Consider the following 72,089-nt stretch of genomic DNA (forward strand, 5'->3'; position numbering starts at 1 on the left):
AAAATGAAATTCATAGTATACGTGTGTGTGTTTGTGTCTGTGTCTGTATGTATATACCTATATATATATACACATATATATAATATGCATATATATTTACTTAACTTTAAAAAGTGATATAATGGCCTAACTGCAATGTGAAGGAGAAAGAAAGGGGCATTAAACTGTAATGATATGTATTCAGTAGCTGACAACACTGGCAGACCTAAAGAGGGAGATGCTTGTCCCTATACTTCTTAGCACCAGGAATACAGCAGCTGCAAATGCAGGCTCTTAGAGCTATGCCAGCGGCTCAAACATGACTGGCGGTGCGGTTGTTACTGACCTGATTATCTAAAAATAGGAACAAATCTCAGTAAAGTTTTTCATGAAAATTTAATCCTCCCTTGATTAACGAAGCAGTTGGCTTCCTGGGAAAATGCAATGTATTTTGAAACTACGCTCCAAATACTTTGTGTTTAGGTATAAACAGGAGTTGTGTTCCTGGTCCAGGTTTAAATGTAACCTACAGTTGGCCCAGGTTTTAAGTAAAAACCTACATGTTTTTTTGCCTACATAACAGAAGGCAAAAGGTCTGTTAGGATGTTGGAAAGTCGTGCAGAGTGTGGGACAGTTCTTTGTAGTGTGCACCTGCCCTGTGTATTGTAGGGTGTCTACTGTCCCTGGCCCCTGCCCAGTAAATGCCAGTTGCACCCCGACTCCAATTGCTGTGATGATCAAACCCCCTCCCCCACCAGCTAAAATTTCCAAAGTGGCCCACAGAGGCTGGTTTTACCCTCCTTAAGAAGCACCAAGTGTTTCTGAAGAAGGATGCTTCTTCATACTTCTTCAGAACCCCTAACACCACCCAACGCTGACTTGATCAAAAGTAGCTTTCTTTTAAAAATCTGTTGAGCTGATTTTTTAAAGTTGATTCTGTTAAGCTGATTTGTTCTTATTAGCACATGTTGGATGGTTGCTCCTATGGCCTGACTCTCCAGGATTCTATCTCTGATGTTGGCACTAGGACCTGTGACTTAGAGCAGCACAGTGGCGCCCAAAGAGCTGGATATGCAGGTATCCTCCAGGCCAGCACCTTCAAATGCCATGGATGTTTTCTGAGCATCCCTAACTTTTGCTCATTGGGTTGTTAGAGCTCATCACACAACTTCTTTCCCATGATGATCTCTGGGGTTTCCACCCCATCTAAGCCTTCTCATTAGTCCCAGTTTCAGATGGCCAGACTTTGTTTCAGGAGATGATGGTCTTTGGGCTGGGCTGGCTCAGCTGAGACTAGCTGTCCGTGGGGAACAGGAGCACATTGCAGGCAGCTCATGTTCTTAGCTGCTTCTGGAAAGGATGGTGCTCCCAGATCCTTGTGGCCCTCTGTGCCCTCTTTCTCCCCCAGCCCATCATTCACCATACCTGGCCGAGCTCAAGCTTCACACTGAAGGGATTTCCTTTATACCTTGTTTTCCACGGCTACACTTGAAAGCAAGATTCAGGAGGATTTCCCTCTACCAGGTACTGCTATGCTTCAGCAGCTCATTTCCTGTTGGCATTGTTTTGAGAAACGGGATGCTCTTGGGAATAAATATTCCCTGACCCCCATTTGCTAGTTTGGGGATTCTCTAAAATGTTGACTGAAAACCCGATTCTTGGAAAATCTGTGTTCTGCTCTCCAGCTTCACAAATCATGCTGTATTGTGGCCTTTACATCAGCATCCTAACCTTACAGTTCCTGTCTCTCAGCAACAGGCTCTTGCTCTATCCTAGGCGTCAGCTAGGTGGTGACTTTCTTGACCTCTGCTTCTGAAGGTTAGACTTGTTCTAGTACGAGTTCTACCCTCCACCGAAGTATAACTGAAGTATAGTTGATGTACAATATTATATGTTATGGGTATACAATACAGTGATTCACAAATTTTAAAAGTTTTGCTCCATTTAGAGTTATTATAAGATATTGACTATATTCTCTGTGTTGTACAATAGATCCTTGTAACTTTATACATGATAGTTTGTACCTCTTAATCCCCTACCCTTCCCCTTTCCCCCTGGTAACCACTAATTTGTTTTCTATATCTGTGTCTGTTTCTTTTTTGGTTATATTCACTAGTCTGTTGTATTTTTTAGATGCCACATATAAGTGATATCATACAGTATTTGTCTTTCTCTGTCTGATTTATTTCACCAAGCATAATACCCTCCAAGTTTGTCCATCCGCATTGTTGCAAATGACAAAATTTTATTTTTTTATGGCTGAGTAGTATTCCATTGTGTGTGTGTGTGTGTATCACATCTTCTTTATCCATTCATCTGTTGATGGACTCTTAGGTTGCTTCCATATCTTGGCAATTGTAAATAATGCTACTATGGACATTGGGGTGCATGTATCTTTTCATGTATTAGTTTTATTTTTGTCATTCTAGTGTGTGTAGTGATATCCACTTTGTTTTAATCTGCATTTCCCTAATGAACTATTCTGATGAACAGCTTTTCCTGTATTTATTTGCCACTCATATCTTTCCTTTGGTTAAACGTCTGTTTATATCCTTTTTTCTAGAAATTGGGTCGTTTGTTTTCTTACTATTGATTTGTGAGAGTTTTAAAATATATATATTCTTTATACAAGTCCTTCATCAGATAAGTGATTTACAAATATTTTTCTTAATAGTATCATTTTTTAAAATTAAAAATTTTTCTATTGGGGTATAGTTGTTTTACAATATTGTGTTAGTTTCTACTGTACAATAAAGTGGAGTTACCTGTGCTATACAGCAGGTTCTTATTAGTTATCTGTTTTATACATATTAGTGTGTATGTGTCAATCCCAATCTCCCAATACATCCCACCCCCACCCCCACCCCCCCGCTTTCCCCCTTTGGTGTCCATACGTTTGTTCTCTACATCTGTGTCTCTACTTCTGCCTTGCAAACCGGTTCATCTGTACCATTTTTCTAGATACCACATATCTGCATTAATATATGATATTTGTTTTTCTCTTTCTGACTTACTTCACTCTGTATGACAGTCTCTGGGTCCATCCACGTCTCTATAAATGATCCAATTTCGTTCCTTTTTATGGCGGAGTAATATTCCATTGTATACATGTACCACATCTTCTTCATCCATTTCTCTGTTGATAGACATTTAGGTTGTTTCCATTGTAAATACTGCTGCAATGAACCTTGGGGTGCATGTGTCTTTTTGAATTATGGTTTTCTCTGGGTATATGCCCAGTAGTGGGATTGCTGGGTCATCTGGTAATTCTATTTTTAGTTTTTTAAGGAACCTCCATGCCATTCTCCATAGTGGCTGTATCAGTTTACATTTCCACCAATAGTGCAAGAGGGTTCCCTTTTCTCCACACCCTCTCCAGCATTTATTGTTTGTGGATTTTCTGATGATGCCCATTCTAACTAGTGTGAGGTGATACCTCATTGTAGTTTTGATTTGCATTTCTCTAATAATTAGTGATGTTGAGCAGTTTTTCATGTGCCTCTTGGCCATCTGTATGTCTTCTTTGGAGAAATGTCTATTTAGGTTTTTTACTCATTTTTTGATTGGGTTATTTGTTTTTTTAATATTGAGCTGCATGAGCTGTTTACATATTTTGGAGATTAATCCTTTGTCCATTGATTCGTTTGCAAATATTTTCTCCCATTCTGAGGGTTGTCTTTTTGTCTTGTTTATAGTTTCCTTTGCTGTGCAAAAGCTTTTAAGCTTCCTTAGGTCCCATTTGTTTATTTTTGTTTTCATTTCCATTACTCTAGAAGGTGGGTCAAAAAAGATCTTGCTGTGATTTATGTCAAAGAGTGTTTTTCCTATGTTTTCCTCTAAGAGTTTTATAGTGTCCAGTCTTACATTTAGGTCTTGAATCCATTTTGAGTTTATTTTTGTGTATGGTGTAAGAGAGTGTTCTAATTTCATTCTTTTACATGTAGCTGTCCAGTTTTCCCAGCACCACTTATTGAAGAGACTGTCTTTTCTCCATTGTATATCCTTGCCTCCTTTGTCATAGATGAGTCAACCATAGGTGTGTGGGTTTATTTCTGGGCTTTCTATCCAGTTCCATTGATCTATAGTTCTGTTTTTGTGCCAGTACCAAATTGTCTTGATTACTGTAGCTGTGTAGTATAGTCTGAAGTCAGGGAGTCTGATTCCTCCAGCTCTGTTCTTTTTTCTCAAGATTGCTTTGGCTCTTCAGGTTCTTTTGTGTCTCCATACAAATTTTAAGATTTTTTATTCTAGTTCTGTAAAAAAAAATGCCACTGGTAATTTGGTAGGGATTGCATTGAATCTGTAGATTGCTTTGGGTCTTAATAGTATCTTTAAAAGAACAATCACTTTAAATTTTTATAAAGTCCAGTTTATCAATTTTTAAATTTATTTCACTAATTTTGTTTTCAGGGGGCATTTTTATGTAGTAGGAAGTAGGCAGTTTTTGAAGAATTTTGAGCAGGGGAGCAATAACTTGAAAGAGACATGAAAACAGAAATTGGTCTGATTGTAGACAATGATATAAATTGAAGTAGAAATAAATCTACAGTAAGGAAGATCAACTATTATATTAAATTAGGTATAAAATAAATAACAATTTAGGTAAGTGTGGGGAACAACAGGAATTATAGTTTATTAAAATTTTGCCTCTCTCTGCTTAACTAGAATGTACTAATGATTACATAGGGTTACTTACAGCAAGGGTTGGATTACTGCAGAGGAAAATCAGGAGTCCTCAGACGGGCAACATGAGAAGGCCCAACTTCCTTCATACCATCTGACCTATTCCTCAAATGTCTTCTTTTTGGCATCATGATTTCTTGTTCAGTCAGGAAATACAAATTTTCTAAGATGCAATTTAGCCATAATGCTTATAAGAGTTAACTATTACTATATCACAAATCACCCCAAAGGAGTTTTAAAACAATCACCATTTATTTAGCCCATGATTCTGAAGACTGGTGATTTGGACTGGGATCAGCTGGGTGGTTTTCTGTTTTTTACTGGGCCCTCCCAGGTATCTGTGAATGGCTTTGCTCATCTTGGCTGGGCCCTCCCATGTGTCACCATGTCTTGCTGGGATGGTTGTCTCTACTCTGTGTGTTCTTGCAAGCTCCACCAGGCTGCCTGGAGTTGTTTGCTTGGCAGCTGGTAGGGTTCCAAGAGATTGAGCTGAAGCACACAGAGCCTTGTGAGGCCCAGACTCAGAATTGGCAAGTGTCTTCCACGATGTTTTGGGGGGGATAAAACAAATCAAAGCCAGCCCAGACTCAAGGAATAAATATAGGGAGGGGAATAATTGTGACAATTTTTGCAAACAATCTATTTCAGTGTCTATCTGATGACCTAATATAAGGTCATTTTTGTGACATTCCTTGGGATGAAAAGCATCTTAGAGATCCTTTTTCTGGGAGTTGATGGTGAAAGGATTATTTCTAAGATAAACTTTTATTATGCTCATTATTGCAGAACCTGGGGCCCTTAAAAATGAACCAGAGGGCTTCCCTGGTGGCGCAGTGGTTGAGAGTCCACCTGCTGATGCAGGGGACACGGGTTCGTGCCCTGGTCCGGGAAGATCCCACATGCCGCGGAGCAGCTAGGCCTGTGAGCCATGGCCGCTGAGCCTGCGCGTCCGGAGCCTGTGCTCCGCAACGGGAGAGGCCACAACAGTGAGAGGCCTGCGTACCGCAAAAAAAAAAAAAAAAAAAAAAAAAAAGAACCAGAGTTACGATCTAAAGTGGAAATCCCAACTCTTGTTATTTGCCTGCCACAGGGATAAGAAACAGCCACATTATTAAGTGCTGTACTTTGCTACAAATATTAACTGACAACAATTGACCCTCTCTGGGATTTTCCATTTAGTTATTTGCTGGAAGCTGTTCCCGTAATTTTCAACAATACTGTTATCTATGAGATTATCTTTCTTTTAGCTGTGCTGGGTTTTCAGTTGCATTAATACAGCTTAATATCTCTTCCTGTTGCTTCTCTAATTAAAAGCTTGTTGGATATCCAAACAAGAAATACCATATCCAAGCACTAGTAATAAAGACTGCTAATAATCAGGAAGAAAACATCAGAAAGGGACAACATCAACCAGACATGAGAAATCTTCTGATCAGGCAAAGAAAAGGGACCAGGGGTCCGGGGCGGATTATAAGGCAATGATGTGGCTCTGACAAGCCAGCCTCCCAGGAGTTGATGGAAGACTGCAGATGGAAGACCGCCAATGGGCAGCCTGAATGTAGTTCAGGAACCCTGTTCCAAGCTGGGTGTATGAATCCTGGGTCCCAGAAGAACATCTCATGTCTGCCTTTCCAATCACTACCGCTTTCCTCTCCTGATTCCCTAACTCCCCCATTCCTCCCCTCTGGCTGCCTTTGACGGTCCTCAAAGCAGGTATCAGTTCCACTTCCACTACAGTAGTTATAAGAATCAGCCACTAGATAGCACCAGCTGTTCAGACTAAAGTGCTTTATTGAGCCAGCTCTGTAGGTCCTTCCTCCCAGAGCGAAGACAGGGTCTGAAGATAGCTTCCCCTCTCTGCCACTGTCATTCTCATTCTCCCACTTTTCTCTCCATCTTCTCACCCCATCCCAACCCCATTTAAAAATTAGGTCTTTTTCCAGAAGCAGTTTTTGTGTGATTTTGAAGGCAGAGGAGACAAGTTTGTGTGTGTGTGTGTGTGTGTGTGTGTGTGTGATGGCATGGGGTGGTAGGGAGGGAGAGGGAATTTGTGAGTTCTACACACTTTTGGATGGCCCCTCTAAGGGCACAGATTTAACTCTGGGCAAGAAAGAAGGTACTGCAACTGCTCACTACTCTCATACTTGAGCCCTCACCTCTCTTGAGCATCCCCACCGAGCTTTTCCACAGGCACCTCTATTGTTTCAAAAACCAAACTCATTATTTCCTTCTTTTTATCCTCTCCCACCCAATCCTCTCTTTCTAATTCCCTCCTGATATATTACGCTCTCATAACCCTATCATTTCAGGAACTTCAGAGCCATCCTGTTCCCTTACAGAGCTCTCACCCTCCTGTGCAACCTGCTACCAGTCAGTGATGCTTCACTTCACGTCTACTTCCTCGGTCCTCCCATTCCTCTGCATTTGCATTGAGTGATGCTCCTGTTTGTCTGATCACCTATGTGTTTGAATATAGCAGTGGTGTTGACACTGGGGATTCCACGGTGACATCTAACCTGAAATCTTGAAGATGAGTTGAAGTTACCCAGGCAAGTGGGGGTAAAAGCATTCACAATAGAACAGTGGTTCCCAGCTGGAAGCTAGGGGTGATTTTGCCCCATAGGAAACTTTTGGTAATGTCTGTAGACATTTTTGGTTTTTACATCCTGGAAGGAGGAGGAAGTGGTACTGGCATCTAGTGGGTAGAGGCTAGGGGTGCTGCTAAACATCCTACAATGAAGAGGAAAGTCCCCATAACAAAGAATCATCCACCGGACCGCCCCCCCACAAAATGTCAATAGTGCTGAGGTTGAGAAACCCTGTGACAGAGGAAGCAGCAGAGGGGTGAGAGAACATGGCTTTTCTGAGGCACTTGAAGGGTTTTATTATGGTAAGAAGGAGTGGTGGGGAGATGTAGCCAGAGACCCGAGTTTGCAAAGTTGCACTCAGGAGTTTAGACTCTCCCCAAGGCCAATGGAGAGTTCTTGAAGCCATTGGTGCCACTGCAGACTTTATTCTCAGGGTCACTGAAAGCTGCTGATGGGAGCTTTGGAGGCTTGGAAATATTTAGTGAATGAATAGGCACAATTTCAGTCACTGGTTTGAACCAGGCCTTCTTGTCCAGGTCTCATGTAGAAAAAAAATTGGTATGCTATGATCCTTCCGAAATAAACTAGAAGTAATCATATTCATTCATTTCGTTAAATAAACAGATAGGGCTTCCCTGGTGGCGCAGTGGTTGAGAGTCTGCCTGCCGATGCAGGGGACATGGGTTCGTGCCCCCCTCCGGGAAGATCCCACATGCCGCAGAGCGGCTGGGCCCGTGAGCCATGGCCGCTGAGCCTGCGCTCCGCAACGGGAGAGGCCACAACAGTGAGAGGCCCGCGTACCACAAAAAAAACCAAACAAACCCCCCCCCCCAAAACAGATAAACTAAACTTACATACCAAAGGACTGTTCTAAGCTTTTCATAAAGATTTTTACCTTTCATCTACCCAACAACCCCTATGTAATAAGAATCTTTGTTTTTTTCAGACGAGGACACAGAAATTGAAAGAGTCATCCCCCAAATATCAGACAGCAGGGACATAGTAAGGTATGTATATGTTAAATTTTAGGAGATACTGACAAATACTTTTCCAAAGTGGCTGGCTGTACAACAAAACAGTCCCACCAGCAGTATATGGAATTTAAAATTGCTCACCAGCACTTAGTATGTCGATCTTTTAAATTTTAGTTATTCTCATGCGTAGGTAACAGTATATTTCATTATAGTTTTAATATTCATTCCTCTGTTAAATAATGACATTAAGCATATTTTTATGTGTTTAGTTGTACAATTGGATATTATATTTTTTCAAGTGCCTGCTCAAATCTCCTGTCTATTTTTCTACTGAGTTGACAGTCTTTCTGTTTTTATTTGGAGGTGTTTTCAAAATATTTTCTGGATACAAATCTCTTGAGAGTTACATGTAGTTGATCATATCTTCTCCCACTATATGACTTCCAATTTTACTCTCTTAATGTAATCTTTTTTTGTGTGTGTGGTACGCGGGCCTCTCACTGTTGCGGCCTCTCCCGTTGCGGAGCACAGGCTCTGGACGTGCAGGCTCAGCGGCCATGGCTCACGGGCCCAGCCACTCCGCAGCACGTGGGATCCTCCCGGACCGGGGCACGAACCCGCGTCCCCTGCATCGGCAGGCGGATTCTCAACCACTGCGCCACCAGGGAAGCCCCCCTTAATATGATCTTTTGATGAATAAACCTTAATGTCAATGTAGGCCAACTTACCAATCTTCTCTGTGTACATTCTCTTATTTACTCTTGGGGTTCTATTTAAGAAATCTTAGTCTATCTCATTTTCATGAATGTGTTCCCTATGTCCTATGTTATCTTTTTTATGTTCCTTTAAAAATCATTTACATTTAAGTTTCTGATTCATCTCAAGTTTATGCTTGTGTATAATGTGAAGTCAAAGCCAATGTTCACTGCACTGTTTTTCCATATGGCTATTCAGTTGACCCAGCACCATTTACTGACAAGGCCAGACTTCCTTTCCCCAATGTTCCACAGTGTCAGTGTATTAGTTTCCCGTGGCTACTATAATACATTTCCACAAACTTGGTGACTTAAGACAACGAGAGAAATTTATTCTCTCACAGTTCTGGAAGCCAGAAATACAAAATCAGTATCACTGGGCTGAAATCAAGGTGTTGGCAGGGCTGTACTCCCTCCAGAAGCTCTAAGAGAGAATCTATTCTTTGCCTCTTCCAGCTCTGGTGGCTGCCAGCATTCCTGTTTATAGCCACATCACTCCAATCTCTGCCTCCATCTTGAAATCACCTTTTCTTGGGTGTGTGTAATCTCCCTTTGCCTCTTTCTTATAAGGACACTCGTGATGGCATTTAGGGCCTGCCAGGATAATCCAGGATAGGCATCTCAGTGTTTTTAATCACCTCTGCAAGAAGCTTTATCATATAAGTTAACATTCACAGGTTCTAAGGATTATGACTTGGTATCTTTCTGGAGCCATTTTAATCAGCCTACGACAATCACCAGCTATCATAAATCAGATGTTCATGTATGTGTCTGTCTGGGCTTTCAATTTCATTCCATTGATCTATTTGTCTCTCTGTGTGCCATTATTTCATTGTTGTGATCTTAATTATATATCTTGATATCTAGTAGTGTAAGTCTTCCAATAATGTTCTCCCTGCCCCACCAACCCCAGGATTGTCTTGGCTTATTTTCCTCTTTTACATTTCTTTATAAATTCTAGAATCAGTTTTGTCAGTTTCCTTAAAAACATAGGCTAGGATTTTGACTGAAATTCCTTTGCATCTGTAGGTCCATTTGGGAGTAACTGACACCTTCAACAGTATTAAGTCTTCCAAAGCATAAACATGGTAATATTAAGCCATTTCTTTAAAAAATATTTTTCAGTAAAATGTTATAGTTTTCTGTGAAGAGATGACATCTTACATTTATTTCTGGTGTTTAACTTTTTGATACTTTTGAAAATGGCATAATATTTTAAAAATTTATTTTATAATTTTTGTTACCTAAAGAAATACAGTTAATTTTTATATAAACAAACTTGTTACCTTACTTATCAAGCATTATAAATTATCTGTAAATTTTAAATATTCTACATGCAATCATGTCATCTGCAAATGCTGACTTATTAAAATGAAACATAAATTAGTATTTTAACCACTCTCTGTTAATACAAAGACCCTAGAATTGTTATCATGTATTTTAGTTTTACATACCTATTAATCCCTTTAAACAACTATTATTTTTATACAATCAATATTTATTTTTAGATTCACCCTCATATTGAACTTTCTTTTGCTCTTTATTCTTTTCTGCATTTCCATGATTAGGATCATTTCCCTTATGCCTTTGATATTTCATTTATTGTAGATCTGCTGTTAACAAATTCTCCCAGTTTTTCATTTTCTGAAATGTCTTTTTAAATTTTTTGATGGATATTTTTTTCTGGGAAAGAATTCAAGTTTAGCAGTTGTTTTCTTTAAGTACTTAGAAGATGCTATTCCATTGTCTTCTAGATTCCATTATTTTCATTGAGAAGTAAGCTGTAATTCTTATTTTGATTCTTTCAAGGAAATGCCTCCTTTTCCCTCTAGTTACTTTCAATACGTGTGTGTGTGTGTGTGTGTGTGTGTGTATTAGCAGTTTTACTGTGATAAATGTAGGTGTGTTTTTTCTTTAGATTTTCCTATTTGGGGTTCATAGTGTTTCTCAAACTTGGGGCTTGATGTCTTTCATCAGCTTTAGAGAATTTCTCTCTAGTATCACTTCAAATATTGCTTCAGTCCCACTGATTCTCTATATTCTCTCTATATATACATATTAGACATTTTTGTTGTGTCTTTTATGTCTCTTACTCTATCCTCCTCCTTTTTTGTCCTTTACTTTTGATATTTTCTTCTGATCTATTCCCAGCTAACTAATTTTCTCTCTCTCTCAGTAGATTGATAGATATACAGATCTCTCTCTATGTTGATACGTATATACATTATATATGTGTATATAATATATATATATATATATGTTACTGTTAACACATCTTTTGAGTTTTTAATTTTGGTTTTGAAATTAAGATTCTATTTTTTTCTATTGTACTGTTTACAGTTCTCTAATCAAACCTACCAACTTGTTGCCTAATTTCTTGAACAGCAGCAATCACTTATTTTAAAGACAGTGTCTTATAAAACCAATATTGAATCATCAATATTGAATAAATATTGTGGCTCTGTGTCTGCTATCTGGTTTTTTCCTCATGATTTAAACCATTTGGTTTTATTTCCTGATGTAGCAACAAATTTTGACTAAATCCCTACATTGAATATAAAAACGTTTTAGAGATTCTCTGGATGGTGTTATCTATGCCTAGAGAGGGTTTATTTTGCCCCTGATAGGCAGTTAGGGTAGGATACAATAATTTTAACACAATCAGATAATGAGTTAATTTGAAGCTGGGCTTCAGTCTTTGTTAGGGATGGTGTATTTCTGGTTCATCTCTATTCCTACAATATAGTTTCTTTAGGGCTCTCAACCAAAATCCTAGGTTGTTTACTAGGGCCCCCCCTCCACTTATTTTCCCCAAGTCTTATAAAAGTGTAGGAGGTCCTTGCTCAGCCTCTCTGTTTGTTAGCCACCACTTGTGAATCATCAAATTCCTTGATCAGAAAAGCAGTATGAAATTAATGCCAAGCTCACCTCATTGTAAACTCATTCTCTCTAGGACTTGTTTCCTCAAGTTCTCACTGTTTTGTAGCTCTCCAATAACTTCCAAATACATATTTTAAAAACATATTTCCAAGTATTTCTAGTTGATTTTAGTGGGAAAGTTGACTTGAAACCAGCTACTCTGTAATTATTAGAAGCATAAATCTCTGATTACTAATATTTGAGGTATATATAATTTTCCTGGATGAGTTTTTACAGGAGATTTCTGTGGAAGAATAGTAAGCGCTCTGTATCAAGGTGAATTTTTTCTTATGATCCAGGATTTGATGTATAAATTCATTTCACTTTTATCTTTTTCCCTGTGAACTGGATAGATATCTGTAGGATTTTTCTCTTTACCCACTGCTACAAAGAAAATGTGTGTGGTCTCTGTGTTTATATTTCCTGTTCTTTTTAGTTTACAAAGACTTCTGGGGAGATGAAGGGAAAAATTCTAACTTTATAATGCTATCTTCAAATCAGAAGTCCGGGGGCTTCCCTTGTGGCACAGTGGTTGAGAATCTGCCTGCCAATGCAGGGGACACGGGTTCGAGCCCTGGTCTGGGAAGATCCCACATGCCGCGGAGCAACTAAGCCTGTGTGCCACAAATACTGGGCCTGCGCATCTGGAGCCTGTGCTCCGCAACAAGAGAGGCCGCAATAGTGAGAGGCCCGCACACCGCAATGAAGAGTGGTCCCCACTCGCCGCAACTAGAGAAAGCCCTCGCACAGAAACGAAGACCCAACACAGCCAAAAAAAAAAAAAAAAAAATCAGAAGTCTGATCTCATTTTAATTTTAAATGAACCCCTCTCGCTTTTGTCTGGAACATTATTTCAAATAGCAAAAGATTGGAATAAACCTAAGTGTACATGAATACAGAATGGTTAAATAAATTATGATAAATTCATATAATAAAACATCATAACCATTAAAAATAATGAGGTAACTTTCTATGTAATGACATGTAACTATTCCAAGAGGTATTGCGTGAGAATATCAAAGTGTGGAAGAATGTGTATGATATTACTGCTATAATTTGTGTGAAAAAAAAGTATACTTTTTTTTTGATAAATGCATAAACAGTCTGGAATATATATAAAACCTAGTAAGAGTTACTACTTTCTCCAAAAGTTACTGCTGGGGAATGGAACAAGGTCACTGAGGGACAGGTCCAAGGTGGACATTAAGTTTTAATGCATATCCTTCTCTTTGTTTTGGATGTTATACTGTGGGCATGTGTTACCTATTCAAAAATGTAAGTGAAATATTTTTTACAATACAACATGCATTTTCATATTCTCTAGTGAAATAATTTTCATTTGTGGGCATTACTGAACTGCCTATTTCCTTTCATTATTTGCCTATTATCATACATATTTTACATAATTATAATAGAGAATTTGTTATTTTATTAAGATAACTTTTTCATATTTTTATAGTCTTCAAAATTATTTTAAACTTTTACATAATATTTTGTTTAGCTCATGTACCATAATTTACTTATCCTTTCTCCAATGTTGGTCATTTACATGTTTCCTTATGTGTAACATAGTGATGAGTGTCTTTGTGAATGTATATTCATTTAGTCTCTATGATTAGCTCTAATACTTTATGGTTATTTGGTAAGGCTGAATGAAAATAAAATAAGCACTACATTGAGTAGAAAAAAGGTCAGAAATGATTATAGATGATCCTCCAGATACCCAGGATAAGCACAGTGATTCTCATTCATTTTAACCCTTGTCTATAAGGGTAAAACAAACAGAGTTGTTGCTCTTTAAATATACATACAGTGAAAATTGAACTCATAGGAAATAATGCACTTAAAGAATCATTAATTATTACCTAATTACTTGCACCACTGTGGCATGGACAGAAAAGTGCTTTGCGATGATGAAGTTGTCAATTACAGTTGATAATTAAGGGGCCAGGTGCATGTTTAACTTAACAAGATAAATATCTGCCCAGATGTTGTTTGTCTGCTGCTTCATTACCAGGTAGGTTAGAAGACTTTCATAAACTAGAGAGACTATTAAATTCATAACCTTGCTGCATCAAGAAATTTTTAACGAATCTGTTACTATAGCCAATATTCATTTAAATAGGCTATTCATCAGATTTCCTAGAGAGCTGAAGAAGTAAGTATGTGCATATAATACCATATTTGCAGATTCTCAGTGAAACGGCTATTTGAATATAAAATAAGGCTAAAATATGACAGTCTTGGAAACTAGAGAAGATGCCTCCCCATGCCAGAAACATGAAGGAATTTTATGCAAGATTTTATATGGCAGATTGAAAGAAGACTACAAAGAATCAGTCCATGTTAGACCATTCCAAGAAACCAAAGATCCTTGGAGGTAAGAGATGAAGGTTCTGGCAGAGTTACAGTATGATATCCTAAATTGGAGGGGAGAGGCTGGGAAGAAACGACTGTCTGCAGAAAACATGGAAGTTAGGTCATGTCACTCCTTGTGTTAGTTTGCTTGGGCTATCATAACAAAATACCACAGACTGGGTGGTCCAAACAACAGAAATTTATTTTCTCAGAGTCCTGGAGGCTGAAAGTCCAAGATTAAGGTACTAGGAGGGCTAATTTCCCTTGAGAACTCTCATTGGCTTGCAGATAGCTGCCTCTGCCTGTGTGCTCACCTGGCCTTTTCTCTGTATATGTGCATCTTAGGTGTCTCTTCCTCATCTTATAAGGACACTAGTCATATTGGTCTAGGACCCCACCCTTATGATCTCATTTAATATTAGTTACCTCTTTAAAGGACCCTATCTCCAAATACAGTCACATTTAGTGCTTCAACATATGAATTTGGGGGAAATATAATTCAGTCTATAACACTCCTCTCTTTAAAATTCTCCAAAGACCTTAAAATGGCCTGAAAGGGCCAGTGTAATCTGGTTCAACGCTGCCTCTCCAACATTTTCTCGTAACACTCTTCACCTTTGTGTATTGCACTCCAGCCACGTTGATCTTCTTACTGTATCTCTGAGACCAAGCATACTCCCATGTCAGGGCCTTTGCAATGGCTATTTTCTGTCCCTGGGATGCTTTGCCTTAGAGAGCCTCACTGCTGCAAGGTCCCTGTTTAAAGAGCTCCTTGCCAGAGAAGTCTTTTCTGACCACCATATAGAAAATAGAACTCACTGTCACTTTCTTTTCCTTCTTACACAGCTTTATTATCTTTTTTTCATAACACTTAAGACTTGTGATATATATTTGTTTGCTTATTACCAATGTGTTCCTAGTAGATTTAGGCAGTGACTTATATGAGCTAAGGGGCTTCTTCTGTTTCTGTTACTGTTACAGCAGCTAGAAATAGAAGACAGGACTTATAAAAGAAAGACAATTCAATTGACAGGAGATGTTAGTGGCAATAATAGAAGATAGAGGATAATGGAATAATGTTTTCAATTGGTTGATTTAAAATAATTATCAACTGAGAAAATTATCCTGCAAGGTGTTTTCAGGTAAATGAAAACAAAAGTAATTTACCTTTAAGAGACATTCATTAAAGGAACATTGGTTCATGTAGGAGGAAAATGATCCTAAAATGTCTTTGATCTAAGATGCAAGAAGGAAAGGGAAGAAATACATACATATTTAAGTTTATAAACCTAAGCAAATATTATTTATCAATAAATAAATATTAATGTCCAACTTACGGAATTTAGGAAAACAGAATCAAAATGTAAATAGGAGTGTAAAATTCCAAACCAGTAGAGGAGCAAAAATGGAAGAAGAAAAGAATGAATACAAGTTTATTAAATATAAAAAGGGGAAAAAAAGAGAAGAAAAAGCAACATAGAAAAAGTGAGACAAAGATGAATCAGTTATTAAGGTTGTAGACACCAATCAGAATATATCAAGAATCACATTAAAAGTAAACTAAATCCATCAGTTACAAGATTAAGTCTGTAAGTTTAGATTAAAAGAAAAAAATACACCTATTTATGCTATTTATAGGAAAAAAGAAGAATCTGGAAAGATTGGAAGTGAAAGGATAGAAAAATATATACCCAGCAACACTAACCAAAACAAACTAGAGTAGCATCATTAAATTTAGTCAAAATAGAATTTTAAGTCAAATAGAATAATTTAGGACAAGGAGGGTCACTACATAATATAAAAATTTTAATTCACCAGGAAGACATAACCATTATAAATTTCTAGGCATCTAAGAAAATAATCTAGAGAAATATAAATATATAAGTAATACATACATCAGATTGATAAAAATTATAAAGAGAAATTGACAAAGTTACCATCACGATGGGAGATTTCAACACAGCCCTTCCAATTATAGAAAGGCAGATAAATATTAGTAAAGCCAGTGAAAATTTAAATATATAATCTAATAAGTTTGAGCTAACGGAGCTTGCAAAAAATTCTGCACCTGTCAAATAGAGTATGTGTTTGTCTTAAACACAGTGAAACATGTATAAGAATTTACAGCAATTTCAACAGGATGATTTTGTTTTCTGACTTCAGGTACATTAGAAAACTTAACAGAAATTTCAAAAATGCTTAGAACTAAATGAACATGAAAATACTATACATTAAAACTTGTATAATCCATTAAACTTTTTAGGATGTGGCACAATGGTGAAGGGAAATTTATAATCCTCAATGCTTAAATATTTGTGTACAGAATAACTTAGTAATATATCAATTAAATAAAATGTTAAGAATACAAGGACAAGTTGACAGACACACAATTGTATTTGGACACTTTAATAAGCAGTCCTTAGCCTCTGATAGATCCACAAACCAGAATAAGATTATAGGATATCTGATCATTCAAAATTAATGTGATTGATAGTAAATACATAAAAATCTGCATACACAATAAAAAATTCACTTTTTCTAAAATTTTATTTAGTGTATAATTTATAGGGTCTCAAAAATTTCCTCACTACGTTAATTTTTTTTAGATGCATAAACAAAAAAACACAAATATCAGTGAATTAAGTGTTCTATTAGTGTTAGAAAAACACCTATAAAAAATCTCAGCTATGTTAGTTAGGATTCTTTGGTTGCAAAAGACAGAAACCCAATACCAATTCACTAAAGCCTAGAAGAGGGATTTATGGACACTTACCCAGACTGTGGAAAGGTGAGGTGGGCCTGGCATTAAAGATAAGTGGGTTCAGACCATAAGCTGTCAGACTTTCCCTCATTATTTTTAATTTCCACTCCTCTCATAGCTTCTGCACAGAGGGTTTCTCCCAGAGTGGGGGACGTGGCTTGGACCATCTCAGTGGCTGTAGCAGAGAAAGCCACTATGTGCTTACTACTCTGTGGCCTCTTCCTTGCACAGAGGACTATGACATTTCCCAGCCTCCTATGCAGTTAGTTTGGGGCCAAGTTGTCAGTGAGCTCTACGTGGAAGAGACACAAACCACATCTAGTTGGAGGTACTAAAGGTTCTCTCTGTTCTCTCCTCCCCTGCACAGTGACCCTAGAAGTGCTATGTTGAGAAGCAAAGATACAGGGGTCTTTGAGTTACAAGTTGTGAGCGGTTGCTCTTGAGTGCTTATGGATGTGCTGAAGACTTCATGTGAGTGAGAAATTTTGAGCTTTGCTACCCTAGCATAACCTCACCTCATCTAAATGAGTCAGATACTGTAGTGACTAGGATACATTCCCCAAGAGCTAGAGCAAAATCCTGAAGGATTCTGATGAATTCAAATTCGCTTACCTGGACTAATCAATGTGGACAGGAGGATAAGGTAATAGGATGGACTGAATTATGTACACACTCCTCTGACCAGGATTGGGTCTGTTACCAGAAGGGTCTGGAGTTGCACAGATATGGCCACTATTGGGAGTCATGAAGATGTCCCAATTTGTGGCTATTTGATTAAGGCAAACAAGATGATAATAAACATGAAAATAAAAATTAACATTTTATTGAAAATAAGTAAAGCCAATAAATAATCCTAACAATTCATTCAAAGAGAAAGTAAAATAATTAAGTCTTCGGCTAATTTTGTCAAGAAAAAAGAAAACACAGACACAGAATCAGAAATTAGAAAAAGTTTATTGGCCACCAAATTCAAGGGGAGCTGATTTTTTTTTTTTTTTTTTTTTTTTGCGGTACGCGGGCCTCTCACTGTTGTGGCCTCTCCCGTTGCGGAGCACAGGCTCCGCACGCGCAGGCTCAGTGGCCATGGCTCACGGACCCAGCCACTCCGCGGCATGTGGGATCTTCCTGGACTTGAGCACGAACCTGTGTCCCCTGCATCGGCAGGCAGACTCTCAACCACTGCACCACCAGGGAAGCCCATCATTTGGTTCTGTTAAAATAAAATAAAATTCATTTGAAAGGGACAATGTATACAGTGTTCCACTGCTGAATTCAAGTCATCTGAATTCAAGTCATCCTATGAACTGTTTATACAAATATTTAATAAGAATAATAATATTAAGAGTTTAGGATTTTTATGTTCTCTGAAGAAGCCAAATGCTCTTCTTTTTTATATATGAATGTGGATTTGTCTTCCGTCATACTCTGTTTTTACCGTGTCATGTGGGCACTCTTCTCTCTTGCCTGATTTAAAGCCCTCTTTATTCAGAATTTTCTTGCCAGCAATGTCTTCCCGGTTCCCACTGGATGCACTCATGCCGGTAGTCATCATGTTGGCGTTGTAAGAGGCACCTTAAAATCCAGTCCAGCTGGTTACTTACCTCAGCCTCCTTTCTCTTCCAGAATCAAAACTTTCTAGGGGGGCTTCCCAGATGGCGCAGTGGTTAAGAATCCGCCTGCCAATGCAGGGGACATGGGGTTGAACCCTGGTCCAGGAAGATCCCACATGCTGTGGAGCAACAAAGCCGGTGCGCCACAACTACTGAGCCTGCGCTCTAGAGCCCGCGAGCCACAACAACTGAGCCCACGAGCCACAACTACTGAGCCTGCGTGCCTAGACCCCGTGCTCCACAACAAAAGAAGCCACCGCAATGAGAAGCCTGCACTGCAACGAAGAGTAGCCCCCGCTCATCGCAACTAGAGAAAGCCCGTGTGCAGCAACGAAGACCCAATACAGCCAAAAATAAATAAAAGTTAAAAAAAAAAAACTTTCTAGGGAAGAGGAGATGAAAACACCACCTGAATTTCCTTCTGTTTTCTACTCAGATTCCCTGGTGTTGTACTCCACATTTCTCCCAGCTCTGTGATTATTCTCTGTGAAATTGTGTAAGTGGGAAGAGTCGTGGGTTTGAGGTACTTTGGTAGATTTTCCTCACAAGTGTTTACGCACACGCACACTGTAGGACAGCCGTTTTCTCTTCTTCAGGGTCTTCACACGGGCCCCTTCTTTTTTTTCTTCTTTATTTTTTGGCTGCACCACATGGCATGTGGGATCTTAGTTCCCTGACAAGGGATGGAACCAGCACCCCCTACACTGGAAGCGCGGAGTCTTTTTTTTTTTTTTTAATTGGAGTATAATTGCTTTACAATGTTGTGTTAGTTTCTGCTGTACAATGAAGTGAATCAGCTATACATATACATATATCCCCTCCCTCTTGGACCTCCCTCCCATCCCCCGGCTTCCTGCCCATCTAGATCATTACAGAGCACCGAGCTGAGCTCCCTGTGCTGCACTGCTGATTTCCACTAGCTATCTCTTTTTACATATGGTAGTGTATTTATGTCAAACCTAATCGCCCAATTCATCCCACTCTCCCCTTTCCCCACTGTGTCCACATGTCCATTCTCTACATCTGCATGAAGGGTGGAGTCTTAACCACTGGACTGCCAGGGAAGTCCCACAAGCCCCTTCTTGTCCCTCCCTTAGACCTTCACCTGCTCCACAGAGGGTCACATGCGCCACACCCCATGCTCTTGTCTGACTCAGCTACAATCATACCGAAGCAGCCTGACTTCAAATATCCCACTGGTTTGTAGTTTGACCTTGAAGAAGTTGGTAGACCGTCTTTGACCACGTGGGAAATGGAACTTACTTCAGAAAGAGAATAGTGAACTAAGAGTTGTGGAATCACAACTCTTAAAAAAAATAAGCAGCCGCTAAAATAGTTAATTATGCTAGTGTTTCTCCACCCATTTTGTTGATGAAAGAGCTTCTAAAACATTACCTGTCAATCTGATCCTTCAGATAAAAGACTCTCCCTTTGAAAACAGTCATCATATGAAAATCTGAGGGCCAGTATCCATATTTATTAGGGGATGCCCACCCCTCCTGTCCTGTTGTATCATGGGTTTATAGCACACCAGTTATCCTGAGCTCCCTAAGATCTTTCAAGAATTGTGTTAAAATTAAACCTGTCAGTTGTTCCTTGGGAGAATCACAAAGTTTCAGACATTTGTGTAGCTGACTTGCCTGCAGAAGTATGGAAGCAGTGTTTTGTTCTTTTTAAATCTCAAGTTAGCAAAATATTTCTCCTTTTATCTCCCCTGCCCCTGTGGTGGTGATTAGTATCTGAAGGCCAAGTTCCTCTGGGAATGGCTGACATCTTCTGCCACTGCATAGATCAAAAGGGAAGAAGAGATATACTTTGGCCACTGAGTGAAGGGAAAAACAGAAAGATTGACAATCAGAAGGAATTAGAAAAAAGAAGGAATAAGAAACTTACCACTGTGAAAGGAAGAAAAAAATCAAACTCTATTTTCTTAAAATTAATTTTGGTGAAAGATTAGGAAAGTTAAAGAAGCTCAGTGTCCAAAGCAAGGAGCAGCAAATAATTGGACAGTCCATGTGAGCTGAAATTAGTGCCGCAACAGACTTAGAAAGAATTAGGAGGGCTCTTCCCTAAAGGGAAATGTAGAAATACATCAATGGTAAGTGTGTTGAGCTGTGTTTTAGGTACAATTCCCATTCTGAGAACTCCAAAAATTTCCTAGGAACAAGAATAGAAGGTGCCAGTGAGTGAATGAACTGAACAGAACAAGGATGATGATGTTCCTTCTCTGGCCAGATTGCACCTGAAATATTGTGCTCAAACCAAAGGACCACTGAGATGGTGACAGTCTGGGAAACGCGTTTATGAGGAATTTTGAAGAAACAGGTAAGTTAGATTTCAAGAGGGGACACTTCAGGCCGTGGAGGTACCTCATAGCTGCTTCCAAATATTTAAAGCCTTAGTGAATTAAATAAAAATCTGAGCACTAGCTCAGAGCCAGCCCGGTACATGGAGCCTGGGATGAGTAGATGAATATGGATACATCCTGCCTTCTGGATGCAGGAAGGAAAATGAGATTGACTCTGTGTGCTTCTAAAGAGCAAACTGGGATGACAGTAGCGGCTCTAAGGAAGGTTTCAGTTTAATAAAAGGAAAAGGGCGTTTATAAATGCACTGTCGCAAGTTAGAAAGGGCTGCTTAAGACACAGCAAGCCTTCCTGTTGCAGGGCTTCGTGGTAGGTTAGCGTGACAAGGGATCTTAGCCGACCTAGAGAAAGCATCATGTAGAGACAGGATGACCCCCTGTTTGGGCTGTCCTTGGAATGGATTCTCCATCCCCTTCCACTTCCCATGAATCTGCGTTTCTGAATCTTATTTGAAGAAGATTATCTGAATCTGATTTGGGAGAAGAATGAGGATAGAGCAGCCAAGTAGTAAAGGGAGCATAGGTTTAGTAATTGAAGCATAAATAATAATTGCTAACTTTTATTGAGAGCTTACCAAGTGCTTGACAGGGTTGGGCAGTACCGGTCCTGTGAGGTAGTGCTATTTTATCTTCTTTTCACAGCTGAGGAAACAGCTAAAGTCACTTTGCCCAAGGTGCCACAGCAGGTCAACTAGCCCGGGCACTGAAACGCATGCTTTAGCCTCCAGACGGCTCTGCCTCGCTATGACACCTAGTGTCATTTCCTCACTCAAACCTGCACTTGCGTGCCTTCAGAAACGATACCTGCAAGGGTTCTAGGAACATGTTTAATTTTGCTGCAACTTGTATAAGCTTATAGGAATGCACACCAAATATATAAAACTATGGAAATACGAGGAACAGTGGAAAATTATTTACTGCAAGGGTTTTTTACATGGCATCCGTGTGTGTGTGTGTGTGTGTGCGCGCGCACGCACGTCACTGTGAAGAAATCCTCAGAATGGTGATGCATTACCTCACAAAAGTTTAAGAACTACTGTTTTAAGACCTTCTCCAGCTTCTGTGCAGAGAAGAAAGCCTAACCAGATAGAAACTTTCATTCACCAACAGGAATCAGCTAGTTTAAGAAAGAAAACCAAACCAAAACAAAAAAACTCTCAGCAATTGAAGTTATTAAAACAATTCTTTCTGAGAGTAGGAACCATCTAGACTTAACCTTTTGGGATTCACTTTACTAGGAGTTTCAGACTCTATAAGGAGGCCCTTAGTGTATGTTTCTTTTTCCCTAAAGGAACCTGGCAACAGAGGAAGAACACAGGAACGGACTAGGATGGAGGAATGAAGATTCCTCACTGGCTTTTCTTAAGCACCCCTCCCCTAGGGTTTTGCAGTATTCAACAGGGAAGTCTCTGAATGATCATTTTGTTTTCACAGTGCTTCATTTCTCCCACCTTCAATCCTGGCCTAACACCATCAAGCATTGCACAGCAGCAGAAACAGGTAACAAAATGGACACCACAGAGATCAAAAGCAGTCAGATTTCCAAGCAGAAAAATTCACCTCTGTTTCTGAGCATCCAAAGACACTCTCACATTCTTGCTGAATGCTTCTGATGTCAGTTAACTGCAGGAGTGATCCTTGCATAATAATTGCTTGCTCCTTTGTGCTATCTGTTGTGACTGGTTTTGGGCAGAAAACTTTTGAAAAGCTATTGGGAGAAGGGAGGGTTTGGTTTTATTAACTAGTCTTACGTTAAGCATTTAATGATTGCATTTGCATATTTCTGTTAGCACTACATAAAATACCAATACCATCTTGCTTTTTTTTTTTTTTTTTTAATTAACAGTCCATTCTCTTGCAGGAAACGACCCAGAAAAAAAGAAAGAAAATCGAACACTCTCAACTAATGAAAAAGATCACTTTTTTTCTGACTCAGCTTTTTTTCCGCTTGCTTAATTCTCACATCCGTTTTGGAAGGACGGTCTGTTTGCCTAAGTGTCCATCACCATTCCACGTTAACTTGCTGAAATCTCCGTATGTAACCTGCTTGGGCTTTCCATTATGGCTTTTGCAAATTGAGGTTTCTTACTTGTTATCAGCAGTGGTTCTTGATTTGTTAGCTGTGAGCCTGTAGATCAGTGTGTGTTGGTTCTGTTCATTACCTTACGATGCTAATAAGTTTGAATAATATAACTGATATGTGAATAGTTTATCACAGTTTATAAACTGTTTTCATATTCAGATCTCCCCTAATCCTAAAGAAACATGTGTTTGCTCACAAAAGAAAATCATATTTTCTCAGCAAAATATTGCATTAGGTTATTGTCTTTGCAAAAATGTGCAAAAAGTGACCATATATATTCCATTGGTTCTTTTTCTCTGAAGAACCCTGACTAATACATTATCTCTATTATCTCTCTCTCTCTCTCTCTCTCTCTCTCTATCTCTCTATCTTCTGGTATCTGTCTCTCATCGCTCCTCTCTGGGGTTGCATCTCCTTGCTACCAGTGCAGTAAAGTAGGTGGGACCTCTTTTCCATTGAGAGGAGACTCATCTCATACACTCACTGGTTGGGGGACTTCCTAGTCCTGATTCTGCTCTACTTTCTAAGAGCCAGAGGGCTGACTTGTCTCCTCGGCACTTACTTCTTGACACTCTTTTTGGTTGTGTCAGCCTTATAGATGAGTGACTATGTTCATTACCTGTGGCTGAACTAGTTGGGCGAGGGGAGAAGAGGGGGTAGCCTATGGTTATGAGCTAACAACGCTAACAATAATGGAAAGCACATAGCCATTGCTCTTACGGTATTGGCACTCACTTTTCAAAATCCAATTTATTTTTTAATGGACTATTTTTTGGAACAGTGTTAGATTTATGGAAAAATTGACAACATAGTACAGAGAGTTCCCATACACCACACACCCAGTTTCCCCTATTAGTAACACTTACAGGAATATGGTATATTTGTTATATATAAGTATATTTGGCATATTAATTCATCAACAAATATTAGTCTGTTATTATTAACTAAAATCCATAGTTTACTCAGATTTCCTTAGTTTTTACCAAATATCTTTTTTCTGTTCCAGGATCCCATCCAGGATACTGTATTACATTTAGGTATCCTGTCTCTCTAGGCTCCTCTTTGCTGGGACCATTTCTCAGACTTTCCTTGTGTTTGATGACCTTGACTGTTTGGAGAAACAGTTGTCAGGTGTTTGGGGATTTGTCTGATGCTTTCCTTGTGATTAGGCTGGGGTTATGTGTTTTGGGGGGCAGATCACAGAGGTAAAGTGCCATTTGCATTACGGCATTGCAAAGGTACGTCCTATCAATGTGATTTATGATTGTTAATATTGACCTTGAGAACCTGGATGAGGTAGTGTTTGTCATATTTCAGCACTGCAGAGTTATGATTTTCCCATACCCACTATGTGCAGCCCACACCTAAGGAGTGGGACGTTATCCTCCCTGTCCCTGAGGGCAGAGTCTCTACCTCGATGATTTGGAATTCTTCTGTATGGGAAATTTGTCTCTTCCGTCACAGAAATCACTTTTCAAAAGTTATTAAAGGCAACAGTATGAAAGCTTTTAGAAGGAAGATATGGTATAATTTCTCCACAATGTTACTAATCTGTCCATCTGAGACATATATTTTGAATCATTCACTCCATAAACCTAAAATACAATTATGGCTACAGATGTGCCAGGCGTTGTGCAAAAAAGCTAAAGGATAAACAGTATATGCAGTTCTCAATTAGTGCAGAAATGTTAGATGAATTGCTGAGAAAATTCCTAAATGGGCTCTGAAACCTCTGGGGCAGCCCAGAATAGGCAGGTAGAGGTAGAAACAGATAATCCCATACACTGTGGTGAGTACTGACAATACAAGGACAGTATACAGAGTGTGCCCTAAGAAGAGAGGCCCTAAGTGGGCAAATGTGGAAAGACACATCCAGCAGTGGTGGTTGACCAGAGGTGCTTTTAGAAAGGTCAGGAAGAGGGGGAGGATGGGAGGGAGATGATAGGGATGGTGAAGCCTATAAAGGGAACGAGTTTGTGACAAATCGCTCACCTCTCACTCTGCTGTTTGTTTCTTAGCTTTGTCACCTCTTGTTGCAAGGCTGTGAGGTAAGGACCTCAGGTGAACAGAATTGAGTCAGTCAGACTCCTCAGTTCATGGCAATGAACATCGTTGTTCCATGTGAGGCATCTCTTTGGTTTGGTTTTTTTTTGTTTTGTTTTGTTTTAAATGTTGAGCCTTCTTTTAATTAATTTATTAATTAATTAATTTATTTTTTTTTCTTTTTGCGGTATGCGGGCCTCTCACTGCTGTGGCCTCTCCCGTTGCGGAGCACAGGCTCCGGATGCGCAGGCCCAGCGGCCATGGCTCACGGGCCCAGCCGCTCCGCGGCACATGGGATCCTCCCAGACCGGGGCACGAACCCGTATCCCCTGCATCGGCAGGCGGACTCTCAACCACTGCGCCACCAGGGAGGCCCTTAATTAATTTATTTTTATTTTTGGCTGTGCTGGGCCTTCGTTTCTGTGCAAGGGCTTTCTCTAGTTGTGGCAAGCGGGGGCCACTCTTCATCGTGGTGTGAGGGCCTCTCACTGTTGTGGCCTCTCTTGTTGCGGAGCACAGGCTCCAGACGCGCAGGCTCAGTAGTTGTGGCTCACAGGCCTTAGTCACTCCGCGGCATGTGGGATCTTCCCAGACCAGGGCTCGAACCCGTGTCCCCTGCATTGGCAGGCAGATTCTCAACCACTGCGCCACCAGGGAAGCCCTTTGGTTTGGTTTGGTTTGGTTTTATTTTTTCCACCCATTCCTCATTCTCTCCAGCCCCATTCTCGTTACTCCATATGCACCCACTCTGTTATGTTCAAGCTATGTCCTTTCAGTCTACTTTCCTAATATTCTTAAAAAATAGGTAGTGTTGTTTTGAGTTTGTAATTTAAAAATTTATATGATAGTATCATGCTCTAAATCTTACTATTTCTTAATTTAAGAAACTTTTTTCTTTATTGTCACTGAATATTATTTTTAAAAATCTATCTAAAATGCCATACATAGTCTATTTCTGACTGCTAAATTATATTCCATCCTGCTTAAACTCCTGTTTTATTTATCCATTTTCCTGTTGTTATATCCAATTCCTTGTTCCTAATGGGAACCAGAGTCCACCTTTGTGCCCCTACTCTGGGTCTAGGCACTTAGACATGTCTTTCCCAGAAGATGGTGCAGCAACTTCCCTTGGATATTCGTCTGGATTCTTCCTCCCTTTAGACAAATCTCCGCTCAAATATTGGCTTCTCAAAGAAGCAGTCCCTGATCATCTGAACAAAAATAGGCTCCACCTACACCGTCGCTCTCTGCCCACTTAGCCAGCTTTACATTTCATTACATAACTAACATGGTGTATATTTTCTGTCTCCCCACAGGAATGCATGCACCATGATGCCTGGACTTTGTTTTATTTTGTCATGGTATTCCTAGCACTTGGCTCACCAAGAATGGTGAATAAATGCTATTATTTGGCAGCCTCTATGCATGGATATCACGAGGGAACGTCCATGACCTTTTTATATTCTGCTTCTGTTTTTAGCTCTTTTCCTACTGGGGTCACTGTGGGAACCAGGATGGCTGGGTGAGGGCAGCAAAAATCCAGACAGAAGGGTGGGGATGCCCCAATTGTGACTGTGGGACTATTTCAGCTCCAAATGCTATTCTGATGGAAAGTTTTACCCTTAGTCCTCTGACACATTCCAACCACGTGGCTGTGTAAAGTGCCAGAGTTCAAGCTCTTGGGAGTGGAAGTCTTTGAAGCTAGGAGGAAAATTTATAGAATTTGGATCATATGCTGTTTTTCAGCTTCAGTTGCAAATGAGTTAGCAAAACAAAGTTTAAAGTTCCCAACTGAGCATTTAAAATAAAAATAGAATTTTTCAGGGAGCATAACATCTTTCATTGCAAGAAGAGATAAGCAAGCAATGAGCCTTTTCTGAAAAATGGCATGACAGAACAATCCAAGGTGGTTGCCCAAGATGACTGGAAATTTGTGTGGGAAATGAGAAAACTCTGGCTACTGATAACCTCCTTCCTCTTGCAATAATACTGAACGAGATGGTCAGCAGGGCATATGCTTGACTACAAATGCTTCTTCTTTCTGATGTGTCTAAGGGCTGAGTGGAAGGGATTTTAATAGTGGCTATTTTAGCTCTATACCTTAAAAGTTTATTTTCTTGTACTTTTGTAAATTAAAGGGAGGCTTTAAAATATTTTGGTCGTTCCATCACTGGCCCATAAACAAGCAATTATAAGAGTTGGCACTAACCAAACAATTCTTGTGAGTGACCTAAAGCATACATTTGGGAAAGACAATAATCAGAGCTACGAGTCCTCTGATAAGGAAGGTTGTGAAGCCATAGCAACAGGCTGAAGATGCTATTCCTTCTGTTTCCAAGTTTGCTGCATCCTTGCATCCTGGGAATGATATTTTGCCCAACCTGGTGAACTAACCTCGTATGGATTCTACTCAGATGTCACTTCCATTGTGCAGCCTTCCTGACCATTGTTTTCCCCCCAGATGGAGTTAGTTGCTTTCTCCTCTAAGTTCCCACAACACTTTTTTTTTCATGCCTCTATTGTGGACCCTACCCCATATTGTAAACAAGTGTTTATCTTGTTTCGCTAGATCATTAAGTCATCAAGGGAAGTGGCCTAAGTTTTCTTCATTCTTGTGTCTCTGGTATTAGCCCAGTGGCTGGCCCAGAAAGTGAATAAATGAGTGAGGTTATTCATCTATTATGTATATTGACCAACCACCACTCCAATTTTATGACCAAATTCTCCCATGGTACAATGTGTTAATTTCTGAGGCTGTCCGTCTGCACAGGGATGGGGTCATTGCAGCGGAAGTTCTCTCTCTGCAAGTCTTGGGGGTGAAATTGCATGGAGCAGCCAAGCACTGACTCCTGCTGGTACGATGGAACATTGCTACTAGTACACTGCTGTGCGTTTCCTTCCCATTTTGGTGACTTCTCAGCAGACCCCAAAGGCTTACTATTCAACCTGCCTCAGATGCAGAATCGTGGTTTGACAGGAAGCCTGGATCCGTTTCTCGGTGCTCCTTGCCTGTCTTTGATGGCACTCAAATTCTGCTGAGATGGACCATAAGCAGCATGGCACTGCTCATCCTGCTCTGTTGAATTAATTTTCCCTGCCGTTTGGAGTCTCTGCCTTCTTAAAAGAGTGACCAGATGTCTCTGAGTGCCTCTGGCAGGCTTGGCATCCGAAGACACTGCCATCTCTTCCAGTGTACCTCCATCAGGATGCCAGGCCAAGCGGCCAGAGCAGGCTCTCCCGCCTGCCCTGAGTATAGGGACTCTTCTAAAACTGTGCGAGTTCTTAGATATCTGTCTTGGGCCTAGTAAATCTGTATTTGTTCATTTTTCAATGGGCCTTTAAAGTAAGCTAACAAAACCTTCCTGAGATCATCTTGTCATAGAGTGGAGACATACCTAGGTCAAGTTCATTCTCTTAGAGCCCCACATCATGTGTTCACCAAGTAGGCATAGAATATATCTATGATGAACTGGTGTTGTGCCTGAGATGAAGGGGCTAAGATGCTCTCCCCAGAGTACGGCCAATTAATCATGTTCATCCCTGTTAAAATTGGTGAGTAGGCCCTTGTAAAGTCCAATTATTTACCAGCCAAGTGAGCAGATTGTTACCTTGACAGTTAAGCTGCATTTTGGTTTTTGGTTTCTTAATCTGAAAAAATATGAGAAATTATTAATTAGTTCACTGGAGGAGTTATTAAGTATGTTTCTATTGCTCCTAAGGTGCTGTGTTTTAGAAACCTCAAGGCCCAGTGGCGTACACATTGCATGAAACAGGGCAGCAGGAGCCCTGACTTCTAGGCCTGCCTCTGCCAACATCTAGCTGTGTGACTTCGGACTTGTCACCTCATCCTTCTGGGCTTCACACTCATAGGGGATGAGAGTTTCTTCCATGTCTAATAAATCAAGCATGGTGACATTATTGGAGCATCAGGGATTCAATTTTCTGCCTACATAGGAAGATTCGTCCTCTCACTCGAGTCCATTTTAATCTCTCCCACAATAAGCTTTTTGGTTTGGCTGTTTTGTCCAGATCTGTCAAGAAGGCTCCAGGGAGCACCATTTTCCAGACTAGAATCCAAGGGTGCCTCTGGAATTGTGAGGCACAAAAATACATCAAAGTCTGCTTTTTTTTTTCTTTAAAAGACATGTCTAATTTCAATTTCATAGCTGAAATTAAATAGATAATGGTGTATAAATCACGAGGCAAAGCATCATTTTGTAAAATGACATCTGAATATACTCCACAGCAAAGAATGTGCGCCCAAACATAAGTACATCAAATGTAACAGCGTATATGTCCTTCTTCCCCCAATATCAGCAGTTGAAAGGAATTATTCTCCCTAAATATCCTTCCAAGTTCAGAGCTCTCTTTGATGGCTCCCTTTCTCTAGTCATTTGAATCCAATCTGCTGTTTGACCCTTATGTGTTCTTAACGTTCTTCCTTTCTGCTCTCAGTTGCTTTATTTTCTCTCTCATTTCTTTGTTCAAGCCTTCTCCACCTCTCATTTCAACAACTACAGGATCTTTTGGTTTCCCCACCTCCAGTCTCTTTTCTTTCCAAGACGTCTCATGTGCTGCTGCCAGATGAATCTTCCTGGAGCACAGCTCTGAGTAAGCCCGGCCCTGACTCTGAGTTGATCCCACACTGCTCGCCAGCAGTGGTTAAGACGGTTGACTATTTAGTCAGACTCTTCGGTTTGGATCTTCGTTCCTCAGCTTGCTGACTCTGTGGGCTTGCAAAAGTCACATCCCAGGGCTTCCCTGGTGGCGCAGTGGTTGGGAGTCCGCCTGCCGATGCAGGGGACGCGGGTTCGTGCCCCGGTTGGGAGGATCCCGCATGCCGCAGAGCGGCTGGGCCCGTGAGCCATGGCCGCTGAGCCTGCGCGTCCGGAGCCTGTGGTCCGCGGCGGGGGAGGCCACAACAGTGAGGGGCCCGCGTACTGAAAAAAAAAAAAAAAGTCACATACCTTCTGTAAGCCTCACTTTCTTCTGAAAGATGGAATTATTGATCTAACACAAAACAGTGTTAGGGAAACTATATGCTTGGCACATAGAAATTGTCAAAGAACGTTAGCTACTCTTTTTATGACAGGTACTCGTGGCTCTTCCTAATCAGTTCTCATCATTTCTGCCCAAAGCCACGTGTCACCACCCCTCTTTACATAATCTGTGTTAGTCTGCGTTGCTCACTGTTGCTTACAGCAGCCAGGCTGTTCCCACCTCTGCACTTGCACCCATGTACGTCTTTTCACCTGGTTCCTTATTTATCCATGGTTAGATCAGTCATTCATAAAAAAATTATGCAAATTTTCATGTATACAGTTAACCCTTGAACAACTCAGGGGTTTGGAGCACTTGATCCCCATGCAGTGGAAAATCCAAGTCTAACTTTACAGCCAGCCCTCCGTATCTGAGGTTCCTCTGTATTTTCAGTCCTGCACCCATGGATTCAACCAACCACAGATTGTGTAGTACTGTAGGATGCATTTATTGAAAAAAATCCATGTATAAGTGGGCCTAGGCAGTTCCCCTATTGCTCAAGGGCCAACTGTATACACTAAATAGAATAGTAAAATGACACTTCATGTACCTGTCACCCAGCTTCAACAATAACCAATACATGGCCAGACTTGTTTCAACTTTACCCTTAATAGATTATTTTTTAAAATTTATTTTACTGAAGTATAGTTGATTTACAATATTGTGTTAATTTTTGCTACACAGCAAAGTGATTCAGTTATACATATATATATACATTCTTTTTCATATTTTTTCCATTATGATTTATCACAGGATATTGAATATAGTTCCCTGTGCTATACAGTAGGACCTTGTTGCTTACCCATTCTATATATAATAGTTTGCAACTGCTAATCCCAAACCCCCAACCATCCCTCCCCCTGCCCCCGGCCAGCAACCACAAGTCTGTTCTCTATGTCTGTGAATCTGTTTCTGTTTTGTAAATAAGTTCATTTGGGTCATTTTTTTAGATTCCACATGTAAGTGATATCACATGAAATTTGTCTTTCTCTGTCTGACTTACTTCACTTAGTATAATAATCTCTAGGTCCATCCATGTTGCTGCAAGTGGCATTTTAATAGACTATTTTAAAGCAGATCCCAGACACCATACTGTTTCATTCATAAGTACTTCAGTAAGTATCTCTAAAAGACAAGGACTCTTTTAAAAAACATAAACACAATACCTGATCACATCTAAAAAAATAAAAAGTCATTCTTTAATATCAAGTTTATAGTCAATGTTTAAATTTCTCTGTCTCATAAATGTTTACGTACTTAGTTTTATAGTTGGTTATTCAAATCAGGATTCCAAGAAAGTCCATCCATTGTATTTGGTTGATATGTCACTTAAATCTCTTTTAATCTATACATTCCCTTTTTTTCCTTATAATTTATTTGTTAAAGAAACTGGATCATTTGTCCTATAGAATTTCCCACATTCTGTTTTTTGCTGATTGCATTCCTGTAGCGTGGCTTAATATGTTCTTCTGTCTTCTGTATTACCCATAAATTGATAGTTAGGTCTACAGACTTGATCAGACTCAGGTTTGAAATATGGGGTAAGAATGCTTTAGAGGCAATGTCACGGACCATTTCTTGGACACTGAGCCTTGGGTGCAGTTCTAGGTGTACAGGGGGATGGGGCACGTTTCCCACATTAGGGTGCATACTCCTCCAGGGTCCACCTCACTGATATTTTCTGGTCAATAATTTTTTGCCTGATATTAGAGCTTTTTAGGCATGAATCTTCCTTTTTCCTTTTCTGTAGTGGGCTTCCCAAGGGAAGCATGTAGAAATCAACTTCATAACCATCTTTTTCTCTCCTACCCTGAACCTGCATAGTCAGGTTTCAATAAGAAGCAATAAAAAATCAGGTACCTTTTCTCAGTACCAGATGCTGTGGTACGCCCTTAACATGAATCATCTCACATAATTTCACAGGAACCTTATGATGAAGCTGTTTTAGTATCCTCATTCTAGAGATGAGGAAACTGAGGGAGAGTTTAAGAATCTCCTCCAAAGAAACCAGTGTTGAGTCCTTACTATGGCAGTGATCCAGCCCTGTAGATAATCCTACTTCTTTTCATCCCATTTGAGAAACTCTTGGCTTTTCCTTTTGAACCTGGTGTGCTAGGTTATCTAAGTGTTAATAAAATGTTGCTATTTGCTGAAGTCGTTGAGTGCGTAAATTCAGGTTTGAAAAATGCTTTGAGTGCTACAGCTTAGAAGGGAGTGCAGTATACCAGTTAGGGAAGGAGGCTATGGGGTGGAATCCTAACTCTGCAACTTGCCAGCTGTGTGACCTTGGGTAAGTCACTTAACCCCTCTGTGCCTTATAATATAATATGTATGCTAAATGAAAGTAATGAGAACAGCGCCTAGCAGCATATAGTAAGCACTTAGTAAATGTTACCTGATACTCTTATTATTGTCATCATTATCCAAAGCTTTTGAACAACTCCCAGAAACAAATAAAAACCTTGAAAATAACTTATTTCGTATCTCCTAATTCCTGTTGTGAAAAGGCCATCCTCCTTTTCCTTTAACTAGTCATTTCTTTTTCATAGAGGAATTAGAAGTACAGAGGTCTCTCTCCACCCTCCTCCCTCCACCACACACATTTTAATTAAGGTATCTTTTGAGAAGGAATACTTTAATCCAAAGTGATCACTTTGATACTCAAAGAGACACATTTGGAGGCTACTTGGCGAGGGGGAATTCAAGACGGAGAAGCTGAATAAATAGCAAGCAAAATGTTAATGTTTTGGCTTTGTGGTGTCTGCATCTGAGAGCACTCGCCGCATATTTGTTGGCCCGCTCCAGCTGGAAGCTCCGGCGACTCCTTTTGTGTGCGTGGGAGCCCTGGCTGCGGATTGCCGCGCTGCCCCTAGGGGTCAGTCTGATCCAGGGATTGTCCGGATACGTGCCTCTCTGGGCACGATAGGAGCTGGGCGCCAGGGCCACGCGGCTTCCCTGAAGGCCCCAGAGAGCATCCCGGTCGTCCCCGCCGCTGCGCGCCGCCGCCCCGCCTTAGCCCCTCCCCGCGGTTCTCCTCCTGAAGACGCGTTTTTCCGAAGGCAGAAAAGGTCAACTTTTCCCTCAATTTCATGGAGTTAGTCTCACTTCTTAATGGTAAAAAACCAAAAAGAAAAGAAAGATGGCTCTAGATGGCTTAGTAATATTTTCTAATAATCTCTAATTTTTGCTTATGCTGCATTCAGCCTCTTGTATCCAAGAGCCATAAAATGTTAGAGCTGTGAGAAACCTCATATACCTTTTATGTCAACCCTTCATCCACAAAGAAACTGAGGCCCAGAGGAGAAAACAAAACAGCCTCGGTTATCACACGAGAAGTCTCAACTGAAGGTTATTTCCACTATAAGTAATCTTGTTCGTTATTTTTTTAAAAAACCTTATGCATGATTACTAATTTAAAGGCCCTAAAATGATATAAAAAGTAGTTATTAGATGGCAAACTAGCATAGTAATTAACTGGAGGACTTCAGAGGCGGATTACCTGTGTTCAGATGGGAGTGGGCTGGGAGGCAAAGGATTATCACCAACAATCTGTGAGGTCCTAAGTCCTTAACCTCTCTGTCCCTCAGTTTACTTATCTGTAAAATGATGGTGAATCGAGAGAATTCATTTCTTAAAAAGTTCCTACAAGATAATTCGGTAAACATTCAGTGACGGTTGGCTGACATTAATTTTTACCATTGGAAGCATTACAAAGGCAGTCCTTGAACGTTCAGGAAGGGGTGGGAATGTCCTGGTTCATCTTGGGAAGCACAATTTTACTCCTTCCAGTTGGTACCCTACATGACTACCAGAGTAATCTTCTTTAAATATATTTCGTGAGTCCCTTCCCCCATCCCAATACGAAAACACAATGTCCAACTAAAGCAGAAGGAATGTCCCTTGGGAATCTGGTGAAGGAGTCAGGAGTGGGGTGATAACAATCAGGGTGGCAGGTGTTGGAAAGGAAGAGTCTGCCCCCAGACACATTTTCAAGGGACAATTCTCAGGATTTAGTAACCCTGTCAAGTTCAAATTCCAAAGGAACAGGACTTTCATGGGGACTTTGGGTATTTTATTTCTTGCTCTGTGGTTCAGCTGGCTGTGTGTTGTTCACGCTCAGCTCATCCATTCACAGCTTCCTAGAGGACAGAGATTCCCCCACCACCACCAATCCCCCCCTCCTGCTTTGGCTTCATGTGCAGGGGGTGCTTATGAAAATGCTTGCTATGGTGTGAATTGCTGGACAAGATGCTCACTGCGATCTTCCCCTTATGAACTATCTTGGGTACCATTCTTTCTCTGCAAACACCCTGTACAAGATAAGTAGTAAGAAAGTTAATCCAACAATAGACCACTGCCTTTAGGCTTTTCTGTCTTCTTTTTCCATTGATTTTGCTACATTTGTGGTGTTTGAAGATCCTGCCATGTACATTTTCCTCCTGTTAGTACTTAGTCTGCCTTCTGGAGAAGGGCTGGCATCTAATCCTTCTTTTCACCTATCAGTTCTGGGGATATTCAAAGACAGCTACCAAGGCTCCTGAATTCTCTTTCACAGGTCTCCAGCCATTCTTCATGGAGCATGATTCCGAATCATCATTATCTTGGTTGCCATTAGCTTCTAGATCTTCTCCAGTTTGTAAATGTCTCTCATCACCTCTTAGATTTTGGTACCCAAATTGAACCCGGAACTGTGGATTAGATCGGATTTACCCAGAATGCTAGTTTATCACCTGCTTTATTCTAAACACTGCACTGTCATTAACACGTTCCAGGAGTACATTAGTGTCTCTCAGAGCAACATTTTGCTCTTGAATCGTGGAGCATGGAGCAAAATAAACTCCAAAGTTTTTTCACATCAAGGGCTATTGAACCACATTACCCCCCGCTCCCCGTCCTGTACTTGCTTGACTGATTGTTTGAGTCCAGAAACCGGATTCTGTATTTGTCTAATCAATACCAACTTGTTCATTTTGCAGACTATTAGTTTCTTTGTCTAGATTATGAATTCATTGAGGTAAGAGACTGTGTCTCTTAACTCTGTGTGTGCCCAGCACAGTGCCTGGCATTTCATAGGTGCTTAACAAATGCTTGTGGACTGAAAGAATGAGCCAATTGAGAGTCTTTGAACCTTCAGTTTCTTATTCATAACTTTTACAACATTATTTGTAGCATGTAAATATGTTATATGTAAATATATTAAGTGTTCTTCTATGTTTTCATCCCAAGTCAGTAATATTTTGATTAAGACAGAGCTATATAGGACCTAACTAGACACCATCCTTCATAAAGTTTAATAAGAATTGTAATGATAGTAATCCACACTTCTTGGCCAGGGCTAATCAATGTACCATATATTTATTTCATTTTGCTAATACCCAGCTAAAATGTTCAGATACTGAGCACAGGATTTCAGGAAGTTTTGTTGAAGACCGTGTTAAAATCAACAGTGTTACATCCATAGCAATCCGGATATTGGTATTATTGGTAATAACCAAGTATTGGAATTGAGGTCCATGTAACATAACTTGAGTTTTAGTGATTTGCTGTTTCTTTAGGCAAATTGCTTACCCTCTCACTGTTATTACTGCCTCTTATGAAAAATGTGGATAAAATAGTACTATGTTATTAGGTTGTTGTGTGGATAGCACAGTAACCCATACAAAGCATTTAGCACAATTCCTGGCACACAGTGTCATGCTTAAAAGTGCTAATGGCTCTAATTATTGCTTTTATTTGGCCAGCTATGAACCCACTCTGTTGGATTAGTATCCAATAAATTGTGCATTCAAGTCTGGTTTTTTTTTTTACATCTTTATTGGAGTATAATTGCTTTACAATGGTGTGTTAGTTTCTGCTTTATGACAGTGAATCAGTTATACATATACATATGTTCTCATATCTCTTCCCTCTTGCGTCTCCCTCCCTCCCACCCTCCCTATCCCACTCAAGTCTGTTTTGATTTTTTAAATTAGTTTAGCTAGTTTGGTGTTCTATAGCCAAAAACCATGGTTGGCTCAATTTTTATCATAGCAACCTTTTTTGTTTACTTGTTTGTTTTGTTTCTTTGCCTGGAAGAGACAAAGACCTGAGTGTGCTTCTTATGAGCAGATGCACGTGTTTGTTTAAGCTGGTGGCACAGGGCTGGGAAGAAAACGAGGTAGAATGGCCAACAGAGAACCTTGTAAATACAGGTCAGGCCAATGCAAAGAAAGTTTGTTGGCTAAATCATTTGTGTCTCAGTGATTTGTGAAAACAAAATGCAGGGAGTTTTCTCCATCTATTGGCAAGCTAGTTTAAGCATATGGCAAAATGTCCAGCATTTTTAATGCAATTGTATAAATTAATAAAGTCTAAAATCCAATGTCAACCAAGGTATAGTCACTGAGTGGTTTGATATTTGAGTTTTACCATGTGGGTCTTTCTGTTGCTTTAGTTGAATACAAGTTTTGATATCCTCATCTGTCACAGGGGATAGTTTCAGGTAATTGTTAAGATGTACTGGTCCTGACCATGTCATTGGTCTAGATTTTTCTAAATTGTCCTTATGGTCTTGATATTATTTAATCCTCAAGTGAGTTAGGTATGAGTTAGATAGTATTATCTAAACTTTCCAAAGAGGTTGATTGATTTGTCCAAGGCCACACAGCTAGTAAGTGACAAAGCAAGGTCTGTTTGACCCCAACAGTCATGATTTTAACCATTTTGCCTTTTAGGAGATCTCAATGACCTCTTCAGCTCATTCAGTGAGGTTTGAGAATGCTTTATGGAAGTAGGAATAGCTTATAGATTATTAAAAAGAACAAAAGGGCCATATAACTTCTGGTTTTGATCTCTGGGACAAGTAAAACCAAAGAAGTTGGGTATCAGTTATTCATAAACAGCCATTAATTACCTTCTTAGACTTCTGAGGTTCGATCTTCAGTTACTCAATTCAGAATTGATTAATTAATAATTTAATTAATTCAACAAATATTAATGAAGCACTTATCGCTTGCCTGTCATTGTCTAACTAGCTGAGGAACTACGCTGATTCAAAGGCTTTCTATAGAGCTGGATATTTTGTCTAAACTAAATACTCATTTTATTTTTTATTTTTTTTTGCGGTATGCGGGCCTCTCACTGTTGTGGCCTCTCCCGTTGCGGAGCACAGGCTCCGGACGTGCAGGCTCAGCGGCCATGGCTCACGGGCCCAGCCGCTCCGCGGCACGTGGAATCTTCCCGGACTGGGGCACGAACCCGTGTCCCCTGCATCAGCAGGCGGACTCTCAACCACTGTGCCACCAGGGAAGCCCTAAATACTCACTTTTTAATCATCATTGTGACTTAAGTTCTCACTTGATGATTGACATGTTTTTTATCCCTCTAGTATAATTTATATATACGTACACCTACTCCTGAACCCTGGCCATTCCTCACTTCTTGTATCCACTTAGCCAAATCCTGTGCCTCCTTCATGGACCCAGGGCCACCTTCCCCTTGAAAACTTTCCTGACCACAAGGCTACAGGCTACAGGTTCCTCTTCCTCCTCTGAATCTCTATTTAGTGTCTCTAATACCCACTTGTCCCTAAGAGCATGACTGTTGGATTTTCATATTTCAAGTGTTCTTAAAATGGGGTGAGCCCAGAGTCATCTAGGGAGTTTTAATCAAAATTCATGTGCCTGGCCTTTAGCTCACTGAATATTTGCTGATTCAAATAGTCAATATTTCTGGCGCTGGAACGTGATTATGTATCATTGAAATAGCTCTCTGAGTGATTCTGAAGCGTGAAACAGGCTAAGAAATAATAGTCTTGTATTGTTGTCAGTAGTTATTATGGAGCCCCTACATTTTATATGCTGTATTATGTGCAACGTTATATAAATTAAATTTATATGCCATATTATAGTATTACCTCTTCCACTAGATTTAAGCACCTGGAAACATTGTGGTTATATTCTTTGTATTTTCCTAATTTCCTAGCACAATGCTGAACGAATACTCAATAATCACTGAATGAATCATCAGTAAATGGGACTGATCCTGTTTCTTCTTCTTTCCTAATGCCCTCAGAAAGTTTCAGGGGTGAAGTATGCAGTCTGATACTAAGTCTCACATCTTAGAGACAAACTCCCTGGCCCTGGCCTGTGTGGTAGACACAAGGATGATTCACTTGCTTCTGCTTTTCTTCCTTACAATCGTAGTAGAATGGCAATTCCCACACCCTTGAAATTATTTGTGCAACCACGTGACTTCTTTTCTTCCTAGAAAACAAGTGATGGGTGTCTGTCCTAGGCCAGAGCATTGAATTGCTGTTACAGTACCCACTCAGGTTCCCTTCCCCTGCCTGCGTAACCAGTAATGCTCTAGATAAAGAGCTCCAGGACATTGGGTCCCTGAGTGAGGAGATGAGAAGCAGACCCTCCATTTACCTATATGGGATGTGTAACATGAGCAAGAAACACAGCTTTGTGGTGACAAATGACACACATTTGTAGAGTTTTTGTTACTGCATCTTAATCTCTCTTGAGTGACCCAGCATGGACCAAATCCATACTGAATTATTTGCCATATGTATTATATAAAGCTTTTCAATTAAAAAAAAAGTGTGTAGAGTTGAACTATTTCTAGGAAGGAACAGTAGAAACAAAGCCCAAAACTAAGGCCTAGTATAGAAAGTTAAGAAATGTGGGACTTTTGTTTATATGACAACTAAGGTAATGTTTTTGTCCTGCATATGCTTATTAAAAATCAATATTCTTTTCACTCAGCTGGTAACATAATGAGGAGTTGTTTGTTAAGAGGGCTAAATACCATCTTCAGTCCTTTGATATGGAGGATTGAGGATTGAACATAAGGCAATCATCCGATGAAAGTTAGTACCTTGGTCACATTCTTAATTAGTCATTTGGGATAAATCCACTAAGAGAGATGGCTGGGTGACAGGTCTGCCACTTCTCAGGGTTTTGATATTTACTAAAAAGTACCAGGAAGACAGTTCCACTTTACATGAGCACCAGTGATTTATAACAGGCTCTGTTTCTTTAAACTCTCCCCGATAATGGGTATTATCTTCTTCTCAGTGCTTGGTAGTTTAATAGATAAAAAATGATGTCTTAATTTGCATTTTTTCATCAGTAGTGAGGTTGTCCAGCGTTACGTGTGCTATTGAACGTTTATTTCTTCTTCTGTGAATTGTCTCTTCGGGTCTTTGACAGGGATATCTTTAAGGAGGAGGGTGTGTCTCTTGAAGTCAGGACACAAGGATTCTCAGCCCCTTGGCTCACCTTGGGGATTCATGACTGTTCCCAGGCAACCCTGCCAGCATCTCAGCACACAGGCTGGCAGAAGGGCGGGGAGATGCTGTCAGTGCAGGACTCCCTGCCTCCTAACCCTAACTTCTGAATGTCCCTTTCCTTTTGACTCCCCGAGTTCCAGGGTCTGATCAGCTTTCTGGAATGCCGAGGAAGGTTAGAGAGGGTGTGAGAATAAATCTCAGCTCAGGACATTGGGAGAACCCAGAGACTTTGAGTTCCAAGAACTGGCCTCTCTTTTCTCTTCCTTTCCTTTTTTTTTTTTTTTTTTGTGGTACGCGGGCCTCTCACTGTTGTAGCCTCTCCCATTGTGGAGCACAGGCTCCGGACACGCAGGCTCAGCGGCCATGGCTCACAGGCCTAGCCGCTCTGCAGCATGTGGGATATTCCCGGACCGGGGCACGGACCCGTGTCCCCTGCATCGGCAGGCGGACTCTCAACCACTGCGCCACCAGGGAAGCCACCTTTCCTTTTCTGAACCTCTCTCTCCCTCCTTTTTCCAGTTTCCCTTGTACAGGGGGTCAGGTGGGCTGCAGGGCTGCAGCAGCTGAGACTCTGACCCCTCGATTCCCCCTGGGAGCTGCCAGCAGCTTTTTCCATACCACATGCTCTTCTCAAGAGAGTGCAGGTTCACTCACAACCTCTCCTGACCTTGGGGAGGGTCACATTCCAAGGAAGCCGTGGTTCTCCTCCTCCCAACCTCTCTATCCCACCTCTGCGCAGGCTACCTCCATTCTGGTCTTCCACCGCATGGGATCTGGGTGATCTTTCATTGCAATCATCTTATCTCCCCCACTGCCCAGGGCCCATCACCTACAAGGAAGATGAAGACTCCTGACTTGGCCTCTAAGGTCTCTGATCATCTAACCTATCACCTGATGAGGAGTTTCAGTTATACTTGGAAAGACAGATTGAGGGCAGGTCCTGATGGACCTTGAATGCCAGGTGGAGGACTTTAGATGGAATCCTTTAGGTAATGGGAAAACAGTGCAGGTGAGTGTGTCATGGCCAGAGGTGTCCCTTATCATATGGGGAGGCCAGGTGACTCCTCTTTTGTTTATAAACCCTGACAAGAAGCAAGGGGTCACCTTCCTGCATTGGCAGCTAACATGTAGTGTCCTAGGTGGGACGCCCCCTTTCTGGGGGATCTACTGGAGAGAGGATGCAGGGGGGACTCTGGCTAAGATAGATGGATGAGAGTTTTCTTCTCAGAAGAGAAAGACTTCCTCCCACCTCTAAGAGTGCTCTGTTAAATGACACTTTGGCTTCTGTGGGGAGGGTGTGAAGAGGGTGCAGCTTTGTACTGAGACCTGAGGCAAAGCAACTGCAGAGGATTCTTCTGGGCGCATGGTGGGTGTTGGCTCAGCTGTCTTCTCACCGGATCCTGCAGAGACTTAATCAACTCTTTGATGAAGGAGAGACAGAGAAGATCAGTTTGTCCTTTACTGACAAGTGCTGGCATGCTGGTGGTGGTACCTGGTTACTTACTCCCCTCACCTTGATCATAAGCACAAGCAAGGTGGCTGGAGTGGCAGGAGCAGTGACTGAGCTTTCACGGCTCCAAAGGATCATGAAAAAGTTGGCTGGGACCCTGCTGCCAAACCAGGAGAGACGGCTTGGGGTAACAGGCGTTCAGTGACTCCCCAGAGATGGGGATTACATTCAAAGGTAATGAGATTGCCTCCAAATTCATGATTGTCTTCCATCTTCTTTATATATGAGCAAGAGTTCCAGTAAAAAAAAAAAAAAACACACATCCAAATTGGGTCATTTGGAGGAGTTCATATGAAACCATGAACAAAGGCAGAGGGGGTTACAGAAAGCTTCAAGGGGTACAGTAGTAGCCAGGGGCTAGATAGGACTCTCTCACCCTTAGACCAGAAAGGGTAAGAAGAGGCAGTCACAGAAGTTATGTGGAGTGGGCTCCCTTGCAGGAGCTGGGGGGCATAGCCCATGGTGACCTCACAGCACGGGAGGGAACTGAGGGAATAAATACGTTGACCTCATTCTTCTTTCTGTGAGCTCTTCCTGAGGCTTCCCATTAGCCAAACCCAACTGGAAACTAGAGGACCAAGGGAGCCTGTTGAAGTAGTCCATACAGGTGAGTCTCCTAGGGCAGAGCAGAGAGCAGAGAGGAGAGGGTGGGTCTGGGGGGGGGCAAAGGGAGGATACCCAGCACACGCTGATCCCACTGTAGAGGAGGAAAAGCCTTTCTTCTACCCTCTTAGGTTCAGAACTTGAGCACCTGCAAATTAAACGACAAAAGAGTTTAGCAAGAGAAAAGAGAGATTTAAATAAAATTTTTTTTTAATTATTATTATTTTTTATTATTCAACAAATTTAATCAGTTATACATATACATATGTTCCCATATCCCCTCCCTTTTGATCAGCTCGGTGCTTTGTGACCGCCTGGAGGGGTGGGATAGGGAGGGCGGGCGGGAGACGCGAAAAGAGAGATTTAAAATGTACTTAAGGGAATTCACAGAAAGATGTAACTCAAGGAAGTGGTTAGAATTTGGGGTTTATACACCATCTTAATAGGGGAAAGGAAAAGGGAGAAGGGCACTCACAGGAAAATAAATGACTTCTTGCAAAGATAGATGGATGCTTAGAAGAAAAGGTGGGAGACATGATAGTTTTATGACAGTGTCTCATCTCCCATGATGAGCCAGTCTTCCCAGTTGCAAGCTCTGGGACTTATGACGATCGAGTTCTTTTGAGTCCTTTTGGGAGACCCTGCTTTTAGGCAGAAAAGAGATTTCAGGACTCAAATGCCTCTGCTCAAAGTAGTCTTTAATGCCACAGTGGTGTGTTCGGGAACCCTTTACCACCAAAGGTAACATGGTCTGTGGGGGACCATAGGGAGACCAAAATTTCCTATTTTCCTCCACATAAAGAGCTGAGTAGGTGGCCCTGCTTTGAGAAAGTGCAGTCCTGCCCCATCTGAGGTTTCTCTGAAGCATGACTAAGGGCACGGCACCCTCATTTCCATGCAGCCCTCAGGGTATGGCCCACAGCCTTCTCTTGCTAGGAAGTCAACGTCCTATCTATCTGGGAACTTTAGGAAATCTTAGTGCTTCTAGGCAGGTTCTGCTGGAGTAAAGAATTCCAGACCATGTTTTCCTCAGGGCTTTGGGAATATGCATAGCACTTCTAACTACTCTAAGACGATTCTATGTACAATCATAAAAGTTTTTTGGAGTTCAAGAAGAAAGTGAACTTCCTAGGGGTGTGTGTGTGTGTGTGTGTGTGTGCTTTCCAGATGGAAGGAAGGTAAAATAGATAAGGTGATAGAATTTCCATTGTTAGATGCCTCTCGCTTGTCTGTGAAATACACATGAAGGAGCTATACTGAGCCATGAATACTGAAAACACTTGAGGGTTTTGCCACGTGTGAAAACGTTACCCTTTGAAAAATCCAAGGCCCGCCCCGGGCCACACATGTCGGATCCGGGGCTCAGCTGTTAGGCAGCTCCTCACCTGCGCCAACAGCAAAAGCAAAAGGGGTACGGCACAGACATTGTTTAAAACGAGTGCGTTAAAAATACCATCTCAGCTTCACAAGTTTATGGAACAGTGAGGAGGCATCCTCATTTATGTACTCGGGTGAAGGTAATTCTGGGAGAAATGCACAAGCCAGTTAAAAGTATTTGTCTAATTGGATTATGCAACAGCAGCTTTGAATCTCAGTGCTTAAGATTTTAAAGAACCAGCAACTTCCTGGGGCCCAAGAAGCAAAGCTTCTTGGGATGGAACGGGACAGAGGCAGGCAGCTCCGTCAAGGTGTGACTTTGGTGGTGGCTTCATCTGTAAGATGGAGCAACAGGACTGTTGTGTGGGATGAAAGAGATCTGTTCATGAGGAAGGCTTCCCTAAGCGCTGAGGAGAAAAGAAACTATGGGTGTGTTGAAGGGAAGGATGCAAGGACTCCAGAAGAAGACCTGACTCTGAGGGTCCGTTTCCAGTTAAGAATGTTGGTGATAATCTTGGTTCAGGTTTACTTTATTTATTTATTTATTTATTTATTTTTACATCTTTATTGGAGTATAATTGCTTAACAATGGTGTGTTAGTTTCTGCTTTATAACAAAGTGAATCAGTTATACATATACATATGTTCCCATATCTCTTCCCTCTTGCGTCTCCCTCCCTCCCACCCTCCCTATCCCACCCCTCTAGGTGGTCACAAAGCACCGAGCTGATCTCCCTGTGCTATGTGGCTGCTTCCCACTAGCTATCTATTTTACGTTTGGTGGTGTATATATATCCATGCCACTCTCTCACTTTGTCACAGCTTACCCTTCCCCCTCCCCATATCCTCAAGTCCATTCTCTAGTAGGTCTGTGTCTTTTTATTCCTGTCTTACCCCTAAGTTCTTCATGACATTTTTTTTTTTCCTTGGTTCAGGTTTACTTTAGAAGCCATGTGAGTTTTGTTTTCTCCCCCGCATGGTCAACTCCGAAAGAAACTAAGTCAGGTTCATGAGCTTGGTCTTCCTCTTCAGAAAGCATCTGTTTTGTGCCCCCAGGCAAACATTTTACAAAGGGGTTTCTTGCCTCCTGTTAACTGCAACCTTAGCTGCCTACCAGCCCACTGACCCTTCCTCCCCCTTGTTTGACACAAGCTTGGCTTGGCCAGGCTCCATTCCAGTGGCACATGCCTAATGGGCTTGTCTAGGACTCACAGACCTTCTGAAAAGGGAGATCATAGCCGTAAAGCCAGTGGTATGTTTGCTTCAAACTAGACTCTCTGTTGTCTCCATTTTTTATTTCTCTGACTATTTACTACTTTATTCTGCAACTAGCCTTTGAGGTATAGTCAGAACTGTCAATGTTTCTGAAGTTCCTGCCTCCAGAGGTGGTGGGGTGGGAGATTGAGACAAGAGGAAAGGGTTAAGAAAGGCGGCCAATATAGTGGCCCCTTGGGAAGCTAACCTCTAGTATTTACTCCTGAAGAGTGGGACAGTTGGCAAACCACCCAGAAGTCAGGGGAAAGGATTGTAAAAACATAAGAAAGAGGAAAAATACTCAACATGTGTTGATTATGAATTTTAATTACTGAGTTATCTGTTCCGTCAAACAGGCTGGGAAAGAAATGTGGGCAAGAAGAGCTCTATGAATGTTACAGATGATAAAATTCAGTTTTTAGGAAATGCACAATTAGACTGTGTCTACACAACCCAAAGTAAAAGCAGATGTAGCCGTCGTCAGACAATTTTGATTAATGGGGAAATTTGGAGCTTAAATTATCTGGTTCCACCAGCTATGTTGATCAAATGAACTGGATCATTGCCAGATCTCCGTTTCCTTCAGTGAGGTGTAGATACAACTTTTTGGGTGAGGCAATTTCAGAGACAGAATTCATCATGTGAAGCATCAGAGTCTAAGGGGAGGGGAAAAGCACCACAAAGCAAGTGATGATGTCATCCTTACATTTGGATAATCCATATGAGAGGTCATGGACTTAGTTTACTTCCTAATCACATAATCAATTCAGCAGGCCCCATAATCTCTGTATGGGACCATACTCCTTATTCTTCCTGGGAGTTGGTATCCAATTAAGGAAAATGTCCTCATGATGTTGGTCTGTAATGAGGGGACTGAGTGACTAGACAGAAGTAGAAGAGATGACAGAGTCCTTCCACACCCAGGGAAGACCTCTTTTATGATAGCTCATGCCAATGTTGGGGCTGGTGCCGTGAAGATGTACCATTTGCCATCTAACTGACTGAACCAAAGTTCTCTCTTTATATGATTGTCTGCCCTCCAAAGTTTTCACTGAGCCACTCAGGTTTGATGATTTGTGTCTTGGAGGATGCTCTTGCAGAAACATATCTGTAGAAATAAGGCATTTTTGGAATATGGGTCTTTCAACATTAACTAAAGTGTCAAATGATCTTGAATGTCTTTTACTGCAAAATAATAGAAGCAAGTTAAAAATAAAAAGGAATAACCATGCTGGAAATCATTAATGATGAAGGGTGATTAGAAAATGGCTACGATAACCCAAATGTCCAGCAATGGATGAAATGATGAGTAAATTTTAGTATGTATATACTAATAGGGTATCAGCCATGAAAATAAATGAAGTACTGATACTTTCTACAGTGTAGATGAACTTCAAAAACATGCTAAGTAAAAGAAACCAGGCACAAAGGGTTGCATATTATATGACTGCATGTATATGAAATATCCAAAATAGGCAATGCCTCATTTAATTTGCCCTCAAATTATATGAAATCAATAAGGAAACAGAGATCTACAAAGGGTAAGTAAATTTCCTCCAGAGGTTAGTAGTGGAGTTGGGGTTGGTGGTCTATTGCCAAGAGCTTCAGTGCTCTTAACCAGTACACCAGTGGTTTCTAGACCTCTAGATTTTACAAACTAATAAAATTTCCAGAAACCAACATAAGGTAGTCATATTTTATTTTGTCTAGTATAAACATTGAGTAACAAACAAATAATAAAAGCAAAAAAACCTACCACCATTATGCAATCAAATAAAAATATATTTTTATACCAAAAAGCAGAAGGACCTAATCTCAAAATAGAGAATTGTCTTTTGAAATGGATCTGTTTAGCTCTATGAAAAATCTTTTCCTCATTTTGCTGTCCAGGAGGATTTCATAGTAGAGGCTGAGTTGTCTTTGCTGATGGCTGTTTGGGCAGCCAGCAATGAAGGTGGCCAGTGAGCGCTGGTGAGGGAAAGTCCCCATCTCTGTGCCCGTGCAAACCTCCCTCTCTGCCACCATGACCACTTTGTACATGGGACCATTGGACAAGTATTGGGGTGGCTGGAGAAAGAAGCTGATTGACACCCATCAGACAGGTCACGTTGTCCACCAGATTCCTAAGATCGTCCTCTTCAGTGGATGTCCAATGGTAGAAATTTATGTGGGGCACAAATATCTTCATATGCTGTGCCCATTCCTAGGAGTTACCTACCCACCTCCCCCTTTAGACCTCCTTGCCACCATTTTTCCAATATCATTTTTTCCCTAAAACTTGACCTTCTGGCAAACCCTTTGAGCATTGCTCATGAATAATTGTAGATTCACACATGAAGCCTTCTCTTCTTGCATATAAAGTGGACAACTAGATGTACTGCCCACAGTTTGGCTCCCTGGGAGGAGTTTTCTCCTCTACTGCCTTCAGCGCTGGAACGTAACCATCTTTCACCTCTGGCTGGTGCCAGTAGGCTGGAAAACACATCAGTAAACCTACCCGTGCATTCCCTTCCTCTGTTAACCAGTAATGGAGAGAACTCTCCAAGATATCATAGGTTCCGGCTGGGAAAGAGATAGCTCAGTATGAGGAGCAAGTACAGTGGGGGTCTGAGTCACCGTCTGTGCCCTTTACAGTCCCTTGCAGACTTGCTTGGGCGAAGTCTTAAGCAACCCATTTCCATTTGATAATGGAATGCTGCTGTGCACATCCAATTTTCTGATCCAGTCAATCAAATCACATCCAGTTCATGACAGGTAACCACTGGTCAGGTGTTCCATGGTCAGGTGTTCAGACTCTACTAGGCTTGGTAGCAACTCTGGATCTGACTTTCTAACAGAATTGCCATTGGTAGGAGTTGGCATGACCATACTCCAAATCCCAAAGGAGGTGTTCTGTGTTTGTCCTACTAGGACTTGCCAGAGAATCCATGAGCATCCTTGTGTGCCATAGACCCTTCCAGTCCAGTTGGGTATGATTGGTCAGAAGGTCCAAGTGGCTAAGCAGTTTGAATGGCCGCCCATGTTTAATCAAAACTGCCAGCCTCACAGGTGATCCAGAACTTGGGTCAGAGCAGTACACCTATGTTTTTTCTAGAATCCAAAGAGGCCCAACAAACCTAATGCTCTTTGGGAAAAATGGGTCAAGGTAAAATATTTGTCTTATACTTTAAAGAGATACCCTGCTATGCTCCCCAACTGCTGGACCCTTGGAACCTTCACTGATATGGCAGGCCCCTGAAATTTTGTGGAGATTTTCTTCCATAGTCTGGGATGCACATGTCTTTCTAAGACACCTGAAGTTCTTGCTACTCTCTGTTCTCCAGATCCAACTAACATGATATCAGGGATTAACTGAACCAGAGAAATATTCTGCGGGACACCAAGGCAATCAAGATACCTCTGGACTGTCTTATGACAGAAAGCAAGAGAGTAGACAGAACCCTTGCGAAGTATACAGCTGTCCCTTCTACTTGAAGACACCTATTTCTAGGTATATTTTCTTATCCCTTCCCTGGTTTATTGGGGGTAATTACATGTGATGATTAAGCACTGCCATCTGGTTTCTATTACCCTGAGGTCCCATTATTTCCTTTGAAATCAGGAAGTTCAATGCCAGCTTCCACCTTTGTCTTCTGCATCACCACCTCAGGGACTTTCAAAGATGCTTGTTCTTCTCTTGTCAGTGCATTTCTAAATGCCTTGATAAAGCATTGTCCAGGTCCTCTCAGGGGAATGGTTAGGAGATGATGATAATTTGAGTGTTCATGATGGTAGTACATGCCATGGATTACCAGTGTCTTATTTTTCCCTGGCAGGAAGTTTGTTTGTGCTTTCATGAAATATGTGGGCAACTCATTCCCAGAATCCCACTTTGAGGGTCTGTTTTCTAGAACTAACCTGTATTAGTCAAAGTCCTAGCAAGCAATAAATGACATACTTTAATGGGATAAAATAGAAGAGTTTAATAAGGGAAGCAATCCTCACCTTTAGACCTGAATGGGCAAGAGGAGGAAACTGTTACCAGAATGTGGAAAGTGCTACGTGGGAAATGAATGCCTGGCAGGAACTGTGGCCTTAAGTAGAGAAATGCAGCCAGTCCCCAAACCATATTCTGGCAGGGAAGAATAAGGTGGTTCCCTCTTCTTCCACACTTCAAGCAATGTCCTCATTTAGACCTTTTAGGTTTTCTCTTTGGTTAAAGGCAATTGGAAGCCAAAGAACAAGAGCTCCTAGCGTTCACCTCTGGAGGTGAGCCTACTGGACAGAGCACAGTGGAGAAGGGTGGAGAGTGGATCTGGAAGGGCAAATGGAGAAGACCCAGCACTAAGGATGTTTCTGCATTCTGGAGTCATTGGGAAGTCATGACAACTTTTTTTGAGTAAAGACATAATATTATTGGACTATGTTTTAGGATAAATGTGGCATTAAAGTTTGGGTGATTTACAGAAGGGATATCTACCAGGAGACCAACAGTCTGAATGTCCATGACATGAAGGTATTGCAATGGGAATGGAGAGGATGGAGAAGAAGCTCGGAAGAAAAATATTCAGTATATACATGTCTTTTATGCCAATCAGGTGATAGACAGTTGCTGTTTGAAGACTAGAGCTTCTATCTGATGCTGTATTAGTGAACCCAGTCAGGAGGCTGTGAGGACTGCATGCTGCAGCAGATTGCCTCAGAGTTCTGCTTTTGAAGTTAGAAAGCCAAATAGATGTGAAGAGCATTTGGTCTCTCCTCATTTCTATGCACATGGAGATTTCATATTCATATCAAAGGAAGTCAGTTGTGTATGGAAAGGAGAAAATAATTTATGTTGGTGTCCTTATTTGTCAAACTCTATCAGGATTTCCTTCTTCTTGCTCATGAAAATGATAGAATTCACTTTAAATGCTTTGACAGCATGTGGTGAAGCTTTTATTGCTACCAGAGGTGGTAACCATAAAAATAATATTAGCTAATATTTATTGAGTACTTACAATGATCAAGACAGTGTGCTTTGCACTATGTCTTATTAATCACTGGCAACAAACATATGAGGTGGCAGGTATTCTTTATTATTCCCATGTTACAGATAAGGAAACAGAGACTTAGACAAGTTAAGTCTAAGTTCACACAGAGAAGAAGAGACAAAGTTAGTTCTGTAAGGCAGAACTGGCCAGCTCTAAAGGCCATATTCTTAACTTTTATTCTCTATTGTATCTCAATAAAATTTATGCTGATGATTGTCTATTGCCTGTTAATTATGCTTATGTGTGTGTGTGTGTGTGTGTGTGTGTGTACTCAGTGCATTTGAATCCAGTGCTGCCATCAAAGTCAGGTTTTTAAACATATTAATAGTTAATATGATTAATTTTCTATTGGATGAGAAATTGATCAGGCTTTGGCTGAGTTATTTGGGCATAGGTAAGAATGAACAGAAGAATTATAGCTAATGTTTACACCAAGCACTTACTTTGGGCCAGGCACTGTTTAAGTCCTTTACATATATTATCTCATTTTATCCTCACGACAGTTCTGGGAGAGAAATAACAACGGCGTTTTTCTGAAATTTAGCAATAATTAACAAGGTGGAAAAGTTGTCCTCAGATTGAAAGGCTGTATTAACACTTGTTTTAATATTTCCACATAAAATGACCCTTTGGAAACAGAATTTTGTCAGGACTAGTCAATTACCCATCCATACTTTCAGGTTTACTCATTCACTCAGAAAATGCTGCCAGATAATATTTATTCAGTTCTATTCTCAGTAATGGGTCTATTTTCAGTAATGGACCATGCTGATGGATAAAACATAGCCCCTGCTTTTGAGATGCTTACATCTTACCAGAGGGAGAACTGAGGTCCATCTACATGCCTCCAACACACTTCCTGCCCTGGTGAAAAGCGGGTAAGAGAAACTGGATGGATCCAACCTTGATTGAGGAAGAGATATGATAACTAACAGTTTCCTAACACTTAAGATTGAATTGTTAATTCAATTTTGGTTGCTATCATGGAATTGTGATTATGCTGCTTTGTCCTAAGTCGGGAGTATTGCCCTTCCTGACCTCTAACTCTAACCAAAGTCTTGCCTTCCTGCTTGACTCAGAGGTACAGAAAGCTGACCCCATTCAAATATTTTCTTTAAAAGGGACTATTTTTTACTAGAAACAAGAAAATAATATCCTCATTTACCAATGTCTATTCTACCACTAATATGAGAACTACACACAATTCTTTAAGCAGTCATCGAGGAGCAGTAAATGCCATTTTGTCGCCCACTTGAGCAAGGACAGTTGGGTAACACTGTTAATACTTCTGATGTTCCTCCCCCCTTTAGGAAAAAGAGGGAAAAAGAAGTTATTTCTTAATGTGTCAGTGAAAATTTCCCCTATACATTAGGTTAAGATATTTTCGTACTCAACCTGCGTCAGAGTGGTGCAACCCACTATGTTGATCATAAAATATTAGTCCCCAGGAAGAGTTAGCTAAGAACACTTGCTAGAGCAGCAGTGTAGTCTGCAAATCGTTTGTGCAAACCATTGCTTCCATATAGCACCAAACTTATCCAGCGTGAAGAAATCACATTTCATCAGAGAACAGGTTTTCCATCTGATTTGTGCTCAGAACATGTAAAAAACATAGCAGATTGCATGCTGCATTGACTTAGGAACATACATATGCATTAAATCACTTATGTTTTACTCTTTTATGGTGCATTGGTGAATTGTATTTCTTTTGCATTGGTAATTAGAAGGTGGAACAGATGTGATGGCTTCGTTTAAAGTGATATGTCCATTAAAATAACCTATACTACCGAGTAATTGTTTCCTCTAACAAGGGAGTCTGTCCATTGTGATGCCTTTTTTGAGCCATTTAAATAGACAATGAGGAAAAACATGTGTGTCTTTAGGAAATGTGGATTGATTATGGAAGTCAGAAATTTTTGTGATGGGGTTCAACTATTTTTATGTATTGGTTGTTGCTTGTTTTTGTTGTTTTCTTCTTTTTATTCAGAGATGGGACATCATCAAATAAACATTCATTCCTTCAACATCACTTTTTATTCTCACACTGAGATAAATAATCAGACCTGTCTGTATTTCCACAGAGACCAAGACTTTTTTATTTTAGCAAGCTGCAGTACAGTAAACCTAAATACTCAACTATCACACACTTGGTGATCAAATGTAGTTGATATTAGCACCAGCCCTTTGAACCTAAATAAAATGTAGATTTTTATTTTGATCAATGCAGCTTTCTGGAGATCTGCAGTTATGCTTGATTGAGACAGACTGTGACAGCCAACGCAATAGCCAGCAGACAATTCTTTAATATATGAACTCAACTGACCCAATTACCCACCTCCAGCCCCAATGCAAATAGCATCTGCGGCAGCCTTTTCACCATTTTATTCTTGCAACATCAATGCACTTGTGATAAAAAAAAATTAACTAAAATTAGTCTTTGTAGAACAGATGCATATTAATACCTTGTACCACTATAATTAAACAGCTCTGTCTTTGAGTCACCAATGCTTGTAGACACATCCTCAAGTTCAAAGTTGACAGTTTCTTTAAAGGGAAATTTAATATTGGGAACACCACATGGTCTGCACATAACTTAAAAAGACAGTATGGTTTCATACAAATTCCATTTAAGATACATTACTGCCAAAAATAAGAATCCTTTCTTGACATAAAGCATGCAGAAAGGCTTTATATGGGAAGAAATGTTGCAATGACATATGTTATGATGATTATGATGTCCAATCTAATAATTGATGCTTCTGTATAGAAGGAGGCTGCTAACCACTAGTAGTATGCCCTATGAAGCAGGTGGAAAGAAAATCCTTTCAAACTCCTTTAACCAGATTCCTGAGCTGGTCAGCATAGTTGTATAATTGAACACTAACAAATATATTTTGAGGCTTACTTCTCCTTGCTTGTTGGTTTTATAGGAGAGGAAAAAGTTTTCCTTGGCCCTCTTAGGGTCTCTGGCTGAGTCTGAACATTAAATTAACAAAGACAGATTAACAGAGAAAAGTACGAAAATTCACTAAGTTTAAGTTTTACGTGACATGGAAACCTTCATAAGGAAATGAAGACACGAAGAAACAGTTTGACTTGAGAATTTTTGTGCTGGGTTTGATGCGGAGTGGGCAGTCATGCAGAGATATGATAGGTTATGGGGTATGAAGTAAGCGTAGCAAATGGGGAAACATAGCAAGACCCGTTTGTTAGGACAGTGTCCCCTTGTCTTCAAAGATAAGGATGCTCTCCTTTCTTCCAGGTGTAGGGAAAGGACGTCTCACATGAAGGTTTATGACCTGTTTCAGGGAAGCAGGGTGGGAGGAAAGTCAAAGGGACTTTCCTGATTCTGCTCTTTTCTCAAACTTCTTCAGCTCTAAATATTCAATATGCCAAGTGCCATATCTTGGGGTAGTGTGTTTGCATTTACTGCAATATAGAAGAAAGGCTAGCTTTCTGTTTTTGCTGTGGAAGTTTATCACTATTTCATGTTTTCCTTGTTTCACTAGTCATGACTCTGATTTTCTATTTCTATAATAAACATATTGAATGTACACTATCTGTTGATAGTAGCTCTCAAATCCTATTTGGAAGGAGATATACAGACACTCTCAGATCAATGATTGTGAATTGATTTGACTAAGCAAATAAAACCTTTGATGTTTCCTAACCATTGATTTTCCATTTACAAAAGAGAAATAATGATAACTTTTCTTCAACTGCATTATATGCTCTGTGTTTCCTATAAATCCATACTTTATAAATTCTTTAAAGGTTTATTCAAAATGCCAGTTAAGTAGTTGTTGGCAAATGATTGATAGATATTACCAGCAAAGATGTTGCAATAGGAATAATAAACTCAATTTATTACATTGATATCTTATTGGTTAGTTAATTATTTCTGGATATCATATAAACAGACACTCAGGAAGTATGTTAGGGAGCCTCTATTCTACAGTAGCTAAAAATGCACAGAAGGTTCAATACTCTATAAAGCTTACAACTGCTCATAAATCCACTTATATAAAGTTTCATTATCCCTTTCAAGCTCAGGGGCTTGGGGAATGAAAAGGAAGAGTTTAAAGGTAATTCTCTTATCAAGGAGGAAGTCATCTTTTGGGGACCCTTCTCAGCCCATCCTTTCAATAAGCATCACCTCCTGTGGGGTCACAGCTGTGAGCCTTGGCAACCACATTTGTATGTTGGGACAGATTCTTCCCTTCTGCCCTCAGCAGATCAGGTGGGCACTGGGGGGTCCTTGCATGTGGCTGTAACCAGGGATATTTAAACACAAGTGTTGCAGGTCAGCCTTGTGCAGAGAGAAACAGAAAGAAGAGGCCATGCAATGTACCAGCAAGAATAGTTTTATGGCTTTGATGTTTGTATCAATGTTCTATCACTGATGCAATGGAAATATGAAAAACCAGTGTTTAGTAATGTAAACTCTCTTGAGTTCTTTGACTGAAATTCTACTGCTTCCTGGGAAAAAGAGGTTAGATTGGATCACTTCTAGGACCAATACTCTATGTAGCTGTATTTGATTTTTTTTCTTCATATTTTATGAAAATACATTTATTTTCCTTAAAGGAAATTTTGAGGCTAGCAATAGCTAGTAGCCACTAAGTTCTTTGATTTTTGAAACTTTTATTTAGATTTACTGTAGCTAAGAAGAAATTAAGATTCCTGTGTCGTCTTCTGATAATGCAAGTAAAAATGGATCTACTTTGTTGTCTAAAACAGGGGGAATCCTTTCATCTGTTCCCTTGAAAATTTTAATTATTTAAATGGAAGGAATTTTTTTCAAGTTTCTGGAACAGCTACGGTGGCTGAATAGAGATTTTCCAACAAGTAAAAACTCTTCACTTGCCTCTCCAAAGAATGCACCATTTACTTCTCTTTTGACCCTTGTTCCTTAAATGCTCCCTATGTCCTTCGCCCAAACCTCTCCTCTGTTTTTCTGTTATTTCTCTTGGCAATTTAATCCCCTCTCACGGCTTCTGTGATGATCCAAAATTTGTATCTTCACCCTTAGTTCTAAGTCTGTAAATGTCCCAAGCATATATAAGCAAACTTTCCCAAAAGCAAATATATTATACATTTCCAAACAAAGATTGTGTGTATATAATATGTATGTATTTATATTGTGTGTATATATATCCCGATTTACATGTCTACAGTTCTGTATCTCCAACCACATTTAAAACTGTCAGTCCCCAGGAGCTCTAAAACTGTACTGGTCATCATCCTTCCTAGACCTGTTTTTCCTTTTTGTTTATTTATTTATTTTTATTTTATTTATTATTGGCTGTGTTGGGTCTTCGTTGCTGTGCGCGGGCTTCCTCTAGTTGCAGTGAGCGGGGGCTACTCTTTGTTGCAGTGCGTGGGCTTCTCATTGCGGTGGCTTCTCTTGTTGAGGAGCACAGGCTCTAGGCATGCGGGCTTCAGTTGTTGTGGCACGTGGGCTCAGTAGCTGTGGCTCACGGGCTCTAGAGCACAGGCTCAGTAGTTGTGGCACACGGGCTTAGTTGCCCTGCGGCATGTGGGATCTTCCCGGACCAGGGTTCGAACCCGTGTCCCCTGCACTAGCAGGCGGATTCTTAACCACTGCGCCACCAGGGACGCCCTAGACCTGTTTTTCTACTCTCTTCCTATTTCTGTAGTCAATTCCATCATCTCATCTTCCCAGACCCCAAGCAGAACCTCCTGGCTGTCTTTCAGCTCTTCAGTTCTTTATCTACTCCTTGCCTCCCATAGCAAAGCCATCTGCTGAGTCCCAGTGACTTTACCTCTTCTTCAGTGTCTGTCTTTTCTGAACCTTCTACTTTACCCCCTTACTCTGCTCTACTGCATTGAGTTGCCAGCTGTTCTGCCCCAACTCAAAATGCTTTCCTCTTCCAACTGATTATTACCTGACTTCCAGATTAATCTTTTTCAAGCACAGTTCTGATTTTGTTACAGTGCCGCCAAGGTATTTCAGTGGCTTTCCTTTGCATTCAGCCTAAAATCCAAGCTCGCTATTTGGCCTTAACGTACACTTTTGGTCTTTTCTCCTACTTTCTGCAGCCATGTGCTTGGCATGCTCTTCCCACTGTGAAAAACACCTAGCTTCTCCAACTACGTATGGCCATTTTCTACTCCAAACGCCATTACAGAAGCCACCTAGATAAAGCTTTCTCCAAGGCTCCCAGCTGGAAGGATGCTTCCAGTTCCCTGAATCCACGTAGTTTTTGTTTTTCTTTTATCTATTTCATTAGTTTACCAGAGCTGCCAAAACAACGTACAAAGACTGGGGGGACTTAAACAACAGAAATTTATTTTCTCCCAAATCTGGAGGCCTAGAAGTCTGAGATTAAGGTGTTGGCAGGATTGAGGCCTTTTTCCTTGGCCTAGACGTGGCGGTCTTCTCCCTGTGTCTTCACGTGGTCTTCCCTCTGTGTGTGTCAGTGTTCTAATCTCCTCCTCTTAAAAGGACAGCAGTCATATTGGATTAGGGTCCACCCAAATCACCTCATTTTAACTTAATTACCCCTTTAAAGAAACTGTCTTCAAATACAGTTAAATTCTGAGGTACTAGGGGTTGGGGCTTCAACAGACACAATTCAGTCCCTTTGCAGCATGTCTCACTTTTTTGTGTACATATCATAACTTTCCAAATTTATTCTTTTTTCTTTTTAAAGGCTTCAAATGCTTGGCTTTTTATTTATTTATTTATTTTTGGCTGTGTTTGGTCTTCATTTCTGTGCGAGGGCTTTCTCTAGTTGTGGCAAGTGGGGGCCACTCTTCATCACGGTGCGCGGGCCTCTCACTATCGCGGCCTCTCTTGTTGTGGAGCACAGACTCCAGATGCACAGGCTCAGTAGTTGTGGCTCACAGGCCTTAGTCGCTCCACGGCATGTGGGATCTTCCCAGACCAGGTCTCGAACCCGTGTCCCCTGCATTAGCAGGCAGATTCTCAACCACTGTGCCACCAGGGAAGCCCTCAAATTTATTCTTAATATGAGAGGGCAGGGTCCACATTTCCTCCATGACGTGACTACGCACACCCAATAAACACTCAACACAGCACCTTGCACGTAAGAGATATGTAATACTTTTTTTAAGATGAAAAGAAAATAAATTGAACTTTCTTTAAGGTACATCTTGTATGTAAATAATAAAGACTATGTTAAGACAAATCAGTTTGGGCAGGTGTCAATTATTTGGATAATTCTTGCAAAAACAGCTACTGAGAAACATGAAGTCTTTTAGCCAGGATTTTGCACATCGTTAGCGTTAGTTACACTAACCAACTTACTAGCTGATGTGTATTCTGCCACAAAGTATATTCTTTGGTCTGAATTATCTGACTAGCATTTCACAATGAGTATTGCCAAATGTCATATTCAAAGCGTCACAGAACGGGCATGGACTATAAAAAAACTTAGTTTTGTCTCATGGCCAATCTGTCTAATATAGAAACTCAATTCTGGCATATAATTACAAATTGATACATTGCTGTGTGGGATGGAAGATTCCTCAGGACTACTGAAATATTTGGTAGATACAGATCAATGACTAAAAATGACGTAGGTAATTAAAGATGGGCTAGTGGAGTACCCTTCCTTTTAAAATCAGCATATATGGATCTTTTGAGATGTTGATCCATGTTTGCCCTTGGAAAATTTGCATTAAAAAGCCTGCAGAATTAAGAAATATAAATTGGTGCAATTGGTACGTAATATTGCTTCTGACTTTTACAAATGCCTATATTAGGATAATTAGCCAACTCAAAGTAGCTTGAGAGAGCGAGAGAGAGAGAACTTTTAGGCTCCTGTCACTGAGAAGTTTCAGGCAAGCTGAGCATTCATTTTAACATTAACTTTCTGACTCTCACCCTCTCTCTCTCCATCTCTGTCTTTCTCCCCTACTTCTCAGTATGTAGGCTTTTATCAGGAAAGAGCACACTCGTCACAGAAACAAAGATGGCCCCTGTAGCTCCATAGACCCTTATTAATCATCATTTTAGAAGGAGAGAGAACCTCTTTCCTCTGACATACATATCAGCCCCCTCTTCAGGACTCTGAAAAGGGCAGGGTGGGGAGTTGGGTCTCCTGAAGACAGTGGCAGGCGGGGAGGAAGTACAGATCCAAAGAAAGAGAAGTGCAGGTGAAGCAAAAAATAACAGAAGCCTCCCACAACTGCTGAACTATTTACAAACAAAATCTATTTAACCTCTTTCTTGGGAAAATTCCCATCTTTTTTTTAACTCAAAGTACATCGAAGCGGCAAAGATAATCCTTTTAAAGATAGGAAGTCCATAAGAGAGTAAAACTTAATGCAATACAGTTAAATGAAATAAAGATAGGAAGTCCAGATAGTATTTTGTGATTAAAGTAAATGCTGCTGCATAATAAAAATGTTAGGTGTTGGATGTATTCTGGCCTTCCAAGGTGAGCTTTTAAAGAGTGGTAATGGTAGCTAGGAACATTAGAATACTTAAAAGCTTTGGGGTAAAACAAACAATCTGAATATGTTTTCTGGTTCCAAATCTTGCTCCTGCTGCTTGCTTATTGGAATTTTTCATTTCTTTCTTTTTTATTACTGGAGCAAGGGACTGAATTTCTTTGGATTTTGCTTCATTCACTTGTCAGATGAGGCTATACTTTTCTTGGATGGTTGATGCAAGGGTTAAAGAGATGATACACATAAAACCTGTGTCATGTAGTAGATCCTCAATAAGGGGTAGTTTTCCAGCATGATGTATACTCTTAACACAGTCAAGTTTGATTTCCCTTTCCCTTTATTAGCCATTTTTTCCCAGTTGACAGTATACAATACAAATGGAAGCAAAAGTAGTTTGTTCAGGTGGTATGGACTAGGAACAGAATTAATAATAAACTATGCTCACCATATTTCTGGTAATGAAAAAGACAAGCATATAAAAAAATTAATTACACCTTGTTATATGTCAGAAATCCAGTAGAAAGGAAAGACAGAGCTGGACACCCACTGAGTCACAATCATGGTAAGGCGAACATTTTGATAAGAGAGAATATTGTACGTCACGTTGTCCCCGTCACTCTGTCAGTCATTGGTGACGCGGCCATATGAGGCCCGAAACAACGCACAGCTGCTCAGCACAGCATCCAAACCAAAGAATACAGCAAGGTCTTCTATATTGACCCATTATTTAAAAAATTCAAAATCATATTTTCCGTTAATAGTGGAAAAATGGGTTGAGTACTTTACTGTAGCTTTGGATTTTGTGTTCAATATTTAAAGATGACATAACTTCCCTATACTTTTATTTCTCAAAAATAGGTTACTGGCAGGCTGATAAATGTTTTTGAATATCTCTGAAAAAGACTCCCTTCCACTTGTAAAATGGCAAACCTCTCTTATAAGCCTATGGAAAGAATATTTAAGGGAGAGTGTTCAATAATGTTAGTTTTATCTAACTGTTGCTTCTTTGGGCCCACAATTGAGATTAAATGACAGGAATGGGATTTTCATCAGAAGAAATCATTCTGGAAGTTAGAGGAAAAACAGAAAAAAAACCTGAATTAATTTACACAGCCTAACATATGATCATAATTTTCTTTGCATGTGTTTATTGTTGGTAAAATTAAGAAAAATTCATATTTTAATCTGAAGTCTATTCTCGTGAAATGTACGTGGCTGTGTGGTTAAATGTTTATGGAAACTTCTCAGTTTTTGCTGTTCAGCCTGCTTTCAAAATATTCAAATATATTTGGCTTTTGTAACTTCCCTAATTAAACCTTCTAAAACAGATGGAATTATAGAAATTAGAGGTATCATTTTAATTGGTTTACGATCTATGTGACACAGTGCCATTCATACTGTATAAAATATATACGAATGGCTTGATAGAGATAGCATGCCAATTAATTTTTCTTTAACTCTTTCAATAAAATCTTGTTGTCTTTGTTATTTAATCCCCTTTCCTTTAGCCTGGCTCCAATCAAGTCTGGGCAACCCTAACTGTGAAGATACAGGTTGTAACCTGAACCATATTGGAGAGTTTCTTTTGGGATGACTGAAGGGTGGAGAGAATCTGAATTTACCTTCTTTCTAAAGAAAATAAATGACTTTAAGCCTTTAAGCCAGCGTGTGGCAGCTCCCTGGCATGTTGCATAGATTAATCTTTCTTTTTAAAATATGATTGCCTAATGTATGTGAGCAACCATATTCCTCTGATTTTCTGGAATACCCTTGATTTCAAATATTCTGTTTTACCATCCCACTAAGAACACTTGCATCTATCAGATCTCATGTTCAGATGTTTGAGTTGAGATGGGGAGGTATAATTTCTGTACATAGATTTTTAGAAGATTTGTATAGGCTGCTTCATGTGTGTCTGTGTGCCTGAAGATCAAGAATCTGGTTGAATAAAGCACACCCCAACCCTCAAAGATTCTAATTTTAAGGCCCACAATTAAGGCCTTGATTAAATAAACCTGGTTTACCCAGCAAAATAACATGCCGTTTAAAAAAAAAACACTATACTACCTTTTTTGGGCTAATTTTTAACAAAATTAAACTTGACTGTTTCTTTCAAATATCTCAAGTTGCCATTTCAATGTGATTTTAAACACACTATTCCCCTTTGTTGCCATGGTAACAGGTTTGGGCCCTCATGGGTGACAGGAAAGTATCACAGGACTGGTTCCTGTTTGAACACCCGTGTTCACTGGGTCTTGCCTTGCGGTGCGAGGACAGGAGGTTGGAATCACCGCGCTTCCCACAGCAAGGTAAACCCATGTATCAGATCACACTCAGAGCTGGGAAAATCGCCCACAGCGGGGACAGATTACCTCTTACAGTCACTATGGAGAACGATTCAAATTCTAGCTTTAATGATCCCAGATAGAGCCCTTCTCCTCCCCACCAATGTGACATTTTGCAGACATTTTATATATCAAGGAAATATTTAATTGAAACGTGCTTCTGAGAATGCCTACTGAGCTGGCTCTAGGCATCTTCCAGTGTTGCAGGGGTCAATTAAAAGAACGAATCAACTGTTTTTAAAACTTTAAAATATATATTTTTTAAAGGTGGGGTAAAGAAAGTGGACAAAAAGTAGTGTTAAATAGCATGGAGCATGACTAATGGCGCTAGCATGTTAAAATCATTGGGAAAATGTCCTTGGAAGACAAATGAATTTTCAGCAGAATAATTAACTTAATTAACAAATTTGCATGCATATTCATCAGGCTATTGAAGTCTTTCCAGCCCAGCTTGATGAGCGTTGGTGTAATAATTGTCTCATTTACATTCTGCAATCTACTACAATTTAGGGCATGCAAAAAAAGCCGACCTCTTCCCTTTGACTTTCTTTAGAACCCACACACTCCTAATAACAGGGCCATCACCCAGTCAGTGGCCTTAAGTTCTGGCCTTTTGAGAGAAGCCCCCCCAGGAGAGCTGACTATGGTTTCCCCAGCCCCCAGCCTTCCTCTTCTTTTTTCTTCTTCTTTTTTTTTTTTTTTTTCCTTTTGGCCCAGGTTCTCTGTTTTTGCCTCTGCTTGCTCTCCTGGGTAAATCTTGGCACCAGTTCTGACTTCAAATCTCCTGGGTCGCCAGACTGCATCATGTAAAAATTGCCATTTCCCTCTATCTCTGCAGGGCAATCTTTAAAAGCAGTAAGGTGTGACGCTCCAGACTGGCAGCTTGGCAAGACGGAGCCCATGGATACCAGCACACGGGAATCTGGACCGTTCACTCTGACAGCAGTCAGCACTGGGAACAAAAGGAATGGAGGGGAAAAAAAGAGCAAATGTATTTTTACATATTGTAGGCATATGGCCACAAGACCAGCAGAAATATATTTAATTACCAATTGCGTACATCGAGGAGAAAAACAGTGGGAAGGGAGAAAAAAAAACTGTGTACACAGCAATATTATTCTACTTTAACTTTTCACCTCGTTTTTGTTGTTTGTTTTGTTTTGTTTTTTAGATGAAGATGAAAGGGATGTTGATTAGAATTGCGAAGGATTATCTGCTGGAATCCTACCAAAGGTGATGCGGGTTTTGACATGCCTTCCTGAATAGTGTAACATTACATAAGAAAATATAAAAGTTTTCTTTTAATTATTTTAATTATAAAATAATTTTACGACGGTATTTTGGGGGGCCTGGTCGGGGGGGGCGCCTACCTGAAATACAACAATTAGACAATCTTACTGTTCTGTTAAAACTATACTTCTGAGGTTACACATTCGTTTGGGCCTTAACAATGAAGAAACCACCTTTGAAAATTTATGGTTTTGTTCTTTCTTATGAAATCAGAACAGTTCAGCCTCCATTTACTGTCTGCTAGGAAGCAGGCACTGTGCTAGCCAGTGGGATGAACCGGATCTACTCCCTGCACTCAAGAAGCTCATAGTCTAAGATGGAAGACAAGTACACATATGTATAATTACACTATTAAATTATTAAAGATATTAAGAGTATAACAAAAATTAAAAGTATAAGAATAGGGACTTTCCTGGTGGCACAGTGGTTAAGAATCCGCCTGCCAATGCAGGGGACACCAGTTCGATCCTTGGTCTGGGAAGATCCCACATGCCGCAGAGCAACTAAGCCCGTGTGCCACAACTACTGAGCCTGCACTCTAGAGCCTGTGAGCCACAACTACTGAGCCCACGTGCCACAACTACTGAAGCCCCCGCACCTAGAGCCCATGCTCCGCAACAAGAGAAGCCACCACAATGAGAAGCGCACCGCAACAAAGAGTAGCCCCCGCTCGCCACAACCAGAGAAAAGCCCGTGTGCAGCAACGAAGACCCAAAACGCAGCCAAAAATAAATAAAATTTAAACGTAGTATAATTATAGTACACATACTAAAATATGTGCGTGTTATTAGGTAGGTATATTGATCCAGGAACCAGAGAGAATTGACTCTTACTTCAGCCTGGGAGTCAGTCACCCAGGAAGGCCAGGGAAGAGTTCATTAACTCCTGGAAGAGTTAATGAAAAGGGGCTTTTGGTCTGAGCAAGAGTGTAGATAAGAGGTCTCATGGAATCCGCTGATCCTGTTGATTCTGTTTCCTCTGAGCCCTCTGAGGAGTGCTGGGGAGGGAGACCTTCAGCAGTAGGAGAGGCAGCAGCCCCAGCATTGAGGTGGGGTTGGGAGACTTGGCTGTATGGTCAAGTTAGTAGCCATGGACTCTAGTTAGGAGGAGGAATCCCAAGGACCAAGGCAGATAGACCTGATCCACCACATTAGTGGCCAGGCCATGAGTTTCCCAGCCCTGATTAATGATATCTGGCAGGTATGCCTCTCAGGTTGACATTTCTGAAAATCATGTGGGCAGTTCTCTTCCTTGTTCTTGCTGGCCTCTGAAGGGGTTTTGTTTTTAAATTTTTATTGGAGTATAGTTGCTTTACAGTGTTGTGTTAGTTTCTACTGTACAGCAAGGTGAATCAGCTATACGTATATCCCCTCTTTTTTGGATTTCCTTCCCATTTAGGTCATCACAGAGCACTGAGTAGAGTTCCCTGTGCTATACAGTAGGTTCTCATAAGTTATGTATTTTATACATAGTATCAATAGTATATATATGTCAATTGGAAGGATAGATATAGAGAGGGTTCCAACCCTAGGGAAGGTATAGTTGTGATAACCACCATAAGCTAGTCCCACCTTTACTGGAACAAGTTTGGTTTATTTGGGTCTTGACCCTGGAGAGGCCAACACCTAAGAAAGAGTCCAAGGTTATTGCAAGGCACAAATGGACCCCATCTGAGCACATGAGTTGTACTGACTCAGTAATTAGTGACTCAGGTGTGCTTGGGTAGGAATTAAAAATGTTGAAATTGTCATGGATTAGGAGCTTGCTGGAAATTACCTTCCTATAGCCCAAATTTAAGGTACTTCTGGAAAATAAAGAGACTGCATCAGAAGAATTCTAAGGTCTTTGATTCACTCACTCGTTTATCCATCCATTCATTCATTTATTCATCAGATTTATCCAACACCTACTATGCACCTGGTATTGTGCCACCTGTTGGCGATACGATGGTGAACGAGGTAGACAGACACAGTCCCTGCCTTTCCAAGGCTTCTAGTCTGGCTGTGGAGAGAGGTGATCAAGCAAGCAGAGATGACTAACTCCATGTGAGTATAAAAGATCAGGGGAGCTAACCCAGTATAGAGGGACCAGGAAACTTTTCTGAAGAAAACGAGCCTAACGTTAAAGGTTTTAGCCCAGAAAAGACGGCGAGGAGACCAACAACAACCATCCATTGAGGGCTTACCCTGTGATCAACACTTAAGTGACTTGCCCAAGGACATTCTTTAGGAGGAAGAGTCTGAAGTTTGCAAAACCAGACTCTATGTTCTTCATCACTTTGCTCCATTGTCAATATTGAAATTATTATTTAGGAGGTCCAAATGCTGGTCACAAACACATTGGGGACCAGACGGTAGAGTTGGCTGCTCAATTGGCCACGTGGAGTTTGGAGCTTCAGCTTCTCAACCAGTAGAGAAAACCCAATCCAAACTATTGGGTAGTAGAGGGAGCTAGGTCTCTTACCTGCACTATACAGATGTTGTTTATACCCTGAATAACATATTCGAAACAACTTTCCTATTGTTTAAGTAAGTCCACACCACTGGTTTTCAATTTGGTTGAAACATACACATTTATGCCTTGAATAAAGCCTTCCTTGCCTGTTAAAAAAGCATCATGTCGTCCTTTTAAAAGCTTGCAGAGTAAAGTAAGGATGGTACTTACTACCAAAGGTCTAGAACAATGCCTTGATAAATTAGACACCCGCTTTTAAATTTATAAAATGTGTGGCTCCAAATACATATATGTTGATATTCTGTCTCCCAGAAGCATATGGAATATCCTAAAGGAAAAGTAATTTTTAAAAATTAAGATTCAAAGGAATATAAAGAGGAAGTTCATTTGAATAGGAATATGTATATTTCTTCTGAGCTTCCTAGAAGCCAAAACAAAAAGGGAAACATGGAAAACTGCATAATTTTTTATTATCAAAAAGAAAGAAGTACATTCTCAGGGAGAAAAAGTATTTCCTAAGACACAAATTCTGAAAGTAACATAGACTTCACCTTTGAAAGAAGGAAGGTACTATTTAAGGTGCTTGTAATGGAGTGGCTCACAGTACATACAATTCAAGAACTGTAATGAAATACACCCTTTCCCTTAAACCTAGACTGGAGGAAGCATTCCAACCAAGGCACTATTAGTGGAAAGTCAGAGAACCACTATGCCCTGATGCACAGACCTGGGTTCAGAATGCAGCACTTATTAGTCTATTTGGTTATGCAGTCATGAAGCAAACATTTGTTGATTTCCTGATTTGTGCCATTCATGCCCCTAGGGCTGGAATTGAGTGATAAAAAAAAAATCCCTGCTCGCAGTCCAAATGAAAGATTCTAGAACATTAATATAAAATTTTATAGTTTTAATTGTTCCAATGATGTGTGATGGATGAATTATGGGTTACTCAACTTACATGATGCTTTATGGTTTACAAAATGTTTTCATACATCATTACAACCCAAGTGTCCTTATTGGGACATTCCAGGTATAACTTAACATTCAGATTTAGACAGATGTTCCTGGTTATATTATGAAAGTATTGTTTGTGCATATATTTTTCCATTAGGAAGGATATGCTTGAGAGCCTATTTCAGAACTTAGTAAGAAAATCTGCTAGTTAATTCCACAAGAGACCTTAACATGCTTTCATATGTTTGAGACTTGAAAGTTATACTGAGTGACACTTGGTTTAATGAACATCTTAATTTTCTTCACATCCCATGAAGTATGGCAGGACTTTTGGCAAATAGTGAGATCTTTGTGTGAGACACTGCTAGGAAATATTAATAATTGTTAAGTGATACCACTTGTCAGTGTCTCAAGGCGATGATTGCTAGTCATATGGTCCACTCAGGCTCTCGGGCCCTTTATTATCCTTCCTCACCTTACCTATTGTGCACAGTGGGTGAAGAATTCTGCTTCTTTTCCAGTTAATTAACCCACATGCTAATGATACTGTCCCATCCTTGGTTAATTCAGAGCAACCTCCAGCTGTCTGCCTCCTGTCTATAAGAAGGAAGTAGCTGCAGACATTCACCAGTGCAGGCAGGCAATGGGCTGGTGGGATGATCATCTCATCCCATCTTGCCCATGACTTTCTTGGTTTTAGTGCTAAGAGTCCCAAATCATGGTAACCACCTCAGTCCTAGGCAAACAGGACCAGGATTGGTTACCCCAAGTGCAGGGAACTATCTGTATAATCGAAAAGCAACAAATGAACATCTCCATCACTGAGTAAAATACAAGGGGCATAGACAATGTTGGGTGCCTTGGTTTGGATTCCCCTAAGAGTCTGTCAGTAGTGGAGAAGTATTAGCAAATACAGAGCAGCTGTGTGGAGCTGCATGGCCACAATGGTGGATCACTGGAATGAGAAACAACATTGGCCTGCCATGCAGAGGAAAAGGAAATAGGTGGCTCAACTTGGTTTGTGTCTTCAAAGTCAATCCAGTGTCTATGAGTGTGGCTAAGAGGCTGCTGGAAGAGTTTTCTGTCTTCTTCAGTTCCCACATGCAGCCTTCTAAGCAACCCAGTTAATTGAAGAAATCTGGGTGTCCCCATCTACCTGACTAATTATATTTTATATATTTGAAATTGCTTCTCACCTTTCTGATTTAGGCTAAATAATTTAAATTCCATTCATATTTTTTATTCTTACAAAAATTTTTTTGGATAGGTTTCATTTGCTATGTTCTTTCTCATTCTGTCATTCTGCCTTTAGAATTGGTTTATTTAATTTCTTCACCCTTGTTGATGTATACTTGTCAAATAAAATTGTAAGATATTTAAAGTGTATGACATGATAATTTTATATAAGTATACATTGTACATTTTTACAATTTTAACAATAGTTTTATTCAAAACTTAATTTAAAGACTAATAGATTTAATTCATTCTTTTAAGTCCTCCTGCCTAATAGGCATTGGGTAAAGGGGGAGAAGAGTCTAAGGTTTGGGGAAAGAAAGATACAGATATAAATCTTGGCCCTGAAATTTACTATAGATGTGCTCATGGGTAAGTTACTCAATGTCTCTGAATCTTGAGTAAGGATAATATTTACTATGAACAGTAATTTTATCATTATTATTATTATTATCCCACAAGAAATAAGATGTGTGAAATTCTTTCTCCCCACCTATCCCTGTCCCCAAATACAGTCTATAAAAGATTAAGTTTTGCCATATTAAAAAAAACCTCTAATAATAAAAAGAACAGAATAAGAACCAAAAACATGCTAAAGGGAGAAGAGATAAGCTAAGAAAGCCTATTATAATTGTGCTAAAACCTTAGTAGTGAGCTTCTTGGAAACAAAAGCAAAACACCATAGTCATATCCTATTCCAGTAAAATACAATATAAAATGAAATCTTATAAGGTAAGAAATATTATTTTGTTTTAATTATAATATGAATTATTACATGATTCTGTCTATCAGAGACAGTGAAATACACAGTAGACATTTTACAGTAGACAGAGAAGGGCCTCTGTGTCCTCTTTCTTCTATTGACTGCAAATTAAAAGCTATGAATGTAGTGTTGTGTTGAAGGTTCCTAAAGGTATTCTTTAGAGAACTGAGAGAAGATAGCCCAGACATCTGTTTTCTAATAAAATGAATAAATGCAGCAATACAACCTAAAGAAACTAGAGAAATCATTTGGTTTATGTCCTTTCTGTAATCATTTTCCAATGTGAGTTGTCATGGTTTACTTTGATGTTACATAAGCTTCCTAACTGGTCTCCTTGGCTCCAATCTTTCCCACCTTGACACTCTTTCTTTATACTGCAGCCTGTGAAGTATTTCTTTTTCCTTTTTTTTTTTTTTTTTGCAGTACGCTGGCCTCTCACCGTTGTGGCCTCTCCCGTTTGCGGAGCACAGGCTCCGGACGCGCAGGCTCAGTGGCCATGGCTCATGAGCCCAGCCGCTCTGCGGCACGTGGGATCTTCCCGGACCGGGGCACGAACCTGTGTCCCCTGCATCGGCAGGCGGACTCTCAACCACAGTGCCACCAGGGAAGCCCTGGAGTAGGGATTTAAATGTAAAAAAACAAAACACAGGAGAACTAGGAGAAAATAAAGATACATTGTTTGCTTTTAAATTAATAGTTACTTTTTAGAGTTTTTAGAATTTTAGGTTTATAGAAAAATTGCACAGAAAGTACAGGGTTCCCATATGCCCCTTCCCCCTCTTCCCCTCACAGTTGCTCCAATTAGTAACATCTTGCATTGGTACATTTGTCATCATTGATGGACCCATATTGATACATTAACTAAGTCGTAGTTTACATTAGGGCTCACTTTGTGTTATATAGTTATTAGGATTTTGACAAATGCATTGTGTCATGTATCCACCATTACAGTATTACACAGGTAGTCTCACAAAAGAATCTCCTAAGCTCCACCTATTCATCCCTGTTGAGCCCCTGGAAACCACTGAATATATATATTTTTACTACCTATATAGTATTGCATTTTTCCAGAGTGTCACTTAGTTGGAATCACACAGTATGTAGGCCTTTTAGACCGACTTCTTTCATTTAACAATACGAATTTAAGGTTTCTCCTTGTTTTTTCATGATTTAATAACTTATTTCTTCTTAACACTGAATAATATTCCATTGCATGGATGTACCATAGTTTATTTCTCCATTTACATATTGATGAGCTAGATATTTTTAAAGGAAATTTTATAATATTCATTAAAACAAAATAAAACAAAATATTTATTTTACTTTTTTTTGAATTTTTAATTTTATTTTACTTATTTTTTATACAGCAGATTCTTATTAGTTATCCATTTTATACATATTAGTGTATATATGTCAATCCCAATCTCCCATTTCATCCCACCAGCACCACCCACCTCTCCACTTTCCCCCCTTGGTGTCCATACGTTTGTTCTCTACATCTGTGTTTCTATTTCTGCCCTGCAAACCAGTTCATGTGTACCATTTTTCTAGGTTCCACATATATGCGTTAATATACGATATTTGTTTTCCTCTTTCTGACTTAACTTCACTCTGTATGACAGTCTCTAGATCCATCCACATCTCTACAAATGACCCAGTTTCATTCTTTTTTATGGCTGAGTAATATTCCATTGTATATATGTGCCACATCTTCTTTATTCATTTGTCTGTCAATGGGCATTTAGGTTGCTTCCATGACCTGGCTATTGTAAATAGTGCTGCAGTGAACATTGGGGTGCATGTGTCTTTTTGAATTATGGTTTTCTCTGGGTATATGCCCAGTAGTGGGATTGCTGGATCATATGGTAATTCTATTTTTAGTTTTATAAGGAAACTCCATACCGTTCTCCATAGTGGCTGTATCAATTTACATTCCCACCAACAGTGCAAGAGGGTTCCCTTTTCTCCACAGCCTCTCCAGCATTTGTTGTTTGTAGATTTTCTGATGATGCCCATTCTAACTGGTGTGAGGTGATACCTCGTTGTAGTTTTGATTTGCATTTCTCTAATAATTAGTGATGTTGAGCAGCTTTTCATGTGCCTCTTGGCCATCTGTATATCTTCTTTGGAGAAATGTCTATTTACGTCTTCTGCCCATTTGTTGATTGGGTTGTTTGTTTTTTAAATATTGAGCTGCATGAGCTGTTTATATATTTTGGAGATTAATCCTTTGTCTGTTGATTCATTTGCAAATATTTTCTCCCATTCTGAGGGTTGTCTTTTCATCTTGTTTGTAGTTTCCTTTGTTTTGCAAAAGCTTTTCAGTTTCATTGGGTCCCACTTGTTTATTTTTGTTTTTATTTCCATTACTCTAGGAGGTGGATCAAAAAAGATCTTGCTGTGGTTTATGTCAAAGAGTGTTCTTGCTATAAACTTCCCTCTTAGAACTGCTTTTGCTGCATCCCATAGGTTTTGGATCATCATGTTTTCATTGTCATTTGTCTCTAGGTATTTTTTTATTTCCTCTTTGATTTCTTCAGTGATCTCTTTGTTATTTAGTAATGTATTGTTTAGCCTCCAAGTGTTTGTGTTTTTTTACATTTTTTCCCCTGTAATTGATTTCTAATCTCATAACATTGTCATCGGAAAAGATGCTTGATATGATTTCAATTTTCTTAAATTTACCGAGGTTTGATTTGTGACCCAAGATGTGATCTGTTCTGGAGAATGTTCCATGTGCACTTGAGAAGAAAGTGTAGTCTGCTGTTTTTGGGATGGAATGTCCTATAAATATCAATTAAATCTATCTGATCTATTGTGTCATTTAAAACTGTGTTTCCTTTTTAATTTTCTGTCTGGATGATCTTCTATTGGTGTAAGTGAGGTGTTAAAGTCCCCCACTATTACTGTGTTACTGTCGATTTCCTCTTTTATAGCTGTTAGCAGTTACTTTATGTATTGTGCTCCTGTGTTGAGTGCATATGTATTTATAATTTTTATATCTTCTTCTTGGATCGATCCCTTGATCATTATGCAGTGTTCTTCCTTGTCTCTTGTAACAGCCTTTATTTTAAAGTCTGTTTTATCTGATAAGAATATTGCTACTCCAGCTTTCTTTTGATTTCTATTTGTATGGAATATCTTTTTCTGTCCCCTCCTTCTCAGTTTGTATGCGTCCCTAGGTCTGAAGTGGGTCTCTTGTAGACAGCATATATACGGGTCTTGTATTTGTATCCATTCAGTGAGACTGTGTCTTTTGGTTGGAGCATTTAATCCATTTACATTTAACGGAATTATCAATATGTATGCTCCTATTACCATTTTCTCAATTGTTATGGGTTTGTTTTTGTAGGTCCTTTTCTTCTCTTGTGTGTCCCACTTAGAGAAGTTCCTTTAACATTGTTGTAGAGCTGGTTTGGTGGTGCTGAATTCTCTTAGCTTTTTCTTGTGTGTAAAGCTTTTGATTTCTTCGCCAAATCTGAATGAGATCCTTGCTGGGTAGAGTAATCTTGGTTGTAGATTCTTGCCTTTCGTCACTGTAAATATTTTGTGCCACTCCTTTCTGGCTTGTAGAGTTTCTGCTGAGAAATCAGCTGTTAACCTTATGGGAGTTCACTTGTATGTTATTTGTCATTTTTCCCTTGTTGTTTTTAATAATTTTTCTTTGTCTTAATTTTTGTCAATTTGATTACTATGTGTCTTTGCGTGTTTTTCCCTGGATTTATCCTGTCTCGGGCTCTCTGCGCTTCCTGGATTTGGGTGGCTATTTCCTTTCCTATGTTAGGGAAGTTTTCGACTATAATCTCTTCAAATATTTTCTTGGGTCCTTTCTCTCTCTCTTCTCCTTCTGGGACCCCTATAATGCGAATGTTGGTGTGTTTAATGTTGTCCCAGAGGTGTCTTAGGCTGTCTTCATTTCTTTTCATTCTTTTTTCTTTATTCTGTTCTGTGGCAGTGAATTCCACCATTCTGTCTTCCAGGTCACTTATCCATTCTTCTGCCTCAGTTATTCTGCTATTGATTCCTTCTAGTGTATTTTTCATTTCAGTTATTGTATTGTTCATCTCTGTTTGTTCTTTAATTCTTCTAGGTGTTTGTTCTTTAATTCTTCTAGGTGTTTGTTAAACATTTCTTGCATCTTCTGGATCTTTGCCTCCATTCTTTTTCCGAGGTCCTGGATCATCTTCACTTTCATTATTCTGAATTCTTTTTCTGCAAGGTTGCCTAACTCCACTTCATTTAGTTGTTTTTCTGGGGTTTTATCTTGTTCCTTCATCTGGTACCTAGTCCTCTGCCTTTTCATTTTGTCTGTCTTTCTGTGAATGTGGTTTTCCTTCCACAGGCTGCAGAATTGTAGTTCTTCTTGCTTCTGCTGTCTGCCCTCTGGTGGATGAGGTTATCTAAGAGGCCTGTTGAAGCTTCCAGATGGGAGGGACTGGTTGTGGTTAGAGCTGGGTGTTGTTCTGTTGGGCATAGCTCAGTAAAACTTTAATCCATTTGTCTGCTGATTGGTGGGGCTGGGTTCCCTCCCTGTTGGTTGTTTCGCCTGAGGTGACCCAGCACTGGAGCCTACTTTTTTTTCTTTGGTGGGGCTAACTGCAGACTCTGGGAGGGCTCACACCAAGGAAAAACAAAACATTTATTGAGAGCCTACCATGGGTCAAGCCCTCTCCTTGAGTCTTGGGATGTATCAATGAGCAAAATATGCAATGATCTTTGCTCTTGGGAAGCTATATGAACGTGGGAGGAGACAGACACACAGAAAATAAAGAAGAGAAACAATAAATAGATAAATTTTAACATATACTGGAAGTGGTAACTGCTATGGCAAAGTATAAAAGAGAGCAAAGTAAGGGAATTGGGAGTGTGGGGGCTGGTGAGATAAGGCAGGAGGGGGCAATTGTGAATAAGGTGTCAGAGCCCCATAAGAAGATGATACTTATGCCCAGAGTTGGTGGAGATCAGTACAAACAGATGGCCTGTAAATGTAAAAATTTTAAACTTACTACTAATATAAAAGGCAAATTCAAACAATGTTATAATATTTCACTTATTAAATTGGCAAAAGCTTTTTAAAATACAGGGTCAATTATGTTATGTAGAGATTTCATACAGTAGGAAAAAATAGTAACTTCTATAATCATTATTGAAGGAAATGGTGTAATATGTAATATGGAGTCTTAAAAATGTTTAAACACAGTCATTCTACATCTATAAATGAATGGTTAAAAAGTAATCAGGGATGCTAACAAAACTGGTATAAAAATTATTTAACTGTAATTTTAAAATTTGGAAATAGCTACAATTTCTATAATGAGGATAAAATTAGAAATTATTATGGTACATTCAATTAATATAATGCTATGCCATCTTTAAAAATGATGAAATCATTTTTGAAGAATATTTAATGATTTGGGA

The sequence above is a fragment of the Mesoplodon mirus genome (assembly GCF_964341445.2).
Source record: "Mesoplodon mirus genome assembly, chromosome: 9".
NCBI lineage: Eukaryota > Metazoa > Chordata > Mammalia > Artiodactyla > Ziphiidae > Mesoplodon > Mesoplodon mirus.